Below are 72,089 nucleotides of genomic sequence, written 5' to 3'. Positions count from 1 at the left end.
GTGGCTTTGCAATTCCATGTATGTGTATAACTCTGTTTCTAAGATGTAATTCAAGTGATCAAACAAATTATGCACAAATAACATCTCATACACAAAATAATTACTTAATATCAAGTGTATCTTCTCACATAAAAATCAGAGTTTGCAGGTTTAATTATTTAAGCTCAGTATTAACTCAATAAAACAAATTCTCAATACATGTAATATATAATCAAAGAATTAAAGTGCTGAAAATTAAAGAGTTAAGGGAAGAAAAGAATCAAACACAATGTTTATAGTGGTTCAACTCTCTTAGCCTACATCCACTCTTTCTAAAGTCCCACTTTGAGAATCACTCCACTATTTGATCTTTTCAACAAGAAAAATTCAAAGCTTTTACAATCTCAGCAAGCTTCCCAGGTGCTTGAGAACCTTTACAATATCTTTGCTTCCCATAAAAGACCACAAGCTTCACAAGGTGCTTGAAAACCTTTCACAAGATTCACAAGGTGCTTGAAAACCTTCCACAAGTGTGTCCTCACACTTACACAACCTTAAATAGGTTTTGGAGTAGATGAAATCACTCTCAATAAATCTCAGATACAGAATTTAATGCTAAAAGATTGAGAGAGAATATTTGCCACTCAAGCTCAAGAGTATTTGAATGAAAGCTTTAAAAATAACACAATAAATTCTCAATGAATAGGAATACTTTAATTAGGTAAAATTGTAGTAAATGATGCCTTTTATAGGTGCTTTTCATTGCTAAAACGTATGCAGGAGAGTGTATCTAACAACTCTTTAATTTTCAAAAAACTAGCTATTACTTCTTTGAAAGTCATGCAACAGAGTTGTGTCAGGTCAGAGTATGAAAATAGTTAACTAAAATTTTTACTTGTTAACTAGTTTCGTAAGGCACAAAATTTTAGACAATAAAACTAGTTAACTAATTTTCGCAATGGGTTAACTAATTTCTCTACTGTCTGACTTAAATTTTGAAATTTTGAGTTTTTGAAGGAAGGTTGCAAAAATTATTTTGACCATTCAAAAACCTTAGAAATTATGTAAAAACACTTTCTAAACTCTTAGATCTAAAAACAAAATTGATTTTAGGTCTTAAATGGCATAATCTCTCCAATCTTGTGTAATAGACATAAAACTTAATTTCTATCCTAATTTTTCATGGACTTTGATTCGTCTTGTGTTATATAAGATAGTAATCTCCTTTTGTCTTAGCCATGTTAATAGAGTAGACCTTCCATCAATGTCTTTGCATATCATGACCTATAAAATCACTTCAAATACTTACGCACAAAGGGTTAATGTATATTTTATTAAGTTTTGTTATCATCAAAACCAAGCTCATTATAGCTTATGAGGCTTACAATCTCCCCCTTTTTGATGATGTCGAAACATAATGAATATATGAGGATCATAAAAATTCAACTGTATAACTATATACATATGTCATGTATGCAAGAATTTGCTTTGAGACAAGCTCCCCCTATATGTATGCATATGATCATTCAAAATGCAATAAAGTTGAGAAGCTACAAAATAGTTCCCCCTAAATATGATATTCAAAGCATTTTGAAGATAATAGTATAAGTAACATGTTAAACAATTTCCAATATCAATTCATCCAAGATCAATTCAATCATCATATATAGGATATATCAACCATAAGTCAATCATAAAAGATTATCATCATATCTTTAATAACTTTCCAAAATAAGTCCAAAATATCTATATCAAAATATGAACCATATAATCACTGAACAAAATTAGTTAACTAAAAATGTACCTAGTTAACTAAAAGCATTCTGTCAGTTAAAATATTTTCTTATCTTCTCCTAATTTCTCCCCCTTTTTGACATCAACAAAAAGATAGACTTTCTCCTATTTTCTCCTATTTTAGACTTTCTCCTATTTTCTCCCCTTTTTGAAAGAAAAACAAAAAGACACAACTTTGGAAGTCATAAAGCATATTTCAAAAATCTCAAGGTTTATCTTTGTTGCCAAGGATCCTGCCACTTCTCCTAAGGTGAGTAGGATCAACAGTTTTGGCTTATTTCTTCTTCTTTGGGGGTTCTTTTTCAGGTATGGTTACTTGGATTTTTGGAGGAATTGGTAGAACTAATTTTCTGGCTTGTGTTTTGGTTCTTCTAGGGCCATATTGCATGGGTAAGGAGATGGATGAATCAAGTACTAGTGGAGAGGTAGTAGTAGCAGGGTTTGGTTTATCAGAGGATGGGTCTTGTGACTGCTCTTCTTCCTTATTGCCAGCATCTTCCTTCTCCTCTTCTTGTCATGAACCATTTCTGCTTCCACTTATCCCGTTCTCACTGCTACTTACTTTCTTATTTTTGCGTTTCAGCAGTTTCCACATGCTCCTCTTCTTCTTCTTCTTCTTCCACTTCATAAATTTTTACTCCACTTGGTCCAGTAGCCTTTGCATTGCTAGGACTAGCAGTACCCTGTGGGCAGCTTCCAAAATCTCCAAGCTTCCCAAAAGATTCACCAAATAGCATTTGAGCCATCTTCTTCATGAACTATTCTTGTTTATCCAATCTATTAATCAACATATCCATCTTTGCATTTTGCTCAACCATAATTTCCTTCTGCAATTCATGAGATTTTTCTAAAATATTCAAGCTTAGTCCACTCATTTCTTTGATTTCCTTTATCATTTCCAGATTTGTTTTACTTATTTTCACAAAATCTGACATTTTCAGCTTCATTTTCTCTTTCTTCTTAGAGCTTTCCCCTTCATCTATCTTAAAACTTCTCTTTTTCAACTTACTTATTGGGAAGTCTGATTCTGTTTCAGAATTTGATTCTGATTTTGATTCAGATTCAATCTCAATCTCAGTCTCTTCTTCTTGCTTTTTCTCTTCTTTTTGTACTCCTTTTCCTGCCATCATCAGCCTTGAATATCTCCTGAATGGGGATAGGATTGCTAAACTTCTTTTCTTTGGTCAGTTCAACTCCCATAGCTTGAAATACAAGAGTAAAAGGCATAGCATATGACAATCTTCTTTGCTTACTAGACTTAGCAATCACTTTGAAAATAAAAAATGGCAAATTGAATCTGATTTTATTAACCAAGTGCCACATAATGCATAAATCAAGGCTATTTGCATAATAATGATTACCACTTCTAGGATTAAGCAAGTGTCGAATGAAGGATTGTAGAATCCCAAAATTTTGAGGCACTAAACTGATATTGGTCATTTCATTTTCAGGTGGACAATTGAAATGCCTTCTCATCATATCCTTCAAGTTTCCTAGTATCTTTGAAGGTTTCAATCCTATTTCCATCATTCGATAGGGTTAAAATAGAGGCTAAGAAATCAACATTAACAATCTGACTTTTCTTCTTAACTTTCACACTAAAACTTTCTCCTTTAATAACTTCTTTCATACTTCCACAAAATTCTTGAATTAAATAAGGATAATAATATTTATTCAACTCAGAAAATTCCATCCAGCTTTGAAAAGTAAATAAATCTTCAAATTCATAAGGCAAATCAGAAAATGAATCCCATTTAATGTACCTTGGCTCGAAAGTATTCTGTTGCACAAAGGGTTTCGAAGCAGGGGCCTTTTCCATTTTCTTCTTTTTCTCAGAAGGGTCTGACCCAACAATACCCTTTCATTTTCTTTTTCTTGCCCATTCTACCACTGTCTCTGTTTCTTCATCACTATTCTAAACTTCATTTTCTTATTCTCTTTCCTTTTCGGATCTGCCAGCAGCTTTCATAGCACCACCCATAAATTTTCAAGGTTTGGTAGCTACTTGTTTTGCCCTTGCCATCGATTCTTGGAAAATTTCAGAGAGAGGGGTAGCGGCTTAAGGAAGAGTGAGATTTTGCCATTTAGGGATTTTAAGAAGGAGAATTGGGGGTTTTTGGTTTTGAGAGAAGTTTAGGTTTCTAAAAGAGTGGAGAATCAACTTGCAGCAGAGAAATGAGGGAGTTTTTTGAGAGATTGATTGAAATGATATGTAGCAGTTACAAAAAAAGTTTCAAATTTTGAAACTGTGTACAATTTTTCATGGAGAACCGGGAATTCTTTTTTGCCAAAACCCAATTTTACCCTTTAAAGACATAAAAAGAGTTTAACTGTGCTTAGGGGTATATTTGTCAAAATAAATTGTAAAGAGAGATTAATACCCGTTAGAAAGAAAGTAATTTTAAAACAGGAGCATTTTCTCAAATTTACACAGAAGCAGAATTAGTTAACTAATTTTGAAATTCAATTGGCTAAATATTATACAAGTATAAAACTAGACAACTGCAGCGAGAAAGTAGTTAAAAACACATATACGCAGAATATAACACTAGCAACATATTTAACCAGATTATGCACCAAATTCATATCAAATGCAACCACTATCATTCAATAGCTTTACTCATGCCAAGTTCCCTTCTAATCCTACAAAAGTATTCCTCATTTAGTGGTTTTGTAAAAATGTCTACAAGTTATTGTTCTGTAGGAACAAACTCTAACTTAATGTCATCGTTTTGAACATGATCTCTAATAAAGTGATATCTAATTTCTATGTGCTTTGATCTAGAGTGTTGGACTAGATTTTTAGTTAGGTTGATGGCACTAGTGCTATCACTCCTTATAGGAACATGATCAACCTTTATACCAAAATCCTCTAATTGTTGCTTCATCCATAGAATTTGAGTAACACAACTTCCTGTAGCAATGTATTCTGCTTCAGCAGTAGAAAGAGCTACAGAAGTTTGTTTCTTACTATGCCAAGACACTAAGGCATGACCTAGGAATTGGGAAGTACCCGAAGTACTCTTTCTATCTAATCTACTTCCAGCAAAGTCAGAATCACTATATCTAACTAGATCAAATGTGTCGCATTTAGGATACTATAAACCAATTAAGTGTGTGCCAATAAGGTATTTGAAAAATTCTTTTAACAACAATTAGACGAGATTCCTTAGGACATGATTGAAACCGAGCACACAAACACACACTAAAATGAATGTCAGGTCTAGATGCAGTTAAATATAAAAGTGAGCCAATCATGTCTCTAAATAGCTTTTGATCAACATCTTTACCTTTTTCATCCTTTTCTAACTTGATGGTGGAGCTCATAGGAGTTCCAATACTCTTCAAATCATCCATCTTGAATTTCTTTGATTTACTTGGATTGACTAATGAAGATGCCACCATTAAGTTGCTTAATTTGTAGTCCAAGGAAAAAGGTAAGTTCACCCATCATGCTCATCTCAAATTCATTTTGCATCATCTTAGAGAAGCTTTTGCATAAAGAAGCATTAGTAGCACCAAAAATAATGTCATCAACATAAATTTGAACAATAAGCATATCATGTTTGTGTGTTTCTGTGTAAAGTGTGTTATCTACTTTTCCTCTTTCAAAATTATTATCTAAAAGAAACTTATTAAGCCTCTCATACCAAGCTCTAGGGGCTTGCTTCAAACCATATAAGGCCTTTGTGAGTTTATAAACATGATTAGGAAATTCATAGTTTTCAAAACCTGGTGGTTGTTCAACATAAACTTCTTCATCAATATAACCATTCAAGAATGCACTCTTAACATCCATTTGATATAACATAAAATTTTTATAACATGCAAATGCACACAACATTATAATAGCTTCAATTCTAGCAACTGGAGCAAAAGTCTCATTAAAATCAATACCTTCTTCTTGATTATATCCTTAAGCTACTAATCTAGCCTTATTTCTAATAACATGCCCTTTATCATCCATTTTGTTCCTAAAAACCCATTTAGTACCAATGATAGAATGATTTCTAGACCTAGGAACAAGTTTCCATACTTTGTTTCTCTCAAATTGAGTGAGTTCTTCTTGCATAGCAAGAATCCAACTCTCATCACTTTGAGCTTCATCATAAGACTTTGGTTCAAGTTGAGAAACAAATGCAACATTACCAAAGTATTTTCGTAGTTGAGCTCTTGTCATCATCTTTTGTGAAGGGCTATCAATTATGTCCTCCTTTGGATGATCTTTATGATATCTCCATTCTTGAGGTAGGTCATCATGATGTGGTTCATCAATTTGGAGTTCTTCATTATTGGGCAATACTTCTTGATCACCTTCTTGATCTTTCTCATTAGCATTTTCATTGACAACATCATTCCCAATTACACTTTTGGGCTCAATAGGTTGGCTTTGTTGCTTTTGAGTCTCATCCCTTTTTCTTCCAAAAATTTTACCTAGTTAATCATCATCACAAACAATTTTTCTTTCTAAGAAGTTGTTAGTTTCATCAAATACAACATGAATGGTTTCCTCAACTGACAAAGTTCTCCTATTAAAGACTCTATAAGCTTTGTTATGCATTGAATATCCTAGAAAAATACCTTTATCTGATTTTACATCAAACTTTTTGAGGTTATCCTTCTATGTTATTCAAAATGTAACACTTACAACCAAATGCATGAAAGTAAGAAATGTTAGGCTTCCACCCTTTCCACAACTCGTAAGAGGTTTTCTTTAAGATTGGCCTAATCATTTCTCTATTCAAGATATAGCAAGTAGTATTTATGGCTCTACCTAAAAATATTTTGGAAGATTGTGTTCACTAAGCATTATTCTTGCCATTTCTTATAAAGTTCTATTTTTCCTCTCTACAACTCCATTTTGTTATGGGTTCTAGGAGCTGAAAAGTTATGAAAAATGCCATTATTTGAACAAAATTCATCAAAAGATTGGTTTTCAAACTCTCTCCCATGATCACTTCTAATGGAGGAAATGGGTAAGCCTTTTTCACTTTGTACTTTCTTACTAAAAGATGTAAATACACTAAAAGTTTCATCCTTATGTGTGAGAAAATATGTCCATCTATACCTAGTGTAATCATCTACTATGACCAAAGTATATGCTTTAACTCCAAAACTTATAGGTGTAATAGGACCAAACAAATCAAGATGTAATAACTCAAGAGGTCTAGATGTTGAAACCACATTTTTTGATTCAAAAGAAACTTTGGTTTGTTTTCCAAGAGAACAAGGCTTGAAAACATGATCTTTTTCAAAGTTAATTTTTGGCAAATCTTTAACAAGGTCATATCTTAAAAGTTTTGAAATTACATGCATACTAGCATGACCAAGTCTTCTATGCCACAACCAACTATCTTCTTCAAGAGATACAAGACATTTTTCATTTTCAAATTCAATAACATTCAAATTAAGCAAATATACATTTTCACTTCTAAGTGCAATGAATAATGTATGATCATCATGCAAACTTCTAATCTCATAATGTGTAGAATTAAAAATAACTTTGTAACCTTTATCACAGTTGACTTACACTAAGAAGATTGAATTTCAAACCTTCAACTAGTGCAACATCCTTTATGCTTGGATTCTTCCCAATAGAGCCACTTCCAATGATGTAAGCTTTGCCTTTGTCACCAAATCTCACATGTCCACCACTTTTCAAGGTAAGGTTTGAGAATTTTTCTTTGTCTCCAGTCATGTGTCTTGAGCAAGCACTATCAACATACCATTGTTCACACTCTTGCTTACTTCTAAGACATACCTGAAATTAATTAACTATTTCTTAGGTACCCAAGCAAGTTTGGGTCCTTGGGGGTTAGAGACATTAAAAATTGTTCCTTTAGGTACCCAAATCTTTTTTACCTTTAAGGAACCTTTCCTTGTAGGACAATGACTAACCATATGACCATTTTGATTACAATAGAAACAAATAACATTTGGTAATGAATAAGAGAAAGCTTTCACAAAGAAATTTTTGTATTTTCCATTGTGCATGAATCCATCATAACCAAGACTAGATTTTTTATTTGACAACCTTTGAGAACCAAGTAAAGTATCAAGAATTTGTGTACCATTGGTAAATTTAGCTAAATCATTTGTCAAAGATTCCACCTTGGTTTCTAGAATCCAATTTTTCTCAATGAGTTTTTCATAAGCAGTTTTTGAATCTTCTAACTCCTTACTCAACTCATCAAACAAGAGCATTTGATTTTTATAAACTTATTTTCTTACACAATAATACTCACAGAATCATTTTCTGATCTTAAGGAAGCAATTTCTTTGTTTAAAACAGAATATTTTTTCTTATAAACTTTGTATTCTTCATACAATTTGGCAAATGCATCTTCATAATCTTCAATACTAAGAGAGTCAGAATTATTTACCTCAGTGTTGATTTCTCTTTGTTGAGAGCTTTCTAGTTTATCCTCTTCTAGAGCCATGAGACAAATGTGTGCAACCTCCTTGTCACTAGAGTTATCACTTGAGGAATCATCACTGTCCATCCAGCCAGCAACCAAAGCTTTCTTGCTCTTGTCCTTTGAATTCTTCTTTTTCAGTTTAGGACAATTTGGCTTGATATGGCCAGGTTTGTTGCATTCAAAGCATTTAATCTCACTTTGATCCTTGCTTGTTTCACCTTTGGGAGAATACTTCTTTAGGAATTTCTTATATTTCGAACCTCCCTTTTTGAATGCTTTCTTGAATCTTCTTGTAATCATGGCAAGATCATCTTCATCACTTGAACTATTGGAACTGTCACTTGAGGCAGCCTTAAAAGCTATACTTTTCCTTAATTCATCCTCTTGGCTTAACTTCAAGGCAATTTCTCTCTTTTTCTTTTCATCATTTACATTGCTCTTGCTCTTGTTATAAAACATTTTATGAGCAATAAGAGAACCAATCAGCTCATCATAAGTGAATTTCAAGAAGTCTTTGGTGTCAAAGATCACTGTCACTTTTATTTCCCATGATTTAGGTAGTGACCTCAAGACTTTCTTGCCTAACTCTTCTTCAGTGAATTCTTTTTCAAGAGCTTTGAGAACATTCACCAGATCAGTAAATCTTGTGCTCATTTCTGAAATGGTTTCTTCAGGTTTCATCTCAAATAGTTCATATTCTCGAACAAGCCTATTGGCTTTTGATTCCTTCACTTGATTAGTCCCTTCATATGTGACTTTAAGTTTATCCCACACTTATTTTGCAGATGTACAATCGGAAATACGATTATACTCAGTTGCATCAAGTGCACAATGAAGAATGTTTAAAGCTTTAGCATTTGAAGAAACTTTCTTCCAATTAAGTTCATTATATTCATCTTCTAGTTTTTCTCTATAACCGTGAGAATGCAATTCTAATGGAATTTCAGAACCTTTAACAATTCTTTGCCAAGCTTCAATATTAATAGATTGAATAAAGTTTCTCATCCTAACTTTCCAGAAAGAATAATTAGAACCATTAAACAAAGGTGGTCTAGTGATAGAGTGTCCTTCAGCTAAAGGTGCAGGGATACCAGCTGTGTTAGATGTGCCAGCCATTGTAGGATCTCTCTAAGGTGTTTAAACCTCAAGCAAGAGAGACAAGCTCTTATACCAATTTTTTGTCCCAAAGAAAGTGACCAAGAGGGGGGTGAATTGGACACTTTAGGTAATTTTTCAGTCCTTGCTCAAGACTTAATGAAAAATTATGGCTTTGCAGTTCCATGTATGTGTATAACTCTGTTTCTAAGATGTAATTCAAGTAATCAAACAAATTATGCACAAATAGCAGCGCATACATAAAATAATTACTTAATATCAAGTGTATCTTCTCACATAAAAATCAGAGTTTGCAGGTTTAATTATTCAAGCTCAGTATTAACTCAATAAAACAAATTCTCAATACATTCAATATACAATAAGAGAATCAAAGTGCTGAAAATTAAAGAGTTAAGGGAATAAGAGAATCAAACATAATGTTTATAGTGGTTCAGCTCTCTTAGCCTACATCCACTCTTCCCAAAGTTCCACTTTGAGAGTCACTCCATTATTTGATCTTTTTAACAGGCAATATTCAAAGCCTTTACAATCTCAGCAAGCTTCCCAGGTACTTGAGAACTTTTACAATATCTTTGCTTCCCACAAAAGACCACAAGCTTTACAAGGTGCTTGAAAACCTTCCACAAGCTTCATAAGGTGCCTGAAAACCTTCCACAAGTTCTCACACTTACACAACCTTAAATAAGTTTTGGAGTAGGTGAAATCACTCTCAATAACTCTCAGGTACAGAATTTAGTGCTAAAAGATTGAGAGAGAAGATTTACTACTCAAGCTCAAGAGTATTTGAATGAAAGCTTTAAAAATAGCATAATAAAATCTCAATGAATAGGAACACTTTTATTAGGTAAAATTGTGGTAAATGATGCCTTTTATAGGTGCTTTTCATTACTAAAAATGTCTGCTGGAGAGTGTGTCTAACAGCTCTTTAATTTTCAAAAAACTAGCCATTACTTATTTGAAAGTCATGCAGCAGAGTTGTGTCAGGTCAGAGTATGAAAATAGTTAACTAAAATTTTCATTGGTTAACTAGTTTCGTAAGACAGAAAATTTTAGACAACAAAACTAGTTAACTAATTTTTGTAACGGGTTAACTAATTTCGCTACTGTCTGACTTAAATTTTGAAATTTTGAGTTTTTGAAGGAAGGTTGTAAAAATTATTTTAACCATTCAAAAACTTTAGAAATGATGTAAAAACACTTTCCAAACTCTTGGATCTAAAAACAAAATTGATTTTAGGTCTTAAATGGCATAATCTCTTCAATCTTGTACATTAGACCTAAGAACTTAATTTCTATCCTAATTCTTCAAGGATTTTGATTCATCTTGTGTTATACAAGATAGTAATCTCCTTTTATCTCAGTCATGTCAATAGAATAGACCTTCCATCAATGTCTTTGGATATCATAACCTATAAAATCACTTCAAATACTTATGCACAAAGGGTTAATGTATATTTCACTAAGCTTTGTTATCATCAAAACTAAGCTCATTATAGCTTACGAGGCCTACAGAAATGATCTCGCTGGCTCCCGTATTTGTTCTATTAAGCGAAAGTCTAACTTAAGATGTACTTGCTGGTAGAGGTTGGATTAAGAGAGCTGTATAGGGGATCAGCTCCCATATATGTACAGTTTGAATATTATATAGGTGTGTGAGTGCTCCAAATTACCTTTCTGTTGTTTATGATGTGATTTGTATGAAAACTATGCAGGTGTTGCATTCCACTCTCTAGGATGCATTAGCTTTAGATAGCTATAGAAATTGTACTTAATATCGGTATTTCTTTGAGTCGAATGCTCACTCCTGTTCACCTTATTTTTTCAAGATACAAGAGATTTCTTGTTGAGTTCTAACCTGCCTCTCTCATTCACAGGCAATCCATTAATGTCTATTATGTTTTGTATAATTTTACTAACTCCTAGAACTCCGCATATGTTAGAAGTATTTTATTTGAATTGGGTTTGTAATATAATATCGTGTTGGATCTATAAATTTATTTGATATATGTATGATTAGATTGGGTGAGGGAGCTGAGCTCCCATTTAATTTTATGACATTATGAGTATGTGGAAGGTGAGTTGATCTCCCCAAATTATTATATATTGTACTGACAGGTCGAGTGAATAAAAAACTCCTCGTTGTATGATCCATGTTATGACCGGACTCTGTCTCGTTGAATTCTTGAAATTGGGCTTAAAATGGTCTTTGGGATTAGGTTAAGGAATAGTTATGCTTACTACTGGCCTCGAGCGCTTTATGCTGCCCCAGGTCCTAATGCCAGTTTGGCCCATAGGTTAGGTCGTGACAAATATGGTATCTATCATAAACTAAGTTCAGACAAGAAAAATTCCGTAGTTGAACTAAGTTTTGAATGTTACAATACTTTATTCAATGAGATTAATTAATTAATTAATTGATTGATTGATTGAGTATTTAAAATTTTTTAAAAAATATTAAATGTCATTAAAAAATTTATAGTTTATGAATATTTGCCCCTTATATATATATATATATATATATATATATATATATATATATATATATATATATATATATATATATATATATATTTATTTATTTATTTTGCTCCTTAACAATAAAATTATAAATTTTTACTCGGTTGGGTCTTCTTTTTTTTTTACAATTCATTGATAACTTACACTGAAAAAAAAAAAGAAAAAGATAATTTGATATTATTCAATTAAATAAATGCAAATTACGTAAAAAAGAGTTTGAGAACAATTTAAAATGCTTAGTAGAGATAGATCGCATGTACAGATTTCACTTTACTATCATTGTTCGAATTAATATATAATTAAATATGACTTTTTATTTATAAGTATAAAATTTTATAATTTCTCAAAATGTGAATATTTTATTTAGATTTTATATTATGTATTTTCGTTCCATAAATTTAAGAATGTAGGTTCATTTTTCCCTCAAATTTAATTAAGATCCTAAATTTGCCAATAATAATAGTATTATTGATCTCTTGACCTTGGGTAATTGAATCACCACATCTATTATTATTTCAATGAATATAAGCATTTATCAAATTATAAAATATATATATATAAAAAAAAACAACAATCTATCAAAACTTGACCTTGGGTAATTGAATCACCACATCTGTTATTATTTCAATGAATATAAGTATTTATCAAATTATAAAATATATATAAAAGAAAAACAACAATATATCAAAACTAACCTAGTGCAGTGATGATATGAGGAAGCCTCTTGGATTGATGGTTGGCCATGACTTGTTGAAGACTGCAGCCTGTTCCATCTTTCCTGCCGTCGCCTTCAAAACCTGCTGGACAAGAGCAGTGTTAAGCACCAGGAATATTGTGGCACGTCCCATTGCAAGGTTTTAAAGTTTCACACTCGTCGATATCTGAATTATGAACCTCAACGTATATGAGATGTGCAATTGTTAGATCCCTTAGAACATAAAGATTTATGGATCATTCACACCTGGAATATAATTAAATATAATCAAGGGTTAACCGCAACTGGATAGTAGTAAGTTTGTTCCATTTTTTTTTTTACCTTGGCAACCGTTATGGATAAAAGGGTTTCCCTGAAAACCCGCTGAACAATTGCATCGATACCCAGAATCATCTTCCGAGTCAATACAGTAGCTAAATTCCTTGCATGCAAAAGTTTTAGGATCCTTCTTGGCCTGTTCGCAAGTCTGATTTCCGATCGACCAATCAGGCACCATCGGGAGGTCTGTAATATTCTGTAAATTTTTATCAAGATCTGAAGAGGAGAAATTGTAAGCCCCATCCTCCGCAACAAAAGCATAATTACAAGGGTAGAGTTTAGGAATCTTGCTGTCTTTAAACAAAGCTATGTTTATTTAATAATCACGCATTCCTCTTGGAAGGGGGGGCTGGCAACAGCCTATGTTGGAGCATTCCCCATTCTTCATGAGGTTTGTGGAATTATTGAGACACACACTGATGCATCCTGTCAGCCGATCTTTCTTTGGTAAACCTATAATCTCTGCTTCAGTGTTACAACCGACAAGGGTGAACATGTTTTTAGTATTAGATATGGGAAATTCCAACTGCCTGGGGAACTATGGAGATTCAAAAAGGGGCCTGCTCGATGGGCTATCGTTGTAGCAATTGTGGGATACTGAGTCAAGGATGCGCAAATAGCCATCGAGGGAAATGTCGAAGACTGGGATATTGCTCAAGTATAAGAATGGTTTTGGAGGGTTTGTTGCGTCGTTACAAGTGATGAGAAATTGTTCATCCATGTAACAACCCTGGGTTGTGCCGAAGGGGTATGAGATGCTAATGTTGCCGCAGTGGCTCTGGCAGCCAGGTTTGGCTTGAGCTGTTGCTAATGGTGATATAGCTGGCACTATCACCGCCGACAATGCAAGTTTCATTAGCATTGTATTGAACCCCATGGCTATTGGAGAACTTGAAGCGTAAACGTTAGTCATTTATGGAGACCTTAAAAGGGAGTTTTAATTAGTTGGTCTCCAAAACAGGGGGAGTCATTGATACTGACAAAAAAGATATTAGTTGTCTCAACCAATTTATATCTATATCTATATCGATGAAGAGTAGATGAAAAAAAAATTATGTCTATATCTATATCGACTAAGCTTTGAAATAGGTTTACAAAATGTTGCCAAGAAATAAGTTCACAAAATGTTGCCAAGTGCTAATCTTAATTTTTTTTTTCCCAAGTGACATCTAATGTGAAGAATGATAAGTTCACAAGTAAAGCTCTATTTTCCCAACTCCCTCAATGTTTTTAACACAATAAGTTCGGTTATAACAGCTTCTTCTCTTGGTCTTCCATCCCGTTTATATTCCAACTTTTCTATTTTTGGTCTTCCATCGTATTCATATTTCATCTTATGTTACAATAATAAAATTTCACTTTATTGCTGTGGAAGTATCTTTTAAAAGCCCAACACCACAGTAATTGCATCCTTCAATCACACTCCGATTGTCAAAAACTCTCTCAATTTGCATAAACCAATTAATCCGTCCGAAGCTTCTTTCTTCATTAACCCTCTCCTGTTTGTTTTCTAATTTGTTAGAGATCATGTTTTGTTGGGGCATGGCAATGATCGTCTTTGTAATGAAACCAACATTCTACCTCATCATTCCATATTAATAATAAAGAGCCTTTCTGCATGTTCTGATATGATAGTTGCTTTGTTAAAAAGTTGGATAGCTAGCTGGCGAAAAAATTAGTGTGCCATATAGAGTAGGTATTAAAGGAAAAAAAATGATTGGGGTATTTTTCTTTGATGTTAGCTTGTTGAATGCCAACTTTATGTAGCAAGGTACTCCATTTAAAGGGTTAAATAGTTGTATTGTGATCATCATTTGAAGCTGGATTTTTAAGATCATCAGTGGATTCATTGTGCATGCATATATATCAAATTGGATTTGTAGAAACAAGGAATGAAGGGAAGCATGGGAAGTAAGTCAAATATTTGCAGTGCATGTTTCCCTTGTATTAAAAAGAAAACAATTGTACCTAGAGGCATTTTCTTTATTTTTCAGTGATGTCTGGTTCTTTTCCATTATTTCACAAAAATTTCCGGTGTTTACTGTTTGATGTTTTTGTGCAATCTTAGCCTTTATTCCATTAATTAGTTGGCAATTACAGGGGAAGATTGCTGACATGTATAATTTACATTTTACTTTAGCATGCCTATGAAGCGCAGTGGGTTGTAATCGTCTTTGTTCAATTAGTCAAACTAATTGGGAAGCTCTCTATTGGCACTATTTTTGTGAAGAATGATCATGATAAGAACCCACCATTAGAATTCAAAATAGATGAAGCTATTTATATTTTGGTCATCATTTTGGATACTTCTCATTTGTGTGTCTGTATTTATTTATTTATTATGTTGGCAGATTTCTCATAAATATCTTCAAGATTTTTTCTAAAAATTTAACAAATATTTACATTTTTTTTTAAATATTTTTCAACTTTTCATATATTATATTTTGATTATATGTTTTATTAGCAATGAACACTATATAATTTAAAATATAGTTTTCATTACATTATATTTATAGATATATAGATCTATATTTATTATAAATTATAAATATAAATAAATTTTTAAATTTGAAATTGATAAATATAAATAATTAAAATTTAATTAAAATAAGTGATATTTTATAATTTTATGCAATATTAATTTAAAAATTAAAAATTCGTGCAACGTGTGGGCAAATATCTAGTAACAATAAGAGAGAAACACTTTCTGAACCAGAGAATTGTCAATGATATATAGCCTCAGAGATCAGATTCAATAAAGATCATCTTCCACCACCTAATGGAGAAATTACATGATCTCTCATGCGGCAATACCCAACACTTGCAATGCTGGTGGGACGAATCCGCAAGTATACGGGTCGTCTCAAGTAATAAAGTGATGAATCAAGTATCGTTCCCACGAGGATTTGCAGTTTGAGGACCAAACTATGAATGAAGCAATTATTTGGGCTAATGATTAATGAATAAATGGTAAATGTAAATGAGCAAGGTAAATTGATTAATCTAATTGAAATGGGTAAAGAGCAACAAATAAATTCTAAATCTAGTTTGTAATTAAACTAAATTAACAATGGGTAATTCAAATCAAAGTCTAATTATGTTAAAAGTAATTCCAGAGTTGGGGGTTTATGCATAAATTAATTGAGATTTGTCTTGAGCATTCTAATTTTTAGCGAAAAAATAGAGTTTCAAGGTGATTAATTCTAAATTCCTTTGATTTCTTTTTCAATCAAACCAAAGTGTATTCTAAAATAACCAAACCTACTTTCGTACGATATTTGATTAATTTAAAACCTATTAAGTTTTGTAACTAATCATTAATTCCTCTTAAAACCCCAGTTTATTTCTAAATATAAGTGATTTTAAGTTCCAATCCTTGATTATCTATCAATGACTTTCACCTTTCGGTCCTTCAATCAAATATTAACACAATACCCAATAGGTACCAACACTAGGCAAGTAAATCAAGCACACAAGGAAGGAATCAAAACTCATATTTATGTAAAATAAGGAAATACCCAATCCAAATCCACAAATTAATCTAAAACATATTTCCCAACTCTGAAATCTAAAGAGTTTACTCACTCATGATGGTATTTACAAGAAAGATTAATGGAAAAGTAAAGAAAAACATGATAAAAGAACTAAAATAGAAAAAACCCAAGTGGAAGAACCCAAAACTCTGGTTTCTGGAGCTCCAAAAATGGTTGCAGCAGCTCCTCCCCAAGAGAAATTGGCGTCTCCTCTCTCTCTCTATTAAATTTTCTATCCTTTTTGTTTTTTTCTTCCTTTCCTCTTGTAGCAAAAACTAGGAAATGATGAATTTATATGGTCCCAAAAAAGGTTGCCCTAAAAGTAAATAATAGCCAAGGAGTGGATAGGAAATGAGATGTAAAATTATCCAAGTCAGCAGTATTATTCACGTTAGGCGATGCGCTTAAGTGCGGCTTAACCTTAGCGACTTCTTAGCAAATTTCACAGTATGCTATGTCGCTTAAGGTTAAGTAGACCCTCAGCAAATCTCGATAGACTTAGAGTAAAATAGACTTTTCTGCTCATGCTTGACTTGTGCTGCACCTTAAGCACTGCCGCTTTACCCTAAGCAGGATCTTAAGCAAAGTGTCAAGCAAATTTCGGCTAACTTGCTCTTTCAAAGCTTGATTTCTTCAACTTTCCTCCATGCTTAAAAAATTCCAAATTTCTTCAAATGACTTCCTAATGCACTCATTGATCTTCGATTTGCCACAAAATCCTATCAAAAATAACAAAATTACAAAAATCAAATATAAAGTATCTAAAGTTAACAAATAAGCTAAAATAAAGCTAAAAACATAAAATATACTAAAATATAGGGGCAAAATGGATGCAAAACTACTCTAAAATGCCTATATGAAATGAGTGTAACAAATTCCCCCAAACTCAAATCTTTGCTTGTCCTCAAGCAAATTAAAAATAATTAATGCAATTTGGGGTACCTTACCTTAAATTTATGAAAATTACTTATCCAAACTCTCAAACTTACTTTTAGCCACCAACACACCATATACCCACTTTCAAGATGCAAAGAATTCAATCCTTATCAAAGTTATCACCGCTTAGCCTTGGGTCAATTATCCATATCATCAAGCCCAAACCAATTAATCACAAAGAGTAATCATGCCTAAATAGACTATAGGGTAATCCATAAACTAAAGTATCTCAAATAATGATGGAAGTAAATGAATGGATTAATAATATCCCAATCCCATAGGCAATTCTCCTATTCCAATCTCCACTAATGTAGCAAAACACCATCAAAGATCAAAAGGACTTTCAAGGGTTGTAATGGGGCTAAGGGGGTGATAATGTGGCTAACAAGGAAAGGATAAAGGTAACAAAATATGAGAATAATCAAATTATTAAAAGATCAAGACACAATTTTTTTTAATTTATTTATTTATTTATTTTTTAAGAATTATTTGGGAGAAGGAACTTTACAACTATTCACCAATGCTAGCATATAATTTTGAAGCTTTTAGAGGGACTACATAAATAACATTGACTTTGAATTATAATTGTCCCTTTCAATTCACCCCCAAACTCATTTCTTTGTGTACTTGGGTGGTGAATTACTTTACATACCATAATTGAATTTGCTAGCCTTTTTATTTTTTACTTTAGTCACTTCTCCCAACTAATTATTATTATTTTCATTTTTTTTATGTGTATCTATCACTCAAAGAATTATTCTCATGGAGGGTAGGTAAGTGTTTGGGTTTATGGCTAGGCATTGATGTGGGTTCCAAAGGAGTAAGAGAGATAAATGCAGGCTCAAATTGGTTCCAAAGGGAAATTTTAAAGTGAGGTTGGCTAAGGCTAAAATATGGGTTTAAAATTCAAAGAATGCCTAGATCATTTCTTTCGCAAGTGCATGCTATAATTTCGCCTTGAAAGGATTAGAAAGATTGTTCTAGGATTGGTGAGACATCAATTAGCTATTTCTCACTCTAGAGTTTTCTCTAGGCACTCAAAGTCAACGTAATTGATTGGGTGGCCCTTGGCTAAGAAGATATAAACTAAGGCAAGAATCTAATAACTTTGCACATATCCAGAACTTTCAATCCATCAAACCCTTCTAAAAGTAAGCTCAATTGCTCTTCAAAGCAATTCTCAATCCTCTAAGGACAAGGTAAAAAAAATTATTTTTATGATATGCTTGATCCTAAAATGAATGCATAAATCAAATTAAAACTAAGTGTAATCTATATGAAAACTATATGCAAATGTATGTATATGGGTATAGACATGTGCGTGGTATATGTATAAGTATATGGATTATCTATATATGAATGAATGAAATGCAATAAATGAATGAATGAAAATTTTAAAGAAAATTTTAAAAATTTTGCAAAAATTTTGCCCTCACCTCCAAACTCAAATGAAACATTGTCCTCAATGTTTAAAATGAATGCAAAGATGGGCAAAATTGTGTGAACTAATTAATTAATGAAATATATACAATTGGGGATTAAATCAATATATGCTCAAGAATTCTAAAATTAGCTCACAATAATATTAACGATGAAGCTTTAGAGAGAAAAATATGAAAAAGTATCCCAAATGTATGAATTTACACTGCTTAAGATGTTGCTTAACCTGTTGCGTAGGGTAAGCAAAAGCATAAGCATTGGCAACATACCATAAGCATAAATAGTAAAAGGGTAAGCTGTTACCTCAAAATGATGTTAAACATATGCAGCTCAAAGTAAATTGTGCAACTCATCAATATCAACAAAATTAGGACTGAATAAAAGATAAAGTACAAAAATAATGTGCAAGAAGCTGAAAAAGTGAAATGAAATAAGATCTAACAGTTAAATCAAGAATTAAACCAAAAAGCATTCATAGAATAACTATATCCATATCAGAAGATAAAATAATAAACTAAACTAAAGGAAATGGATGCAAAGATAATCATAAAAACTAATTACCAAAGTATTACAACTATTACTAAAGTTTGAAGATTAAAATAAACAAATTACAAAATAAACCTAAAACAGAAACTAAAATAAACTAGTACTAAACTACTGCTACTGTTTAAATTCTGCTGTCAAGGCTTTGTTGCTGTATCAGGGTCTGCTTCATTTTCTGCGGTAGGTTCATTGTGATCTGAAGCTTCAGAAGCAGTTTCTAAATTTTCTGTGAGGTCTTTCATTTCTTGAAGCATGTCTTGGCCCCAATGGTATAAATTGTTATAAGATTGGGCCAATTTGTTGTAGAGCTCCAACATTTGAAGTTGTTACTGCTTCTGTTTCTTTTTAAGAGATGAAAATCTCTTTTTAAGTTTCTTTTCTAGCTTCTTCTTTTGGTTGACCTGCTGCTGGCCCATGGTATCAATTTTAACTTCTAAGCTCTTCAAGGTTGCAAGGATATCTATGGTGTCAGGTGAGGGAACAGATGGTTGGACAGTGAAACTGGCTATTTTGGATTCCAAGGATCTTAAGAGGGACAAAATATCTGCTGAAAACTGTGGGGCAGTGGTTGGTTGGGGTTCTGCTGGTGCACAGGTAGTTAGGTCTGCAGTACCACTGGCTTCAGGATGCTACTGTAACAAAGCATAGGTATGTCCTACTTTCTCACAAACATCCATGTGTAGCAACATTGTGCTGTCTATATATGATTCACCAGACACTGGCAGCAGCTTGTATAGATTAGCATCAAAGCTAAATGAGTTGGCTATGGCAGTTATATATCCTCCAAAGACTATACTACCTTTGGTATGCTTTTTGACAATTTGGTGCCAATGAGTAGCTAGGAAATGGGCTTTGCTAACTTGTTTTCTCTCCTTCATGCACCACAAGAAAAATAAATCTCCAGCCCCCACAATGTTGTTACTGTGTCCCCTTCCTTAAACAGTGTAAGAGATGAATCTATGGAGGTATTTCAACACATTATCAACTATCCTAGAGGCTTTTGCAGTCCTCTGTCTGTAATAACCCCCATAAGGTGCAATGTCTTTCCAGAACTGAACAGGGTCATAGATAGTTTGTTGCCACTCAATATTTTTATAGCCCGAACCCTGAAAACCAAAAATTGCATTCATAGCATCCATGTCTAACTCCCTATCAATGCCAGCACATCGAAAATAGATCACATTCTTATGCTCAGGCACTGTTGGTTTGAAATTCAGCCTTAAGGAACTCAAAAATTCCAAGGTCAAATCGTTGTACACTGGTTCTCTAATCCTAGCAAATTTAGTCCAGTTGACAGCATCTAAATAGGCAAATACAGAGTCATAAATGCCTAACTCTTTTAATATATGCTCATCCATATATTTGTTTGCCAAAATAGGTTTAGAAGCTAAACTGTCATAAGCATTTTTCATATCCATGTCTTTAAAAGCCCAAGGTAATGGAGAAAGTACCTCCTTTATGTCATTGGCAGATGACGCAGGTGCTGCTGGAGAGTTTAAGGGTGACTGAGATACAGGGGTTTGGACCGCTGGTGGTGGAATTTGCAAGGAAGACCTAGTTCTTTTGCTGACTGGTTCAAAGGAAGGTTGAGGTGGAGAGTTTAAGTCCAAAGGAACAGAGGGCGCTCCTTTTCTTTTTCTGATAGTGGCTTTCTTGGTCTACCTGTAGCCTTTTTAGCTTTACCTTTAGATTTGGTTTGAGTTGGCGCAGGTTTAGACATTGGTTCTTGGAACTGAGCTTTGAAAATGGGTGTTTCATTTTGTGGCTCAGTTTGTGGTGAGAGGGGGGTCGGCGGAATGAGGGTTGGTGTTTGGCCTTGGGGTAGTGGTGGTGTTTGCGGTGGTGGTGATTGAGGTAGCGGCGGTGTTTGCGGTGGTGGTGATTGAGGTAGCGGCGGACTGGGACTGGGGTTAGGGTTTATGGGTAGAGAAGATGGAGTACCCATTTTTGATTTGACAGAGCGTTGAAATCTTCTGGGTTTAGGTTTTTGGGTGGGCCACATCTTGGTTCTCACCATTTAATGAAAAGAAATAAACTCTTCAGCTTCCCTAAAAATGCCGAAAAAAATAGTGTGGGAAGGGAGTCGGCGGAATGAAGCTTTGGTTTATCTGGAGTTTGGGCGAGGGCTTCATAAAAAATGGCGAAAGTTTTGGGCTTTTTAAAATGTGAGGTAGACATCTGGTAATTTGGGTTATGCTTGGGGTTAAGCATAGGGTTCAGCAGAATTTGCATAGGATACAGCTTAGTAAGCAACATCATCAGCAAGTTTCGGCAGGTTTTGGGAAAAATTGTGATTTTACTTACCAAAAACAGTCCAAATGCTATGGAATGCTATCATGACCCTCAGCAATTACCAAATACATATTAATACCATTAAATTGAAAAATTTAAGCTCATCATTTCTCATAAACTTAGCAAGCATTGTTCATGTTCATTTAACTTTTTGCAAGCATGGTTCAAATTAGGCACCAATTGTGATTACCTTTTTGCAAACTTAATGAAATGGTCTCCTTTCTAAACTTATACCAAAAGCACATTTTCAGCAGCATTTGAGACAAGTTTCAGATATTCAAAAATTTCAGAAAAGACATAGAAATTTACTTTTTAAACAGCATGAACAGTAACAAAAATCAGCAGACTACAAAAACTAGCAGCAATTCAAACAAAAACATGTAAATTTCTAACAGATTACAAAACTATATTTACACTAAAAGGTAAAACTTAACATACACTATTTTTGCACTTCAATAAAGCTCACATCAGTCCTAAATATCAAAATTGATCCTCATTTAAGTTGCATTTCACAAAATTTACACAAGACATAAAATTAAACATGTGCTATCAAGTAGATTGCAATATCAGCAATTTAGCACAAGTTTAAAGGTGTTATTCTTGTTCACGTAATCGGATAAAGTGCGAATTTTGCTTATACTTGCTCCCTTTCAATTCTTTCTTTTTGCTACATATGTTAATTTGCCCAATCTTCATGAATGACCTGCAAAAGATAAACAAATGTCACTTTTGAGTTTAATGAGGGTAAAAACTGAAAATGAAATGAAATGGAAAATTAATAAACTATAAAAGGATACGTTTGGGTTGCCTCCCAAGAAGCGCTTGTTTAAGGTCTTAAGCTTAACCTTCCACTCCAAATCACCTAAATATCCCTAATTGGAAAACCAAGCCATGAAACCTCTATAACCTTTTGTGTGGGTTCTCCAACAATATAATGCTTTAATCTCTGCCCATTAACTTTGAAAGTCCCTGAGGTTTCATTGCCTATCTCAACAGCTCCATAGGGGTATACCTTTATAACAGTGTAAGGCCCAGACCATCTTGACTTCAATTTTCCAGGAAATAACCTTAACCTAGAATTATATAAGAGAACAACATCACCTTCCTGAAATTCTTTCCTCCTAATATGCTTATCATGCCATCTCTTAGTTCTTTCCTTGTAAAGCTTGGCATTTTCATAAGCATCCAATCTAAGTTCCTCAAGTTCATTTAGTTGCAGCATTCTTTTTTCTCCTGCAGTTTTTAAGTCAAAATTCAGTGTCCTTATGGCCTAATATGCTCTATGCTCCAACTCCAAAGGTAAATGACAAGCTTTCCCATAAACCAATCTAAACGGGGTGGTGCCAATAGGAGTTTTAAAAGCTGTTCTATAGGCCCAAAGAGCATCATCTAACTTTAGTGACCAATCATTCCTTGAACTATTCACTGTTTTCTTAAGAATTCTTTTCAACTCTCTATTTGAGATCTCCACTTGACCACTAGTTTGTGGATGGCAGGGTGTTGCAACCTTATGCTTTACTCCATATTTTTGTAATAATCTTTCAAATTGATGGTTGCAAAAATGAGAATCTCCATCACTTATAATGGCACGTGGAGTCCCAAATCTTGTAAAAATGAACTTTTTAAGGAATTTAATCACAATTCTAACATCATTAGTTGGAGATGGTATAGCTTCAACCCATTTGCTCACATAATCTACTCTAACTAAAATGTATTTGTGTCCAAAGGACGATGGAAAAGGTCCCATGAAATCAATGCCCCACACATCAAATAATTCCACTTCCAGTATATTTTGGAGGGGCATTTCATCTCTCTTCGAGATATTACCCATCCTTTGACACCTATCACATGCATTTACAAACTTTCTCACATCTTTAAACATATGTGGCCAAAAGAACCCTGCTTGAAGAACTTTTTCTGCAGTCTTTGTCACACTCATATGACCCCTATAAAGTGAAGAATGGCAATCTTTAATAACATTCCCTATCTCCTCATCAGCTAAACATCTTCTAATCAACCCATCTCCACATCTCTTGAACAAAAATGGCTCTTCCCAATCATAATCCTTCACATCAAAAAGAAATTTCTTCTTTTGCTGCCATGTTAAGTCAGGTGGAAGGATTCCACACACTAGATAGTTCACAAAATCTGCATACTAAGGGAGTTTTGCATTCATGATTACTAGCAGTTGCTCATCAGGAAAGTAATCATCTATTGGGGGCTCTTTTCCCAAATTATCTCCTTGTTCTTGCATCAATCTAGACAGACGATCTGCTACCACATTTTCTACTCCTTTCTTGTCTTTAATTTCCAAGTCAAACTCTTGAAGGAGTAGCACCCACCTTATCAATCTAGGTTTAGCCTCTTTTTTCTGAATGAGATATTTGATAGCTGCATGATCTGTGTATACTATTACCTTAGACCCCACAAGATAGGACCTGAATTTATCTACTGCAAATACCACTACCAAAAATTCTTTCTCTGTAGTAGAGTAATTTATTTGAGCATCATCTAAGGTTCTATTTGCATAGTATATTGCATACACTTTCTTATCTCTCCTTTGTCCCAAAACAGCCCTAATGGCATAATCGCTAGCATCGCACATTAACTCAAAAGGTAATGACCAATCGGGAGGCTGCATAATAGGAGCAGATATCAAAGCTTCCTTTATCCTGCAAAAAGCATTCATACAATTAGTGTCAAAATGAAATTCCACATCTTTACACAATAAATTGGTAAGAGGCTTAGAAATATTAGAGAAATCCTTGATAAATCTCCCATAAAATCCAACATGCCCCAAGAAACTCCTCACTCCCTTCACGGATGTTGGGGTGGCATTTTCTCAATAATTTCTACCTTTGCTTTATCCACCTCAATACCCCTGTTTGACACAAGATGTCCCAAAATAATTCCTTCTTGTACCATAAAATGGCACTTTTCCCAATTCAAAACTAAATTGAACTCTTCACATCTCTGCAAAACCTTAGACAAGTTAGATAAGTATTCATCGAAAGATTTACCATACACAGAAAAATCATCCATGAACACTTCCATAATACCCTCAATCATGTCAGAAAATATGGACATCATACATCTTTGAAATGTAGCAGGGGCATTACATAGTCCAAATGGCATCCTTCGATATACAAAGGTACCATAAGGACATGTGAAGGTAGTTTTGTCCTAATCATCTGGGTGAATAGGGATCTGAAAGAACTCTGAATAGCCATCCAAATAGCAAAAATGAGAATGATGAGCTAGTCTCTCAAGCATTTGATCTATAAATGGTAATGGAAAATGGTCCTTTCTAGTTGCATTATTCAATTTCCTATAGTCTATACACATTCTCCATCCAGTTACAGTCCTTGTAGGTATTAGTTCATCATTTTCATTTTTCACTATTGTGATGCCCCCTTTCTTCAGTACAACATGAACTGGACTTACGCAATTACTGTCAGAACAGGGTAAATGAGGCATCAAGCAATTTCAAGATTTCCTTTTTCACAACCTCTTTCATATTTGGATTCAATCTCCTCTGTGACTCTCGAGAGGCTTTATGATTATTTTCCAACAAAATTCTATGCATGCACACAGAAGGATGTATTCCTTTAATATCATCAATGGTATAACCAATTATCCTTCTATGCTTTCTAAGAACTCTTAATAATTTTTCAAGTTCACAATCATTCAATTTAGCACTAACAATTACAGGATATGTAGAATTTTTACCTAAAAAAGCATACCTGAGATTTGTTAGAAGAGGTTTCAACTCTACCTTCGGTGCTTCACTTTTTTCAAGCTTTGATGATGAAGTTGTATCTTGCTTCAAATCCCCAATCTTTCCAATATCAGCTGTAGGCAAAGGTGGATTTCCTTCCAAGATTGTAGCATATTCTGCAGCTTCTTCAATCTCATCCCCTTTTTTGATGTTATGAACCAAACAAGCTTCTAAGGGATCTTTAGGATGTTGCTTTTTAAGCACTTCTCTGACCTCTTCATATATCACATCAATTCTCAAGCATGAATTTGAATCATCTTTCTTTTTCATTGCTTGAAACAAATTGAATTCAACTTTCTCTTCCCCAACTTCTAATGTAAGCCTCCCATTTTTTACATCAATCACAGCTCTAGCAGTAGCAAGGAAAGGTCTACCAAGAATGATAGGAATGTGTACATCCTCCTCCATCTCTAATACCACAAAATCCACTGGTATGAAAAATTTTTCAACTTTCAGAGGAACATTCTCACTTACCCCAATTGGAAATTTAATAGACCTATCTGCTAACTGTAGTGAGATGGTAGTAGGCTTCATTTCTCCAATCTTCACTTTCTCATGGATAGACAATGGCATTAGACTAACACTGGCTCCAAGATCACATAAAGCCTTATCTATACTGATATCCCCAATGTGACATGGTATGGAAAAACTTCCAGGATCTTTCAGTTTGGGTGGAAGCTTATTTTGCAAAATAGCACTGCTTTCTTCCGTGAGAGCTACGGTCTCAAATTCCTCCAATTTCTTCTTGTTAGATAAAATCTCCTTAAAAAATTTAGCATATGAAGGCATTTGCGCTAAGGCATCAGTGAAAGGAATAGTCACATGCAAAGACTTCAATACTTCCAAAAACTTTCCAAATTGTTTATCTAATTTCGCTTTTTGGAACCTTTGTGGGAATGGTAAAGGTGGCATGTAGGCTTTAGGTGCAACATATTTAGGTTCTTTCTCTTTGCTTTCCCTCTCCTTACTTCCTTTTTCTTCCACTGAATTTTCTTTCTCAGCTTCAATTCTAACTTCAGCTTCAGTTTGTTCATCTCCTTCTCTGTTTTTCTCTTCTTTAATTTTCTCTTCAATCTTTTTATCTCCATTCTCCAATATTTTTCCACTCCTCAATGTAATAGCCTTGCAATGCTCCCTTGAATTTTCTGGCTGGCTAAGGAGCTTCCCAAATGCTTTGTTATTTGAAAAGCTAGCTTTTTGAGCTATTTGATTCTCTAACATCTTGTTGTGTGTTGCCATTTGATCCACTTTATATGCTAATTGGGAAATTATTTCTTGTTGACTTTGATGGCTCGCAAGTAGAGTATCAATCATAGCTTCTAATCTAGTTGTCTTATCTGGTTGTGCTTGTTGTGGTAGAGGTGGAGCAGGTGCATTTTGAGATTTAGAAATTCCAGGAGGAGGACCTCTATTCTGCTGAAAATTCTGATGTTGTTGATACCCGGAAGGTTGCTGAAAATTCTGATGTTGTCCTTGTCTACCTCCCCAAGAGAAATTGGGGTGGTTTCTCCATGCTGGATCATAAGTTGCAGAAAATGAGTTACCACCTGGTCTTTGATTGTAGTTCCCCACATAATCCACTTGCTCACTTGAAAAATCTTGATTAAGTGCAGAAAAATCTGCTGCACAATTGACATTTGCAGCTCCAACTTCTACTGAATTACTAGAACCTCCAGCTGAAGAATCTACTTTCATGCTTAGCTTGTCCATCTTCCTTGTCAAAGCATCAAACTTAGCATTAATCATATTCATGGCATCAAGCTCAAACATACCAGCTGGTTTCTTGATCTCATTCCTCTCAAAACTCCATTGGTAGTTGTTATAAGCAATTTTATCAAGGGCAGAAAAAGCTTCATCTTCATATTTCTCCATAAGATCACCTCCAGAAGATGCATCAATTGTACTTCTAATAGCTGGTGAAACTCCATTGTAAAAGTGTTGAACAAGCATCCACTTAGGAATCCCATGATGTGGACATCTTCTTTGCAAATCCTTGTACCTCTCCCATGCTTCATACAAGCTCTCATCATCTCTAGGTTTGAAAGAAGTCAGCTCATTTCTTAGCTTAGCTGTCTTGCTTGGTGGAAAATATTGAGCTAAAAATGCTTGAGAAAGTTCATCCCATGTTGTGATAGAACCCGGTGGCAAAGAATGTAACCACTCTCTAGCTCGGTCCTTCAAAGAAAAAGGAAATAATCTGAGTCGAATTGCATCATCAGAAACTCCATTTATCTTCAACATATCACTGATCTCAAGAAAGTGTGCTAGATGCACATGTGGACTTTCACTTGGATTTCCTCCAAATTGTGATTATTGTACCATCTGACAGAGTGCAGGCTTCAGTTCAAAATTATTAGCTTCTACTCTTGGTCTTGTGATACTTGGCATGAAATCCTCAATGTTAGGATAGGCGTGATCCTTCACAAAGCTGTTGTTATTGTTGTTGGCCATTTCTTCTTGTAATTGCTCTTGCTCTTGTGCTCTTTCTTGTTGTTGTTGAGCTTTAATTTCAGCTTTTCTCCTCTTAGATTCTGCTGTTAAAGCTTTTGCTGTCTTTTCTATTTCTGGATCAAAGAATAAATTGATTTCTTCACTTTTTGTCCTTCTCATAAAATAAAGTACCTGAAAAACAAAATAAACAAATTCTCAAAGTAAAATGGTAAAAAGAAAATAAAATAAAATGCCCAAATTAACCAAACAAACAATTGTTCAATATCAAACAAAAATCAAATCCCTGACAACGACGCCAAAAACTTGGTGGGGCAAATCCGAAAGTATACGGGTCGTCTCAAGTAATAAAGTGATGAATCAAGTATCGTTCCCATGAGGATTTGCAGTTTGAGTACCAAACTATGAATGAAGCGATTATTTGGGCTAATGATTAATGAATAAATGGTAAATGTAAATGAGCAAGGTAAATTGATTAATCTAATTGAAATGGGTAAAGAGCAACAAATAAATTCTAAATCTAGTTTGCAATTAAACTAAATTAACAATGGGTAATTCAAATCAAAGTCTAATTATGTTAAAAGTGATTCCAGAGTTGGGGGTTTATGCATAAATTAATTGGGATTTGTCTTGGGCATTCTAATTTTTAGCGAAAAAATAGAGTTTCAAGGTGATTAATTCTAAATTCCTTTGATTTCTTTTTCAAGCAAATCAAAGTGTGTTCTAAAATAACCAAACCTACTTTAGTACAATATTTGATTAATTTAAAACCTATTAAGTTTTGTAACTAATCATTAATTCCTCTTAAAACCCAAGTTTATTTCTAAATCTAGGTGATTTTAAGTTCCAATCCTTGATTATCTATCAATGACTTTCACCTTTCGGTCCTTCAATCAAAGATTAACATAATACCCAATGGGTACCAACATTAGGCAAGTAAATCAAGCACACAAGGAAGGAATCAAAACTCATATTTATGTAAAATAAGGAAATACCCAATCCAAATCCACAAATTAATCTAAAACATATTTTCCAACTCTGAAATCTAAAGAGTTTACTCACTCATGATGGTATTTACAAGAAAGATTGATGGAAAAGTAAAGAAAAACATGATAAAAGAACTAAAATAGAAAAAACCCAAGTAGAAGAACCCAAAACTCTGGTTTCTGGAGCTCCAAAAATGGTTCCAGCATCTCCTTCCCAAGAGAAATTGGCGTCTCCTCTCTCTCTCTATTAAATTTTCTTTCCTTTTTGTTTTTTTCTTCCTTTCCTCTTGTGGCAAAAACTAGGAAATGATGAATTTATATGGTTCCAAAAAAGGTTGCCCTAAAAGTAAATAATAGCCAAGGAGTGGATAGGAAATAAGATGTAAAATTATCCAAGTTAGCAGCATTATTCACGTTCTGGGCAGTCTGCTTAGGGTACGGCTTAACCCTAAGCAGCTTCTTAGCAAATTTCAGCTTACGTGCATGCGCTTAAGGTTAAGCAGACCCTCAGCAAATCTCGACAGACTTAGAGTAAAATAGACTTTTCTACTCATGCTTGACTTGTGCTGCATCTTAAGCACTGCCGCTTTACCCTAAGCAGGATCTTAAGCAAAGTGTCAAGCAAATTTCGGCTAACTTACTCTTTCAAAGCTTGATTTCTTCAACTTTCCTCCATGCTTAAAGAATTCCAAATTTCTTCAAATCACTTCCTAATGCACTCATTAATCTTTGTTTTGCCACAAAATCCTATCAAAAATAACAAAATTACAAAAATCAAATATAAAGTATCTAAAGTTAACAAATAAGCTAAAATAAAGCTAAAAACATAAAATATACTAAAATATACGGCAAAATGGATGCAAAACTATTCTAAAATGCCTATATGAAATGAGTGTAACAAATGCCACCATCAACATGACCAAAACCATTATCTTGCTCGTGCAGCAACTGCTCTGTTTCCTCTGTATTAACTTCATCCCAGGGATGCATTCCCATCATTCTCGGGCCTTCTAATTCCATTGCAACTTCCTTCATAGTAGGCCTCTCCTCCCCTTTCAAACTCAAGCACCTCTTTGCTAATTTAGCCACTTCCTCCAGTTGGATTTTGTTTCCCTGATTAACAATATCTTTCTCAAGAATTTCAACCAATTGACCCCCTTTCATACAAGAAAGAAAATGCATAGCAAGACTTCTCTCGTCCTCTAGTCTGTCAAAACAGAGTGCCTTCTTACTTGTTAGTAGTTCGACAAGGACTACTCCAAAGCTGTATACATCACTTTTCTTTGTTAATTGACTTGTGTGCAAGTATTCTGGGTCCAGGTATCCCAATGTTCCTTGCACCATTGTAGACATCTGAATTTCATCTAATGGAACCAGTCTTGAAGCCCCAAAATCAGACACTTTTGCAGTGTAATTAGCATCAAAGAGTATGTTGGTAGTCTTGACATCTCTATGTATGATCGGTACAGAAGCCGCAGAGTGTAAATATGATAGTGCTCCTGCCGTTTCTGCTGCTATCTTAAGACGGATATCCCAAGGAAGTGCTGATGCATTGCTTTGATTATGTAGGTACTCGGAGAGAGTACCATTGGTAATATATTCATAAACTAATAAAGGGACTTCTATTTCTAAACAACAACCCAAGAGCTTTACTACATTCCTATGGTTGATTTGGGAGAGAACAATCACCTCATTAATGAATTGCTCAATCTGGGTTTGACCAATAAATATTGACTTCTTGATGGCAACTTCTCTGTTATTTGGTAGTGTTCCTTTATAAAATGTACCGAAGCCTCCTTTACCAATGATTGTACTCTCGTCGTAGTTGTTGGTGGCCCTCTTCAACTCTTCTGCAGTAAATAGTTTTGTTGCATTGGAGGATCCTTCTGGACTACATAGTTTCTGTTTCAACATAAATCCTCCATTTTGCGTAAAGAACTTTTCTTTAAGCTTGATGAGCTTTCTTTCCTTTAAAACCAAGTAGAGCCAGGAACTTGCAACAAGCAAGACTATAACGCCTATGCCAACACCTATACATGAACCAAATCAACGTTAGCAATTAATTGTAGAAAAATTTATTTGTGTTATGTAAGAGGATTTGAGGTTTGAACTCACTAATTTATTTATAATTTTCAGTCTATCACCTAGGCTAAAAAATCTCTTTTTAATAATATAATCAATAATAAACATGCATTTAATTTTCGACTATTCTTCTATGTTTATATAATTATAGATAAAGATGGATAGTGGGGATAATTTAATTGGTTTAGTCAATAGATAACAAGGTAGACCTAAGAATCTCTCTTTATTTAGGCAATTTGTGATTTTGTTTTCTTAATTTTAATGCATATATTTACCTCTGCTCATTAAAAACAAAAAATTATTTACCAAAAAATAAAAAAGATTTACATTTCATTTTTAATATTTTGGAAAGTTCAATGCAAATTATACTTACCAATGGCAATTCCAATGTGTGATTTTTTAATGCGAGTGCAACCAATTCCATCTTTTCTGCCATCCCCCTTGTACCCCTTGGGGCAATAACAAGTATAATTTCCAGGAGTGTTTTTACAACCATGTGTACACAGATTGAGACTTGGAATTGCACATTCATCTATATCTGATACACAATCAAAAGAAATCTCAGTCCATGGTTAAATCACTATCACCAAATAAACAACATACCTGCAATCTAATGGCATAGGTACCTTTGCAACCATTAGCAAGATATGGGTTCCCGCTGTAGCCATCGGAGCAATTGCAGCGATAACCAGGGCCATTATCAGAATCATGGCATATGCTATTGTCCTTGCAGGCGTAGGTTTCAGGTTTCTTCTGAGCATCACTGCAAGTTTCATTTCCAATAGCCCAATCAAGGACCACAGGAAACTTTGTCACGCCCCGTAAGTCGGCAAGATCTAATACTGAGAAATCATATGCTTTTTCCTCAACCACGAAGGCATAGCTGCAGGGATTGAAATTCCACACGTTTTGATGATCAGAAAAGCTACCAACACTTGCACGAAAGTTCAATACTCCTTTTGGAATAGAAGTTTGGCAGCAGCCAATGCCGGCGCATGACCCATTGATCACATCTTCATGTTTGACACAATAGGATACGCACCCAGTTGCATATGTGTGTGCTCTTTTGCCTTGAATAAGTGTGGAGGTGTCGCAACCAGTGGCAGTGAATTTGTTCTGCCTGTAGGAAAGCGGGAATTTGGGCACCGAGAGTATTGATCTTGCACGTATGGTAATATTACCAGCTTCATTGTAACAATCATATGCTGCTTCTATGGAGATTCGCAATTGGCCTTGGACTGATATGTTAAGGACTTCTATTTTTGTGATTCCTAAGAATGCTGCATTTGATGCATTGCATGTTATAAGGAAGTCTTCATTAAGGTAGCATCCCTCCTTCGCTCCAAATGGAAATGAGATACTTAAATTCCCACACTGATTTGGGCAGCCAGGAAGGGTTTGAGCTGAAGCTGGTGCAGCTACTGCTGCCACCATTGCAGCAAACAAAAATAGCAATTTTTGATACATCCTGCACAGTTGGCTCCTTTCTCTTCTGTGACCAACAGATTACCAAGAATATAAAAGGCATTGGAAAAAGGGAAGAACAGAAGCGATTAGCCCGTGTGGATACAGTAGTTGTGACAAGCATTGGCCTGGGTCAGAATATAAGTGGATTATTTTCCGATTGGCAGATGGCTTATTTTCACATAGAAGGTTGCTGGAGCCGGAAGTCAATAGCCGGCTCATTAAATTATTCTTAGCATGGTTAGGAATTGGTAATCCAATTTATTTTGCACCACATTTACTAATTCTATAAGAATTTTTTAATGTTTCAACCCGATTTCATTGCGGATTATTTTTACTTACATTGGACATATTGTTAGGTTGTTGGCTACTTAGTGTGGATTGAAAAGGACAAGGTTGTCATGGCCAATGCTTCTCGATAAGCTCGGAAACTGCACTTGACTAGTTTATATCAGGACGGCTAGACAACTTAATCTGACTCCAGAGAAGTAGCTTTTTGTTGGTCATATAGATTTCTGTTTCTTGAAACTGATTGGTCCATCAGGATGTGGGAAATGAAAACAGGATCAAGGCTACCAATTTAGGGTATTACGTCTGAAAGCGGATTATATTGATTCAAAACATTCAGCTTGGTAGATTTTGAGGTTATTGCACAAATGCAATATTGTGTCTCACATCAAATTACACATACATAAACAAAGACAAACACATAGTACTCGTAGTGGAGTTTAGACATAATCATACAACTTATATTTATGTATATTGAGGATCGTCAACGTCCACTCTCTAACTGCATGGCTGCTTGAAACTTTATGCTATCAGGCCCAAGCGATACGCTAGTGTTGCAGGACTTGGTTGGTGGACCAAGCAGGGGCTCTGTCTCTTCAATATCAGTGGCAACTTCAACATGAACGTATTTGCCCATCATTAGTTCCTCAAGCTCACTTTTTACTTCCTTCATTGTAGGCCTTTTCAGTCCCTTGATTCTTAAGCAGCGTTTTGCGAGCTCAGCAACCCCCTTAAGCTGCTCCGAGTTTCCTTCATTTCTCACTCGTTCATGGAGAATTTCAAATAGGCGGTCCTCTTTCATTGAGTCAAGGAAAAAGGCAGCCAGACTTTTGTCCTTGTCTGGCCTATCAGAAGAAAGTGCTTTCTGTCCTGTCAATAGCTCTAAAAGGACAACCCCGAAGCTATACACATCACTCTTTTCATTCAACAAGCTTGTAAGTAAGTATTCAGGATCTATGTATCCAAGTGTTCCTTGAACCAATGTAGATAGCTGAGTTTGATCCAAAGGAACCAATCTTGAAACTCCGAAATCGGATACTTTGGCTTGGAATTCATCATCAAGAAGTATGTTTTCAGATTTAACATCTCTATGAATGATATGTATAGGAGCGTCAGAGTGCATATGTGCAAGTGCATCTGCAGTTTCCACTGCAATCCTCAGACGAGTTTTCCATGGCATGGAGGACCCACCAACTTCATTGTGTATGTGGTAATGGAGGGTCTTGTTGCCAATGAACTCATATACTAATAAGGGAACCGATGTTTCCAAGCAACAACCTATGAGTTTTACCACGCTTGGATGCTTGATTTGGCAGAGAACGAACACCTCGTTAACAAATTGTTCAATCTGATCATGGTCCATAAATCTGGACTTTTTGATTGCTACTAATTTTTTATCTAAAGTTCCTTTGTAAACTATCCCAAACCCTCCTTTGCCCACAATTTGACTTGCATTAAAATTATTGGTTGCCTTTTTGAGTTCATCTTCGGTGAAAATTTTAGCTTTCTCTGCAGTTCTTTCAATCTTGGAGAGTAATTGTTTCAAAACTGGCCCACCATTGTCTCTGAAGTTTTTCTTTTTAAGCTCGTTGATTTTCCTTCTTTGAAGTCCCCATGATACAAATGCGATGATCACAAATAGAAGGGAAACGGCACTACTTGCACCTACAAATAAAATTAGTCTAACATCACTGTACAAATGAATAAGCTGTCGGTATTTCTATGTAGCATTAAAGAGGCATTTTACAAGTTTATACCAAAATCTATCTTCTTTTAAATAACTACTTGTCCTTGGGTGAGTTTGGTCAATTGAAGGAAGAACCAAACTTTTGGACCACGCAAACTTGAAATTTCAAAACGCTAAATTTGACTGAAAATTTATTAGTTAACAACATGACTTCATGTAAGATTATCTATATATAAATGGAAATATATAAGTGAATTCCACAAAATTATAATTATTAAACAGTGTTTTTTTTAAAAATCTAATTATTGAAATGTTATAGTGCATTATATATATATATATATATATATATATATATATATATATATATATATATTATTGACTTCCTATTTCTTGTTAACTGAATACGTGAAATAACGGTTGTGGACTATAATTTCTCCTCCAAATGGGAAAATTCTCCAAATGAAGATAGGGTCTTATGAGCAAACTTGCAGTTGAATATAATGGAAGAGAAAAACGTTGAACATTTGCTTTATCAATGTTAAGTTAGAAAATAAGATTTAGTCATGGACTTACCGATGATAGCTTTCGTCCACAATGATTGTTTATTTTTAGCAGTACAACCTGTTCCATCTTTTCTTCCGTCGCCATAGGAACCCTTGGGACAGAAACATGTATAGTTTCCCACTGTGTTTAGACAATTTTTGGAACTTGTGCAATTGTTGAGGCTAGAATCCCGGCACTCATCAATTTCTGAAAGGAAAAAAATATTTAAAATAAGTTAATTGGAGCTAGAATACATAGTCATTGTCAGCTCATTTAACTATAAAAACAACTATAACATTTGAGGCGGAAATGTAATCGGACAAGGAAATGACGTAAATACCTTTGCAACCATTGGAGAGGTAAGGATTCCCCTTGTAACCACTGAAGCAGTAACAGCGATACCCAGGTGGATTATCAGAGTCACGGCACACACTGTTATCCTTACATGCATAAGCTGTTTTGTTCTTTCTAGCTTCTTTACATGTCTTATTTCTGATTGACCAATCAAGTACCACAGGGAACTCCTTTTTGTTTTGTAAATTAACAAGATCTAATGAAGAAAAATTATACATACCATCTTCAACAACAAAGGCGTAGCTGCAGGGGTTGAAGTCCATTACTTGTGTGTGGTTGTCATAGCTTGTCACAGTAATATTGAAATCCCATACGCCTTTAGGTATGGAGGTTTGGCAGCAACCAATACCAGAGCAAGACCCATTAACCACTGAATCCTTTGTGTAACAGAGTGACAAACATCCAGTGGCGTAGCTATGTCCCAAGGAACCTTTAACCCATGCATAAGTGTCACAACCTACTGCCATAAACTTGTTCCGGGAAAATGAGAGGGTGAATGCGGAAAATTGGGTCGACGTTGTAAGATGGGAAACCCGGCTCCCGTTCTTGGCATAACAATCGTGGGCCGCCGGGTAGAAGATTCGAAGCTGACCATCATCAAGTGATATGTCCAGGACTGTTATGTTTCCATGTCGCAAAAATGGCGTACTATTATTGGTGGCAGTACAGTTTATGAAGAAAGTATCATCTAGGAAGCACCCTTTGCGAGTGCCAAATGGGTATGGGATGCTGAGGTTCCCGCAACTGTATGGGCAACCAGGTTTGGCAAGAGGTATTGGTGGTAATGCTGCTACTGCCGCTGCAGTTGCTAATGATAACAGTAACAGCCAGTGAATCATCAAGAGGGGCATCTCTTTACGCAATCTCGTGGTTTTCCTTCTTTTCTTTGTTTCCAGTGAAAGACTTGTATGATTAAAACTTTCTGGGGCTGCTGGTTTTATAATAATTAGAGTATCCTCGTCAACCTGCTGGTAACGCAAGTGACCCGCCTTGACTTGTGGAAGAAGACCATTATCATTGACTTGCTACGTCGTTTTCTGCCTTCCCTATCTGCATCGGGACTAGACGAGAAATTATAGCCAAATAACACATAATTCCGATAAAAAGGAAAAAAATCATCTCTACTGTTGTTCCCATATCCTTCAGAAGAAATTGGCTTTTCAAGGTTGTTGACCCCACAAGTTCAAAGGAGCATAGATTTTGATGATACCAAAACTCAACTAGAATCAAACTAACATTGTTTTTAGTTTTGTGTATCTCAAAAAAAAAAGGACACAAGGATTTTATGATGGATTCGTGCTTTTGAAGAAATGATGACAATCTAAGGATAACACAGGACGAATCAAAGGAGATAAAAGAAGAAAATGCTACCTTCTAAGGCTGCATTGAAAATCAAAATTAAAGGTACACATAATATAGAAGTTTAGTTTTATTGATAGGATTACTTGTGAAAAGAATTGAGGAGTAAAAGTCAATGATGCTTATTTTCAATTCCTCAAAAGATTTTTTTTTTAAATATCATTATTGGCCTAAAAAGTGTTTGACTATGATTTGGTGTAAAGTTTTATAGTTTTGAAAATTATGCAGAAAAGTTTTCCTGGTATGCTAACTGGTTTGCTACTTATTTTAGTATGCTAACTGGTTTGCTATTTTCTCAAGTATGCTAACTGTCTCAACTCTGCACAACATCGCAGAAAACGATAAAATAACGGCTATTTTCTTGAAATTCGTATCTGTAACGTTCAAATGAGTTCTCCAATGGTAAAAAACGTTCCAAAGCTATAAATACACCTTCCTTTGGCCATTTTGCACTGAATGAAAGTCCCTCTACTGTTCAAAATCATAAAAGCTTTCATTCAAAGTGCTCAAAGTGTTTTATTGCTCATCATTGGCTTATTTACTCAACTCTTCTTTATAGATTCTGTTGTATTGAGTGAGGGTGAGTTTTAAACACATTATTATCATTTATGAGAGGTCATTCAAGCACCTATTGAAGCTTGGTTGTGATAAAGTGTTTGGGATAACACTTGGTAGAAGTGTAAAGCTACTTGTAAAAGCTTTGGTGAGAAGATTTGTAAAGGGCTTTTGTCTCTTGCCTTTAAAAGAGAAGAATAATGAAGTGAAGACTCAAAGTGGGATCTTGAGAGAGTGGATGTAGGCTAGTTGAGCCGAACCACTATAAAAATTTCAGTGTTCATTTTCTCAACCCTTGCTCTTTACATTTATGCAATTTAACTTTATGATTGATATGCTTTTGCTGATATGAAAGTTGAGGCCATTTGCTGTTAACCTTGCTGCAAACTGAGAAAATTTGTTTACTGCTGAATTTGCTGATATCTGATATAATCTGCTTGTTAGTTGATCTGCTGTCAGTTAGTATATATGGTATACTGCTCTAGTTCTTTGTGTTAAAGCGTATCCAGTTCATCGATATCTCTGTGAATCTTTGATATAATTTGGTAGATCAGTATACTGATTGCATATAGCCTAACTTTGAATCAACTTGTCAATAGAGTTATATTGTTCATATTTCACATTAGTAAATTGAGTTGAACCTAGCTGCAATTTTCAAAGGTTTTGAGCAAGAACCGAAAATTGTTTTTAAAGTCCAATTCACCCCCCTCTTGGACATATTTTGGGACATCAATTTGGTATCAGAGCTTGTCTCTCTTGCTTGAGGATTAAACCCCTTAGAGTGATCCATACACATGGCTAGTTCATCTAGAAATTACTGGTATACACCCCTTAGTGAAGGTTATTCCATCACTAGACCACCACTTTTAATGGCACAAATTATTCTTTTGGAAAACTAAAATGAGAAACTTTATACAATCTGTTGACATTGATGCTTGGAGAATAATTAAAGATGGTCCTTATATTCCTTATAAAACGATGAAGGAACTGTACAAATTCCTAAAGTGAAGTTGAATTTGATGATAATGATTGGAAGAAAATTTCTACAAATGCCAAGGCTATTAACATTCTTCATTGTGCTCTTGATATTAATGAGTATAATCGTATTTCGGGATGTCAAACTGCAAAGAGATATGGGACAAACTAGAAGTCACATATGAAGGAACGATGTGGTGAAAGAGTCAAAGGCAAACCTCCTCATCCGTGATTATGAATTATTTGAGATGAAACACAGTGAAACTATTCTTTGAGATGAGTGCAGTTCTACAGACCTTGTAAATCTACTTAAAGCTCTTGGAAAGAGATTTGAAGAACAAGAACTTGTAAAGAAAATTTTGAGGTCTCTTCCAAAGGCGTGGGAAGCAAAGACTCATTGTTATTCAAGACACCAAGGATTTGGAAAATACACCTATGATGAGCTAATTGGTTCTCTCATTGCACATGAGATGATTTATAAGAAAGATGAGAATGAAGGTGATCAAAAGAAAAAGAAAGGCATAGCTTTCATATCCGAAAAAGTAGATGAGAAAAAGAAAAATGTTGCTCTTAAAGCTAGTTCAAGTGATGATTCAAGTGCTTCAAGTGATGATGATGAAGATATGGCTATGATAGTTAAAAGATTCAAAAGAGCATTTAGAAAAGGTGAAAGCAAATACAAGAAGTTCACAAAGAAATATGCTCCAAAGACTCCAAATCATTCAAGTGAAATAGTTTGTTATGAGTGTAACAAACCAGGCCACATTAAGCCAAAATGTCCTACATTGAAGAAGAAAAACAAGTTTAGAAAGGATAAAAGCAAAAAGGCAATGGCAGCAACTTGGAGTGACAGTGACTCTTCATCAAATGATGAAACAAGTGACAAAGAAGCTGCAAACACTTGTATGATGGCAATTGAAGAAAAAGGTGAATGCTCACACATCGAAGATAGTGAAAATGAGGTAAATCTTGAACTTTCTAATGTTGATGAATTAGAACTTGCATTTGTGAAGACATATGATAAATATAGAACTTTTAAAAAGAAATGCAAAATTTTAGTTCATGAAAATTGTGCTTTAAGATCAGAAAATATTTCCTTGAGTATGGCTTCAAAAGAGAATGAATTTTACAAATCTCAAATGAAATTATTTAAGGAAGTTAATGATGAGCTTCAAAGATCAAAAGAAGTGTGTGAACAACTTCTTGAGAAAAACAGAATTCTTGAAGCAAAAGTTGAATCTTTGATAAGAGATTTATCTAAATTTACAAAAGGAAAAGAAACACTTGATATACTTCTTGGGAATCAAAGATCCACAAATGAAAAATCTGGAATTGGTTATGATGGATTTATGAAGTATGGAAAATACAAACAATTTTTTGTTAAAGCTACATCATTTTCTCAACTGAGTATTACATGCTTTTATTGCAATCACAATGGTCATATGATTAATGCTTGTCCTATTAGGAAAGGAACCTTTAAGGCAAAGAAAGTATGGGTGCCTAAAGGAACCCTACCTAATGTTACTAACACACAAGGACCCAAAGTTGATTGGGTACCTAAGAAACGATTAAGCGATTTCAGTGCGCTAAGGAGTATCTTTGGAAACAGAACATTGGTACATTGATAGTGGTTGCTCTAGGCACATGACAAGAAATAAAGACAAGTTTTCCTCTCTTACCTTGAAAGAAGAAGGATATGTCAAATTTGGTGATAAAAGTAAAGCTAAAATTATTGGATGTGGAACTATTGGTAAAAATCCTTGCATTGAGAATGTTGCATTAGTACAAGGATTAAAGTATAATCTTTTAAGTGTTAGTCAACTATGTGATAATGGTTTTAAAGTCATTTTTACTTCTACACATTGTGAGATTCATGGAAATAATGTCATGTTTGCTGGTGCTAGAATATATAATATTTACCTACTTGATTTAACAAGTCTTGAAGAAAATTGTGAAACATGCTTTATGACTTCAGATGATAGTGCATGGTTATGGCATAGAAAATTAGGACATGCTAGCATGAGTACACTTGCTAAACTCTCTAGAAAGAACCTTGTTAGAGGACTTCCAAAGTTAAGATTTGAAAAAGAATTTCAATGCAAAGCTTGTGCACTTGGTAAGCATACAAAATAATCTTTTAAATCAAAAAATGTTGTAACTACGTCTAGACCATTGGAACTATTACATCTTGATCTTTTTGGTCCAATCACACCTAGAAGTCTAGGAGGCAAGGCATATACATTTGTAATTGTTGATGATTTTTCAAGATTCACATGGACTTTCTTTCTTGCTCATAAAGATGAAACCTTTGATATATTTGAAGCATTTTGCAAAAGAACTCAAAATGAAAAAGGATATTGCATTACATCTTTGAGGAGTGATCATGGAAAAGAATTTGAAAATAGTTTGTTTGAAAATTTCTGCTCTCAAAATGGTATTTATCATACATTTTCAGCTCCTAGAACTCCACAACAAAATGGAGTTATTGAAAGGAAAAATAGATCTTTGCAAGAAATGACAAGAACAATCTTTGAATGAAAGCAGTTTACCAAAATATTTACTGAAGAGTGTAAATCTGACATGCTACATTTTGAACAGAGTTTCCATTAGAGCTATTTTAAAGAAAACTCCTTATGAACTATGGAAATGAAGAAAACCCAATATTGCATATTTTCATATCTTTGGTTGCAAATGTTACATTTTGAATAACAAAGACAGCAATCTCAAGAAATTTGATGCTAAATCCTGTGAAGGAATATTTCTAGGCTATTCAACAAATAGCAAAGCATATAGGATTTTCAATAGAAAAACATTGACCATGGAAGAATTAATGCATATACTTTTTGATGATGCTAACACTTCCTTGCAAAGAAAAGATTCTTGTGATGATGAAATTGAGCAGATTCTAAACTCAAAGAGTTTGAATAATGATGAGCTTGAATCAAAAGAACCAGTGGAGGATAATCAAAATGACAAAGAAGAAGAACTACCTTGCTCCACAAATGTTGAAATTCAAGAAGACTCCCAACCAAATGTGGAAGAACTACAAATTGAGGAACCTCAACATCAAGATATTCCACAATAATGGAGGTACCATAGAAATCATTCCAAAGATGACATTCTTGATAGTCCATCACAAAGAATGATGACAAGAGCTCAACTTAGAAGATATTTTGGTAATGTTGCTTTTGTTTCTCAATTTGAACCCAAAACATATGATGATGCTCAAAACGATGAAAATTGGCTTTTTGCTATGCAAAAGGAATTAAATCAATTTGAAAGAAACAAAGTGTGGACACTTGTTCCTAAACCTAAAAAGCACTCTGTTATTGGAACTAAATGGGTATTTAGGAATAAGATGGATGAAAAAGGACATGTAGTTAGAAATAAAGCTAGACTAGTAGCTCAAGGATACAACCAAGAGGAAGGTATTGATTTTAATGAAACCTTTGCTCCGGTTGCTAGAATTGAAGCAATTAGAATGTTGTGTGCATTTGCATGTTTTAAGAATTTCATGCTTTATCAAATGGATGTTAAAAGTGCATTTTTAAATGGACATATTGATGAAGAAGTTTATGTAGCTCAACCTACTGGTTTTGAAGACCCCCATTTTCCAAATCATGTTTACAAGCTTACTAAAGCTCTCTATGGTTTAAAGCAAGCTCCTATAGCATGGTATGAGAGACTTAGTAAATTTTTGCTTCAAAATGATTTTAAAAGAGGAAAAGTGGATACTACTCTTTTCATTAAGAAACTAGGAAAAGACATGCTTATTGTGCAAATCTATGTAGATGATATTATTTTTGGTGCTACTAACCATTCTCTTTGTAAGAAATTTTCCAACATGATGAAAAGTGAATTTGAAATGAGTATGATGGGTGAACTTACTTTCTTCCTTGGATTGCAAATTAAATAAATGAAAGATGGAATTTTTATAAATCAGTCCAAGTACATAAAGGATATGCTAAAGAAGTTCAAAATGGAGGATATGAAGAGTATTGGAACTCCCATGAGCTCAACAATTAAATTGGAGAAAGATGAAAAAGGTAAAGAGGTAGAAAATAAACTTTATAGAGATATGATTGGTTCTTTACTCTACTTGACAGCATCTAGACCAGATATTCATTTCAATGTATGTTTATGTGCAAGATTTCAATCATGTCTAAAAGAATCTCATCTTATAGCTATTAAAAGAATTTTTAAGTACCTCATTGGCACTCACAACATTGGCTTATGGTATCCAAAATGTGAATCATTTGATCTTATTGGTTATAGTGATTCAGATTTTGCTAGTAGTAGACTGGACAGAAAAAGCACTTCTGGAACTTGTCAATTTCTTGGTCATGCTTTAGTCTCATGGCACGATAAAAGCAAACTCATTGCACTTTCTCTGAAGCTGAATATATTGCAAGCTGGAAGTTGTGTTGCCTGATTTTGTGGATGAAACAACAGCTTGAAGACTTTGAAATTAAATTTGATCACATTCCCATAAGATGTGACAATACTAGTGCTATAAACCTATCAAAAAATCCTGTTCAACACTCTAGAAGCAAGCATATTGAAATTAGACATCATTTTATTAGGGATCATATTCAAAATGGTGATATTCAAATTGAATTTGTCCCTTACGAAAAACGACTGGCGACATTTTTACAAAGCCACTTAATGAGGAAATTTTCTGCAAAATAAGAAGAGAACTTGGTATGATTGATGCTCTTGATTAAGTTTTGATGCATTCTCATGTTTCTATATGAAAATGAAGTGATATATGTTGGTTTGTAGTGTTAAAAATGCATTCTGATATTTCTGGTGCAATTTGAAAAATTCTGGGTCTTATCAGATATGAACAGTATTCTGCAGAATTTGATCACAGTGGCATACTAATCTGTTTGCTAATTTTCTTGTTTGCTAAATGCTTTACCACTGCTCCTAACTTTTCGTTGGCAAACTGGAAGTCAGGTCTGATTGCGCTAAAACTCTAAAATTATTTTTTTTTGAGCGCCTATTCTGCATGTTTAAAGCCCATATTACTTAAATACCCCTCTATTTAGAGCATTGCATCTTTATGTGATTTAAGGGCAAAATGGACTTTTAACACATTAATTAGCGCGGGACTCAAATTTTTTTCTAAACCATCAATCTTCTCACTGCTTCTCCTCTGCTACACGCTACCCATTCTCTGCAAATGTCTACAGTTGTGTCTTTTCAGTTTTAAAATTCAAAACTCCTTCTCTTTTCGTCTCTTCGTCTCCCAAAACCCGAACGAACGCTTCTTCGCTCCATCTGCAAACCCATTCCACTCGCAACCTTCCAAGCCATCGTCTCCCTTCATCGTTCTTAAATATTTCCGAAACCCATTGGCTGTGAATCGATGAAATCGATTGTTTCAAGTTAGAAAATCCCCAAATTCTTCATTCCTGTTGTTTTTCTAAATCTGTCGAAAGAAATTATTTCCTGTTGGATATTTTTTTTGCGCTTGATATCGATTCGCACTCTTTGTCTCTGCAAATCTCAGGTACAAAATCTAAAACTTTAATGGAATCTTGTTTTACATTTTGTTTGAGCTTGTTTCGTTTGTTTTGATTTCACAATGTGCTGTTGGATTTTTTTTGGGACTGTTATGTTTGTTCTGCTTTCGTTTGTTTGTTCTGTTTATTTTTTTAACATTAACATTTCGCAAAAATGTGGTATATAATCATAAATCGATTGCCATGGATTCTCAAAAACCCAATATCTCTTGCTGACTGTTCTATTTTCGGCATAAGTTGTGCTAGAAATATATTGATGTGCTTCGAATAGTTATATATTGGCTGCTCACATTATTAAGTTTGTGAACCCAGTTTTCACTGTCATTTCGGCCTAACTTGCTTCTGAGGTTGGTTATGGCGCGGGAAAAAGGAAAAGGCAAGGCAAAAATCCCCACATATTCATCATCGGACTCCACTGACGCAAGTGTTCCTGCGTCTCCTCCTCCACAAAAAGATGCTCCTCTGGTAATTAGCAAATCAAAAGAAACACCCAAGAAAAGAACCAGTGAGCCAGTCCAAGAAAAAGGAACCAAAAAGAAAAAGACTTCAAAACCAGTTATACATATGGAGAGGGCCATTCATGAGCCAAGGTATATCCACTGGCCTGCTTTTATTGAAGTTTCTGTTCCTTTACAATTCTTATTTGAATATCAAAAATGGGACAAATTGTGCTCTGACACTGAAGGAGTGTATGTGGATTTAGTTCAAGAATTCTATAAGAATTTAAGGGTTGATGATTCTGACAAAGATGAGTCTTTTAAGGTGAAAATGAAAGGGAAAGTCTATGAGGTAATGGTTGCTAGATTAGCCAAAGCCCTAGGAATCCCAAACAGTGGGAATAAAATTTGTTCTCACAAAGATGTTTTTGCTGTTGGTGGATTTAACAAAAGAGATTTTGAGGCTGAAGTGTTTAAAGGGGAAGTAAAGGATAAGACTAGCATTACCCATGCTCATCAACACATCAAAATTCTTCATAGTTTTATCATCTATGTGTTGAATCCTAGAACTGGCAGTCCAAACTATTTGAGTACCCTTGATCTCTGCATAATTTGGCATATTGTGAACTAAATTGAATTTAATCTTGCCTATTTTATGCTGAAGCAAATCATGAAATGGAAGCCACCTTACAAGCTACCTTATGCCCATCTTCTTAATGGTCTGTTTAGAGACTTTGGGATACCTTTGGAAACCGAGAAACTTAGGACAAATATGATCCCAATTACAAGTTTGCAAAAAGATGATGATGGCAGAAAACTTAGATTTGAACAAGGTGCTAGTTCCAAAGATAGTGCAAGTGGTACTTTCAATGTTGAGGGAATTCTGGAGGAAGTGAACAACTTGAGGGAATTTGTTGAAATTGAACTTGGAGAGCTATAGAAATTTAGAGGTTTTCAAACTGTTCTTATGAATGCTCTTGATTCTAAAGTTGATGGCACTTTGATGTTGATGTACAAAATTGTGGAAGAATTGTTTAAAATTAAAGTTCATCTAGGTATTTCAACCACTGAGGCTGGAGAAACCAGTAAGGCTGCTACTGGTTCTGTTCCTCAAACAGAGAAAGAAAAAGAAAAAGAGGAAGAGAAAGAAGAAGAGGAAGAACAGGAAACAGAAGAGGAAGAAGAAGAAGAAACAGAAGAAGAGGAAGAGAAAGAAACAGAAGAAGAAGAAGAGAAAGAGGAAGAAAAGGAAGAAGAGGAAGAAGATGAAGCTGAAAAAGATGAAGATGATTCTGATGATGGGAATGGTAATGGAGGCAGCAAAGAAGGTAGTGGGAAGGATATGAGTGACTCAGAATCTGAGGCAGAACCACAGACCCCTGCTCCTGCTGCTCCTGCAAAAGGAAAGGGAAAAACAGCTCAAAAGGAACAAAGAAGCAAGCAGAAAGAGGAAACTGGTAAACCATCTGGCAAAAAGGCTAAAACTGGCAAAAAGTCTACAGCAGAATCTGGTACTACTGCTGCAACTGAGTTAGCAGCTGGGCCTATTATTCCCTTGACACCAGGAACTGAAATGGCTGCTGAAATTCTTCAAACCTTGAGTGATAAACCTGTCAAGCCCAAAAAGCTGAAAATGGCTGCTCCAAAACCAATCAGAAGAAGCACTAGGCTGAAAGGATAAACTGAATTTTGATTGAATTTTGTCTAACAGTCTGTCTCTCAATTTGCTACTTAGTTTGCTGCTTTTAGTTTTTCTGAACTTTAATTAGTTTGCTATATCGATTCTTGTTTGATTGTTATTTATCGCACTTAAACTGAATTTTGATTTATACACATGTGCATGATTTCTCCCATATTCTTTTGATGCTGACAAAAAGGGGGAGAAAGGTAATGAATGGTAATCTTGATACTTGTGGTTGATATAGTTTGTGATTAGTTGTGGTTGATATAGTTTGTGATTAGCATATTGTTGATATAACTTTATAGTGTGTATATTGTTGATATAGCTTTATAGTGTGCATATTGTTGATATAACTTGTGAATGATATACAGTTTGTGATTAGTGTGCATATTGTGCATATTTAGTTAGTATCTTTAGTCACACTTGACTCCTTAAGAAAATGCTTATGAATATTTCATTGAAATTATTAAGGGGGAGTTATTTGTGATTAATTGTTGATATAAGCACATACATAGGGGGAGTTATTGTCACATAAACATTCATATATATACTCACACTTATTAACACTTACATGGTGATTCAATTGAGTTTTGTCATCATTAAAAAGGGGGAGATTGTTGACCCCACAAGCTCAAAGGAGCATAGATTTTGATGATACCAAAACTCAACTAGAATCAAACTAACATTGTTTTAAGTGTTGTGTATCTCAAAGAAAAAGGACACAAGGATTTTATGATGGATTCGTGCTTTTGAAGAAAGGATGACAATCTAAGGATAACACAGGACGAATCAAAGGAGATAAAAGAAGAAAATGCTACCTTCTAAGGCTGCATTGAAAATCAAAATTGAAGGTACACATAGTATAGAAGTTAAGTTTTATTGATAGGATTACTTGTGAAAAGAATTGAGGAGTAAAAGTCAATGATGCTTATTTTCAATCCCTCAAAAGATTTTCTTTTTAAATATCATTATTGGCCTAAAAGTATTTGACTATGATTTGGTGTAAAGTTTTATAGTTTTGAAAGTTATGCAGAAAAGTTTTCCTGGTATGCTAACTGGTTTGCTACTTATTTTAGTATGCTAACTGGTTTGCTATTTTCTCAAGTATGCTAACTGTCTCAACTCTGCACAACATCGCAGAAAACGACAAAATAACGGCTATTTTCTTGAAATTCGTATCTGTAACGTTCAAATGAGTTCTCCAACGGTAAAAAACATTCCAAAGCTATAAATACACCTTCCTTTGGCCATTTTGCACTTAATGAAAGTCCCTCTACTGTTCAAAATCATAAAAGCTTTCATTCAAAGTGCTCAAAGTGTTTTATTGCTCATCATTGGCTTATTTACTCAACTCTTCTTTATAGATTCTGTTGTATTGAGTGAGAGTGAGTTTTAAACACATTATTATCATTTATGAGAGGTCATTCAAGCACCTATTGAAGCTTGGTTGTGATAAAGTGTTTGGGATAACACTTGGTAGAAGTGTAAAGCTACTTGTAAAAGCTTTGGTGAGAAGATTTGTAAAGGGCTTTTGTCTCTTGCCATTAAAAGAGAAGAATAGTGAAGTGAAGACTCAAAGTGGGATCTTTGAGAGAGTGGATGTAGGCTAGTTGAGCCGAACCACTATAAAAATTTCAGTGTTCATTTTCTCAACCCTTGCTCTTTACATTTATGCAATTTAACTTTATGATTGATATGCTTTTGCTGATATGAAAGTTGATTCCATTTGCTGTTAACCTTGTTGCAAACTGAGAAAATTTGTTTACTGCTGAATTTGCTGATATCTGATATAATCTGCTTGTTAGTTGATCTGCTGTCAGTTAGTATATATAGTATACTGCTCTAGTTGCTGTGTTAAAAACGTATCCAGACATCGATATCTCTCTTTGAATCGATATAATTTGTTAGATCAGTATACTGATTGCATATAGGCTAACTTTGAATCAACTTGTCAATAGAGTTGTATTGTTCATATTTCACATTAGTAAATTGAGTTGAACTTAGTTGCAATTTTCAAAGGTTTTGAGCAAGAACCGAAAATTGTTTTTAAAGTCCAATTCACCCCCCTCTTGGACATATTTTGGGACATCAAAGGTCTCTCTCTCTCTCTCTCTCTCTCTCTCTCTCTCTCTCTCTCTCAACAAAGATTAAAGAACTATATTTCATAATTGAGATAAAAATCAACTGTTAAGAATTAAAATAAAAAATAAATTTCAATAATTTAATGAAAAGTACTAATTCAATAATATAATTTATTTAAATTTTATATCAAATGCAGAAATTTTTTATAATTTTTATGCTTTCTAACTTTAATGTATGATTAAAATGAATTTTTTTTAGAAAGGAAACTTTTTCTTGCAGGGCAATGATGAAATTTCACTATTAAAACAATTTAGAGAATAATTCTACTATAATTTTTAACAATAAAATACTTATGATGAGCCTTTTAATTTTATTATAATAAGTGAAAAGATGAAAAAACAAAGGTTAGTAGTAGAAATTATGGTCAAATAAATCAATAGTGTCCTGAATTTAAAAAGTTGTGTCCACGATTATCTATTTAACCGCCTCAAACAAGAAGACGTTATCAACATATTATTATTTATTAAATTAGCAATTTAAAATCTTACATCAAAATGCATATATATATATATATATATATATATATATATATGCATTTTGATGTAAGATTTTAAATTGCTAATTTAAAAAATAATAGGCTATTCAATATACATATAGTATAGTTGATATAATTAGATCAATTATTTTTATATTAATTATAGTCGATAAGAAAACATATAAAGAATAGTAAGATAATAATTTATTGTGCTAATGATTAGTCATACTTGTCACTTAACAATAGTCAATTAGTTACCTCATAAAAAGCATTAGAAATACAATAAAGTGTGACACAGAGAGACATGGCTACACTTAAATTATTAAATCTTAAAATTATATAAATATAAAATAAATGACTATTATCTTCTTTATTTCCTAAAAATTATATTTTAGTATTCAAAATTTCTATCCTGTTAATCATCAATTATCATTTAATTTATCATTATCGTTAGTCAAATAAATAAAAACTCATAATTAAAACACAAAAAGTATGGTATCCGTATTATTACCTAATTAATTAAGATTAGATTCTCACAAGGCAAATATTCCTCTCGTTATGCCTCACAATACTGTTTTTTTCATCCACAGCATAAAGTGCATAAATTAAAAAAAAATCAAATAATGATTAATAATAATTAATTTATTCAAATTAAAAAAATCATACCTTTAGAATAAATTATTAAATATTTTCAATACACATACATTTTCATATACAAAATAGTATGCTTTATACTCCTAAATTTAATAAACAATTATTTTTATGTGAAATAATTTTATGATATTATCGTGACTCTATATAAACATATCAATATAAAATAATAAATTAATGAATAATTTACATATAAATAAAAATAATTATTTTTATTCATCTTTATCTCTTTATATATATATATATATATATATATTGTTAAATTTAATAACGAGTTCTGTTTATTTGTAAACTATTCATTGATTTTTTAATTACAAGAGATAGTAGTCTCCATCAATTGGAAAAAATTACAGAGACGTAACGCGTATTAAATTCTTTTTTTTTTTTGTCCTTAAAAGTCTTTTCAATCTCGGATTTGAAAATTAAAGAAGATTTAATCAGTCCAAGCAAAATTTGTACCGACGTTGTGAATGATTCATGAATTGAAATTGCCTTGAGCGAGACCTATCTTGATTCTTCTCTCTCCCCTTTAGAATTGAAGTCTTTTTTTTTAAATAAAAATTAAAATCAAACTATAACCATAAAATTAAAATTATTGAGAAATTCACACTTATTTCAATCACCAGTCATGTGGCTAAGTCTACTCCCAGAAAAATTATATTATAAAATTGTTATTTTACGTAAGATTACTATATATATAGATAAAATGTAAGCCAATCATATAATGGCAAATAAGTAAAAGAATACAATTTGTTGCAGTTTGTCCATTGGTGCCTCTCTTCTGTGTGGAGCTACAACTCATTTATCTTGCTGATAATTTTCGAGTTAAATGGATATTTCTTTTAAGTGGATATTTTCTAGATATTTTTTTAATTAATCACTTATTTTATTTAAAAATAAATAAAAACATAGTCATATTAAAAAATTAATTTTAAAATATAAATAAAATTAAATTTTATGAAATTAATTAATATTTATTTATATTTTTTAATTAATTTATTATTTTATACATGAAATAGCAATGTTACGATATAATGTCCCCAATATTTACGTCAATGATTACCGTTTACCATCATTGTCCTTTGTTTCTTCCTCCTCTTTGCCTTATCAATTCCTAATTCCTTCATCCATCAATGACGTTGATGGTGACTTATCCGCAAGTATACGGGTCGTCTCAAGTAATAAAGTGATGAATCAAGTATCGTTCCCACGAGGATTTGCTGTTTGATTACTAAACTATGAATGAAGCGATTATTTGGGCTAATGATTTATGAATAAAAGGTAAATGTAAATGAGCAAGGTAAATTGATTAATCTAATTGAAATGGGTAAAGAGCAAACAAATAAATTCTAAATCTAGTTCGCAATTAAACTGAAATTGACAATGGGTAATTTAAACGAAAGTCTAATTATAGTAAAAGTGATCCCAGAGTTGGGGGTTTATGCATAAATTAATTGGGATTTGTCTTGGGCATTCCAATTTTTAGGGAAAAATAGAGTTTGAAGGAAATTGATTCTAAATTCCTTTGATATCTTTTTCAAGCAAATCAAAGTGTATTCTAAAATAATCAAACCTACTTTCGTATGTATTTGATTACTTTAAAACCCATTAAGTTTTGTAACCAATAATTAATTCCTCTTAAAGTCCTAGTTTATTTCTAAATCTAGGTGATTTTAAGTTCCAATCCTTGATTAACTATCAATGACCTTCACCTTTCGGTCCTTCAATCAAAGATTAACACAATACCCAATGGGTACCAACATTAGGCAAGTAAATCAAGCGCACAAGGAAGGAATCAAAACCCATATTCATATAAAATAAGGAAATACCCAATCCAAATCCACAAATTAATCTAAAACATATTTCCCAACTCTGAAATCTAAAGGAATTACTCACTCATAATGGTATTTACAAGAAATATAGATGGAAGAATAAAGAAAAACATGATAAAAGGACTGAAATGGGAAAACCCAGGTGGAAGAACCAAGATCTCTGGTTTCTGGAGCTCCAATTGCGTGCAGCTCTTCTTCCTCCAGAGGATGGCGTCTTCTCTCCCTCTTTCTATATAATTTTCTTTCCTTTTTTTGTTTCTCCTCTCTTCCTCTTGTGGCAAAAATAAGGAAATGATGAATTTATATGGTCCCAAAAAGCTGCCCTAAAAGTAAATAACAGCTAAGGAGTGGATAGGAAATGAGGTGTAAAATTATCCAAGTCAGCAGCACTATTCACGTTCTGGGCATTCTGCTTAGGGTTCGGCTTAACCCTAAGCAGCTTCTTAGCAAATTTAGCCTCTGGTCGCACTGTCTGCTTAAGGTTAAGCAGACCTTCAGCAAATCTCGGCAGACTTATAGTAAAATGGACTTTTCTGCTCATGCTTGACTTGTGTTGCACCTTAAGCATTGCCGCTTTACCCTGAGCATGACCTTAAGCAAGGTCTCAAGCAAATTTCGGCTGGTTTGCTCTTTCAAGGCTTGATTTCTTCAACTTTCCTCTGTGCTTAAAGAACTCCAAATTTCTTCAAATCACTTCCTAATGCACTCATTGGTCTTCGATTTGCCACAAAATCCTATCAAAAATAACAAAATTACAAAAATCAAATATAAAGTATCTAAAGTTAACAAATAAGCTAAAATAAAGCTAAAAACATAAAATATACTAAAATATAAGGACAAAATGGATGCAAAACTACCCTAAAATGCCTATATGAAATGAGTGTAACAAATTCCCCCAAACTCAAACCTTTGCTTGTCCTCAAGCAAATTAAAAACAATTAATGCAATTTGGGGTACCTTACCTTAAATTTATGAAAATTACTTATCCGAACTCTCAAGCTTACCTTTAGCCACCAACACACCATATACCCACTTTCAAGGTGCCAAGAATTTAATCCTTACCAAAGTTATCACCGCTTAGCCTTGGGTCAATTATCCATATTATCAAGCCCAAACCAATCAATCACAAAGAATAATTATGCCTAAATAGACTATAGGGTAATCCATAAGTTAAAGTGTCTCAAAAACTTGATGGAAGTAAATGAATGGATTAGATATCACAATCCCATAGGCAATTTTCCTATTCCAATCTCCACTAATGTAACGAAACACCATTAAAAGATCAAAAGGACTTTCAAGGGTTGTAATGGGGCCAAGGGGGTGATAATGTGGCTAACAAGGAAAGGATAAAGATAACAAAATATAAGAATAATCAAATTATTAAAAGATCAAGACACACAAAATATTTTTTTTTTTTTTTTGAAGCAAATGGGGGAAGGAACTTTACAACTATTCACCAATGCTAGCATATAATTTTGAAGCTTTTAGAGGGACTACATAAAAACATTGACTTTGAATTATAATTGTCCCTTTCAATTCACCCCCAAACTCATTTCTTTGTGTATTTGAGTGGTGAATTACTTTACATACCATAATTGAATTTGCTAGCTTTTTTACTTTAGCCACTTCTCCCAACTAATTGTTATTATTATTATTATTTATTTATTTTTTTATATTTTTTTTTATATGTATCTATCACTCAAAGAATTATTCTCATGGAGGGTAGGTAAGTGTTTGAGTTTATGGCTAGGTAGTAATGTGGGTTCCAAAGGAATAAGAGGGATAAATGTAGGCTCAAATTGGTTCCAAAGGGAAATTTTTAAGTGAGGCTGGCTAAGGCTAAAATATGGGTTTAAAATTCAAAGAATGCCTAGATCATTTCTTTTTCAAGTGTATGCTATGATTTCGCCTTGAAAGGTTTAGGAAGAGGAAGATTGTTCTAGGATTGGTGAGACATCAATTAGCTACTTCTCACCCTAGAGTTTTCTCTAAGCACTCAAAGTCAATGCAATTGATTGGGTGGCCCTTGGCTAAGAAGATATAAACTCAAGCAAGAATTTAATAACTTTGCACCTATCCAGGACTTTCAATCCATCAAACCCTTCTAAAAGTAAGCTTAATTGCTCTTCAAAACAACTCTCAATCCTCTAAGGACAAGGTAAAAATTTGTTTTTATGATATGCATGATCCTAAAATGAATGCATAAATCAAATTAAAACTAAATGTAATCTATATGAAAACTATATGCAAATGTATGTATATGGGTATAGACATGTGTGTAGTATATGTATAAGTGTATGGATTATCTATATATGAATGAATGAAATGCAATAAATGAATGAAAGAAAATTTTAAAGAAAATTTTGCAAAAATTTTGCCTTCACCCCCAAACTCAAATGAAACATTGTCCTCAATGTTTAAAATGAATGGAAAGATGGGTAAAATTATGAGAATTGCCAAATTATTGAAATTTATACAATTGGGGATTAAATCAATGTAAGCTCAATTATTCCAGAATTAGCTCAAAAGGATATTAACAATGAAGCTTTAGAGAGAAAAATGTGAAAAAGTATCCCAAATGTATGAATTTACATTGCTTAAGAAGTTGCTTAACCTGTTGCATAGGGTAAAGCGAAAGCATAAGCATTGGCAACATACCATAAGCTTAAATGGTGTAAGGGTAGTATTTACCTCCAAGCGATGTGGAGCAGTGTGGCTCAGAGAAAATTATGCAACTCGTTAATGTCAACAAAATTAGGATTGAAGAAAAGATAAAGTGCTAAAATAATGGTCAAGAAAATGAAATAGTGAAAAGAAATAAAATGTAATCACAGAGTATTTATGTCTATATCAGAAGATAAAATAAAATAAAGTAAACTAAAGGAAAGAAGTGCAGAGATAATAATAAAAACTAAGTACCAAAATATTACAACCATGACCAAAGTTTGAAAGCTAAAATAAACAGATTACAAAATAAACTAAAAACAAAAATTAAAGCTGCCTTCTTGATCAAGTTACTGTTATCAAGCCTTTGTTCTTTGCATCGAGTGCCTTGAGTTCTGCGATGAGGTTCATTGTGATCAAGCTTGAGCGGTTTCAAGTTTTCTGTTAAGTCTTTCATTTCTTGAAACATGGCTTGGCCCCAATGATATAAATTGTTGTAGGATTGGGCCAATTTGTTGTAAAGCTCCAGCATTTGAAGTTGATGTTATACATTTCTTTTTAAGATATAAAAATCTATTTTTAAGTTTCTTTTCTAGGTTCTTCTTTTGGTTTACTTGCTCTTGACCCATGGCTTCAATTTTGATTTCTAAGTTTTCAAGGAAGCAAGAATTTCTATGGTATCGGTGAGGAGCGGATGGTTGACGATGAAATTTGTTATCCCGGATTCCAAGGATTTTAAGATGGATAACATGTCTGTGAGAAGTGTGGGGTAGAGGTTGGTTGTGGTTCGTGATTTGCAAAAGTGGTGGGGTGTTGATGGTGGGTATCGAGTCTTTCTTTGTAGCAGTATATGTATGGCCTATTTTCTCACAAACATCCATATGCGGCAACATGGTCTTTGTCATGTATGATTCCCAGTAGCGACAATTTATATAGACTAGCATCAAAGCTAAATGATTTTGCTATGGCGATTATATACCCCCAAAAACAATACTACCTTTAGTATGCTTGGTGACAATTTGGTGCCAATGAGTAGCTATGAAATGGGCTGTACTTACTTGTTTTCTCTCCTTCATGCACCACAATAGAAACAAATCCCGGCACCCACAATCACATTCTGTGTCCCCTTCCTAAAGCAGTGTAAGTAATGAATCTATGGAGGTATTTCAATACATGGTCAACTATCCTAGAGGCTTTGCAGTCCTCTGTCTATAATAACCTCCAAATGGTGCAATATCTTTCGAGAATTGAGCAGGGTCATAAGCAGTTCTTTGCCACTCAATGTTTTTATACGAATCACGAAAACCAAAAATGGCATTCAAAGCACCTATATCTAACTCCTGTCAATTCCGACATCGAAAATAAATCATATCTCTATGTTAGAATTTGTTGGTTTGAAACTCAACTTTAGGGAACTCAAAAATTCGAGGTTAGATCCTTGTATCTTTGGTTCCCTAATTTTAGCAAAATCAGTCCACTAACAACATCCAAATAGGCAAAGCAATTATAAATACCTAATTCTTTCAAAATCTGCTCATGCATATACTTGTTTGCGAAATTTGTTTTAGAAAGTAATTTCTCTTAGGCCTTTTTCATATCCATCTGCTTAAATGCGCAAGGCAATGGAGAAATTACCTCGTCTATAGTATCCGCAGATGACGCAGTCTTTGGAGAATGTAAGGGAGGCTGGTTCTTGTGTTTGCACCATTGGTCTGAGGTTTCTGAAGAGGACACAGTCCTTTTGCTAAGCTGGTTCGAAGGGCGAGGTGGAGAGTTTAAGTCGAAAGGGACGGAGGGTACTCGTTTCCTTTTTTAAACGGGGTTTCTTTGAGTCTACCAGCGCCCCTATTTGTATTCCCTTTTGTTTTTGTTGGGGTAGGAACAGGGTCAGGCGTTGGTTCTGGTGAATGGGTGTATGTAATTGGTGTTTCATTTGGAGGCTCAGATTGCGGCGAGAGGGGAGTCGGCGGGATGAGAGGTGGTATTTGGCTTGTAGGCGGGCGGTGGCGAGGTGGTGGTGGCGAGGTAATGGCGGGTGGGGTGAGGTTAGGGTTTGTGGGTAATGAGGATGGAGTGCCCATTTTAGATTTGACAGAATGTCGAAGTCCTCTGAGTTTAGGTTTGTGAGAGGACCACATTTTGGTTCTTGTCATTTTAACGAAAAGGATGAAACCTTTCGGCTTCCTGTAAAAATTTTCGGAAAAAATGGCGTGAGGAAGGAAGTCGACGAGGTTTATCGGGAGTGTTAGCGAGGTTTTGGAAAATTGGCGAAATCTTTGGGCCTTTTAAAATGTGGGGTAGACATGTGGTAATTTGGGTCATGCTTAGGGTTAGGCATAAGGTTCGTGAAGTTGCTTAAGACTTTGCTTGACAAGCAATGTCATCGACAAGTTTCGGCGAGTTCTGGCAAAATTGTGGTTTTGCTTACCAAAATCGATCCAAAAGTTATGGAATGCCATTGTAACCCTTAGCGATTACCAAATACACACAAACACCATAAAATTTAGGGATTTCAGTTTATCTCTCTCATAACTTACTAAGCATAGCACATGTTCATTTAGCTTTTGCAATCATTGTCCATTTTAGGCACCAATTGTGATTATCATTTTTGCACATTTAAATGAAATGGTCTCCTTCCTAAACTTACACCAAAAGCATATTTTCAGTGACATTTGGACAAGTTCCAATCAACCAAGAATTGCAGAAAAATGTAGAAATTGACCTTTTTAGCGGCATGAGCAGTGGCATGAGCAGTAGCAAAAATCTGCAGTTGCGAAATTAGCGACAATTCCAACAAAAGCATGCAAATTCCTATCAGACTACAAAATTATATATACACTAAAAGGTGAAACTTAACAAACATTATTTTTGCACTTCAATAAAGCTCTCATCAGTCCTAAATATCAAAATTGATCCTCATTCAAGTTGCATTTCACAGAATTTACACAAAACACAAAATCAAACATATGCTATCAAGTAGACTGCAGTTTGAGCAATTTAGCACAAGTTTAAAGGTGTTACTATTCACAGTCTTGCATAAAGTGCAGAATGTTGCTTATACTTGCTTCCCTTTAATTCTTTGTTTTTGCAACAAGTGTAAACTTGCCCAATCTTCATGAATGACCTACAAAAGATAAGCAAATGTCACTTTTGAGTTTAATGAAGGTGAAAACTGAAATGAAAATGAAATGGAAAATAAAAGAAATATAAAAGGATACGATTGTGTTGCCTACCAAGAAGCGCATGTTTAAGGACTTAAACTTGAACTAACACACCAATTCTCCTAAGTATCACATTGGAGAACCAAGCCATGAAACCTCTACAAACTTTGCGTGGGTTCTCCAATAATATAATGTTTTAATCTCTGCCCATTAACTTTGAAAGTCACGAGGTCTCATTGCTTATCTCATGACTCCATAGGGGTATACTTTTATAACGTGTAGGGCCACGACCATCTTGACTTCAATTTTCTGGAAATAACCTTAACCTAGAATTGTATAGGAGAACAACATCACCTTCTTGAAATTCTTTCCTCCTAATATGCTTATCATGCCATCTCTTAGTTCTTTTCTTGTAAAGCTTGGCATTTTCATAAGCATCCAATCTAAGCTCCTCAAGTTCATTTAGTTGCAGCATTCTTTTTCTCCTGCAGTTTTAAGTCAAAGTTCGGTGTCCTTATGGCCCAATATGCTCTATGCTCCAACTCCAAAGGTAAATGACAAGCCTTCCCATAAACCAATCTAAATGGGGTAGTTAGATAGGGGTTTTAAAGGTACATTCTATAGGCCCAAAGAGCATCATCTAACTTTAGTGACCAATCTTTCCTCGAACAATTCCTTTGTTTTCTCAAGAATTCTTTTCACTCTCTATTGGAAATCTCCACTTGACCACTAGTTTGTGGATGGTAGGGTGTTGCAACCTTATGTTTCACACCATATTTTTGCAATAATCTTTCAAATTGATGGTTGCAAAAATGAGATCCTCCATCACTTATAATGGCACGTGGAGTTCCAAATCTTGTAAAATGAACTTTTTAAGGAATTTAATCACAACTCTTACAACATTAGTTGGAGAAGGTATATCTTCAACACATTTGCTCACATAATCTACTCCAACTAAAATGTATTTATGTCCCAAGGATGATGGAAAGTGTCCCATGAAATCAATGCCCCACACATCAAATAATTCCACTTCCAATATAGTTTGGAGGGCATTTCATCTCTCTTTGAGAGATTACCCATCCTTTGACACCTATCAACTGCATTTACAATCTTCCTCTCATCCTTAAACATGTGTGGCCAAAAGACCCCTGCTTGAAGATCTTTTCTGCAGTTTTTGTCTCACTCATATGACCCCCATAAAGTGAAGAATGGCAATCTTTGATAACATTCCCTATCTCCTCATCGCTAAACATCTTCTAATCAGCCCATCTCCACATTTCTTGAACAAAAATGGTTCTTCCCAATCATAATCCTTCACATCAAAAGAAATTTCTTCTTTTCTGCCATGTTAAATCGGTGGAAGGATTCCACACACTAGATAGTTCACAAAATCTGCATACCAAGGGGTTTTGCATTCATGATAGCTAACAATTGCTCATCAGGAAAATAATCATCTATTGGGGGCTCTTTTCCCAGATTGTCTCCTTGTTCTTGCCTTAATCTAGACAGATGATCCGCTACCACATTTTCTACTCCTTTCTTATCTTTAATTTCCAAGTCAAACTCTTGAAGGAGTAACACCCACCTTATCAATCTAGGTGTAGCCTCTTTTTACGAAGGAGATACTTGATAGCTGCATGATCCGTGTACACTATTACCTTAGACCCCACAAGATAGGACCTGAATTTGTCTACTGCAAATACTACTGCCAAAAACTCTTTCTCTGTAGTAGAGTAATTTATTTGAGCATCATCTAAGGTCCTACTTGCATAGTATATTGCATACACCTTCTTATCTTTCCTTTGTCCCAAAACAGCCCCAATGGCATAATCACTAGCATCGCACATTAACTCAAAGGTAATGACCAATCGTGTTTGCATAATAGGAGCAGATATCAAAGCTTTCTTTATCCTGCAAAAAGCATTCATACAATTAGTATCAAAATTAAATTCCACATCTTTACTCAATAAATTGGTAAGAGGTTTAGAAATCTTAGAAAAATCTTTGATGAATCTCCTATAAAATCCAGCATGCCCCAAGAAACTCCTCACTCCCTTCACAGATGTTGGGGGTGGCATTTTCTCAATAACTTCTACCTTTGATTTATCCACCTCAATACCCCTGTTTGACACAAGATGTCCCAAAACAATTCCTTCTTGTACCATAAAATGGCACTTTTCCCAATTCAAAACTAAATTGAACTCTTCACATCTCTGCAAAACCTTAGACAAGTTAGATAAGCATTCATCAAAAGATTTACCATACACAGAAAAATCATCCATGAACACTTCCATAATACCCTCAATCATGTCAGAAAATATGGACATCATACATCGTTGAAATGTAGCAGGGGCATTACATAGTCCAAATGGCATCCTTCGATATGCAAAGGTACCATAAGGACATGTGAAGGTACTTTTATCACGATCATGCGGGTGAATAGGGATCTGAAAGAACCACTGAATAGCCATCAAGTAGCAAAAATAAGAATGATGAGCTAGTCTCTCAAGCATTTGATCTATAAATGGTAATGGAAAATGGTCCTTTCTAGTTGCCTTATTCAATTTCCTATAATCTATACACATTCTCCATCCGATTCTGATTCTTGTAGGTATTAGTTCATCATTTTCATTTTTAACTACTGTGATGCTCCCTTTCTTAGGTACAACATGAACTGGACTTACCCAATTCTTTATCGAAGCAGGGTAAATAATACCTGCATCAAGCAATTTCAAGATCTCCTTTTTCACAACCTCTTTCATGTTCGGATTCAATCTCCTTTGTGATTCTCGAGAGGCTTTATGGTCATTTTCCAACAAAATTCTATGCATGCACACAGAAGGATGTATTCCTTTAATATCATCAATGGTATAACCAATTATTCTTCTATGCTTCCTAAGAACTCTCAATAATTTTTCAACCTCACAATCAGTCAATTTAGCACTAACAATCACAGGATATGTAGAATATTGCCCTAGAAAAGCATACCTGAGATTTGTTGGAAGAGGTTTCAACTCTACCTTAGGTGCTTCACCTTTTTCAAACTTTGATGATGAAGTCGTTTCTCGCTTCAAGTCCCCAATCTTTTCAATATCAGCCATAGGCAATGGTGGATTTCCTTCCAAAATTGTAGCATATTCTGCAGCTTCTTCAATCCCATCCTCTTTTTTGATGTTATGAACCAAACAAGCTTCTAAGGGATCTTTAGGATGTTGCTTTTTAAGCACTTCTCTAACTTCTTCATCTATCACATCAACTCTCAAGCATGAGTTTGAATCATCTTTCTTTTTCATTGCTTGAAACAAATTAAATTCAACTTTCTCTTCCCCAACTTCTAATGTAAGCCTCCCATTTTTTACATCAATCACAGCTCAGATGAGCAAGGAAAGGTCTACCAAGAATAATAGGAATGTGTACATCCTCCTCCATCTCCAATACCACAAAGTCCTTTGGTATGAAAAATTTCCCAACTTTGGAGGAACATTCTCAACTACTCCAATTGGAAATTTAATAGACCTATCTGCTAACTGTAGTGATATGGTAGTAGGTTTCATTTCTCCAATCTTCACTTTCTCATAGATAGACAATGGCATCAGACTAACACTGGCTCCAAGATCACACAAAGCCTTATCTATACTAATATCCCCAATGTGACATGGTATGGAGAAACTCCCAGGATCTTTCAGTTTGGGTGGAAGCTTATTTTGCAAAATGGCACTGCTTTCTTAGTGAGAGCTACTGATCTCAAATTCCTCCAATTTCTTCTTATTAGATAAAATCTCCTTCAAAAATTTGGCATATGAAGGCATTTGTGCTAAGGCGTCGATGAAAGGAATAGTCACATGCAAAGACTTCAATACCTCCAAAACTTCCCAAATTGTTTATCAATTTTGCTTTCTGAAACCTTTGTGGGAATGGTAAAGGTGGCATGTAGGCTTTAGGTGCAACATATTTGGGCTCCTCTTCTTTGCTCTCCCTCTCCTTACTTCCTTTTTCTTCCACTGAATTTTCTTTCTCAGCTTCAATTCTAACTTCAACTTGTTTGTTCATCTCCTTCTCTGCTTTTCTTTTCTTCAACTTTCTCTTCAATATTTTTATCCCCATTCTCCAATATTTTCCACTTCTCAATGTAATAGCCTTGCAATGCTCCTTGAATTTTACGGTTGGCTAGGAAGCTTCCCAAATGCTTTGTTACTTGAAGAGCTAGCTTGTTGAGCTATTTGATTCTCTAATATCTTGTTGTGTGTTGCCATTTGATCCACTTTAGATGCTAATTGAGAAATCATTTCTTGTTGACTTTGGTGGCTCACAAGTAGAGTTTCAATCATAGATTCCAATCTAGTTTGTCTTGTCTAGTTGTGCTTGTTGTGGTAGAGGTGGAGCGGTACATTTTGAGGTTTAGAAATTCGGAGGAGGCCCTCATTATCTTTGAAAATTCGATGTTGTTGATATCCGGAAGGTTCTTTGAAAATTCTGGTTTTGCCCTTGTCTACCTCCCAAGAGAAATTTGGGTGGTTTCTCCATCTTTGGATCATAAGTTGCGAGAAAATGGGTTACCACACGATCTTTGATTGTAGTTCCCACATAATCCACTTGCTCACTTGAAAAATCTTGATTAAGTCTGAGAAAAATCTGTGCACAATTGACATTTCTGACTCAATTTCTAGTGTATTACGGAACCTCCTTTGAAGAATCTACTTTCATACTTAACTTGTCCATCTTCTTTGTCAAAGCATCAAACTTAGCATTGATCATATTCATGGCGTCAAGCTCAAACATACCAGCTGGTTTCTTGATCTCATTCCTCTCACAACTCCATTGGTAGTTGTTATAAGCAATTTTATCAAGAGCGGAAAAAGCTTCATCTTGATTTCTCCATAAGGTCACCTCGGAAGATGCATCAATTGTACTCCTAATAGTTGGTGAAACTCCATGGTAAAGGTGTTTAACAAGCATTCACTTAGGAAACCCATGCTGTGGACATCTCCTTTGCAAATCCTTTTACCTCTCCCATGCTTCATATAAGCTCTCAGCATCTCTCGGTGTAAAAGAAGTCACTCATTTCTCGGCTTGTCTTGCTTAGTGGAAAATATTGAGCTAAAAATGCTTGAGAAAGTTCATCCCATGTAGTGATAGAACCCGGACTCAAAGAATGTAACAACTCTCTAGCTCGGTCCTTTAGAGAAAAAGGAAATAATCTGAGTCGAATTGCATCATCAGAAACTCCATTTATCTTCAACATATCACTGATCTCAAGAAAGTGTGCCAGATGCACATGTGGACTTTCACTTGGATTTCCTCCAAATTGTGCTTGTTGTACCATTTGACAAAGTGCAGGCTTCAATTCAAAATTATTAGCTTCTACCCTTGGTCTTGTGATACTTGGCATGAAATCTCCAATGTTAGGATAGGCATGATCCTTCACAGAGCGGTTGTTATTGTTGTTGTTATTGTCAGCCATTTCTTCTTGTACTTGCTCTTGCTCTTGTGCTCTTTCTTGTTGTTGTTGAGCTTTAATTTCAGCTTTTCTCCTTTTAGATTCTGCTCTTAAAGCCTTTGCTGTCTTCTCTATTTCTGGGTCAAAGAATAAATTGATTTCTTCACTTTTTGTCCTTCTCATAAAATAAAGCACCTGAAAAACAAAAATAAACAAATTCTCAAAGTAAAATGGTAAAAAGAAAATAAAATAAAATGCCCAAATTAACCAAACAAACAATCGTTTAATATCAAGCAAAAATCAAATCCCCGGCAACGGCGCCAAAAACTTGTTGGTGACTTATCCGCAAGTATACGGGTCGTCTCAAGTAATAAAGTGATGAATCAAGTATCGTTCCCACGAGGATTTGCTGTTTGATTACTAAACTATGAATGAAGCGATTATTTGGGCTAATGATTTATGAATAAAAGGTAAATGTAAATGAGCAAGGTAAATTGATTAATCTAATTGAAATGGGTAAAGAGCAAACAAATAAATTCTAAATCTAGTTCGCAATTAAACTGAAATTGACAATGGGTAATTTAAACGAAAGTCTAATTATAGTAAAAGTGATCCCAGAGTTGGGGGTTTATGCATAAATTAATTGGGATTTGCCTTGGGCATTCCAATTTTTAGGGAAAAATAGAGTTTGAAGGAAATTGATTCTAAATTCCTTTGATATCTTTTTCAAGCAAATCAAAGTGTATTCTAAAATAACCAAACCTACTTTCGTATGTATTTGATTACTTTAAAACCCATTAAGTTTTGTAACCAATAATTAATTCCTCTTAAAGTCCTAGTTTATTTCTAAATCTAGGTGATTTTAAGTTCCAATCCTTGATTAACTATCAATGACCTTCACCTTTCGGTCCTTCAATCAAAGATTAACACAATACCCAATGGGTACCAACATTAGGCAAGTAAATCAAGCGCACAAGGAAGGAATCAAAACCCATATTCATATAAAATAAGGAAATACCCAATCCAAATCCACAAATTAATCTAAAACATATTTCCCAACTCTGAAATCTAAAGGAATTACTCACTCATAATGGTATTTACAAGAAATATAGATGGAAGAATAAAGAAAAACATGATAAAAGGACTGAAATAGGAAAACCCAGGTGGAAGAACCAAGGTCTCTGGTTTCTGGAGCTCCAATTGCGTGCAGCTCTTCTTCCTCCAGAGGATGGCGTCTTCTCTTCCTCTTTCTATATAATTTTCTTTCCTTTTTTTTTCTCCTCTCTTCCTCTTGTGGCAAAAATAAGGAAATGATGAATTTATATGGTCCCAAAAGGCGCCTAAAAGTAAATAACGACTAAGGAGTGGATAGGAAATGAGGTGTAAAATTATCCAAGTCGTGACACTATTCACGTTACGGGCATTACAGCAGGGTTGGCTTAACCCTAAGCGACTTCTTAGCAAATTTAGCCTCTGGTCGCCTTTATGCGCTTAGGTTAAGCGGACCTTGATAAATCTCAGCGGACTTATACTAAAATGGACTTTTCTGCTCATGCTTGACTTGTGTTGCACCTTAAGCATTGCCGCTTTACCCTGAGCATGACCTTAAGCAAGGTCTCAAGCAAATTTCGGCTGGTTTGCTCTTTCAAGGCTTGATTTCTTCAACTTTCCTCTGTGCTTAAAGAACTCCAAATTTCTTCAAATCACTTCCTAATGCACTCATTGGTCTTCGATTTGCCACAAAATCCTATCAAAAATAACAAAATTACAAAAATCAAATATAAAGTATCTAAAGTTAACAAATAAGCTAAAATAAAGCTAAAAACATAAAATATACTAAAATATAAGGACAAAATGGATGCAAAACTACCCTAAAATGCCTATATGAAATGAGTGTAACAGACGTCTCTACCATTGTTTACCATTTTACACAGACACACACATATATACAATAGGCTAAATTTATTTATAGTTGCTATGTAGTCAATTTTTCTTTAATGCAAAAAACTTTTCGCTTTCTTATTAGTAATTATTATTATTTTTAATGTTATTATATTAATATTTTATTTTATTTTATTTTATATATTATTTTCAAAATTATTTATCTTCTTATCATCATGACATTTTTATATTTTTAATTTTTTTTATTTATTTGTTTTATGAGTAACAATATATTTTAATTATATATGTTAACTAATTAGTTTTTCCATAGAAAATGAATTGCAAAAAGTGTAAGAAATGTAATTTTATTGAAAATTTAAATAATATATATATATATATATAAATTAAAAATAAAATATTAAAATAGAATGGTATAGTTACTTGTTATAAACTTTAATAATTAAATTATATAAAAAATATTATAAATTATTTTAGTAGAAAAATAAAATATTAAAATTTAAATTAAATATATAAAAAAATTAAATTTCTATTGATTTTACGCGTAGCACAAATATGTCAACATTTATATTGTCTATTATGATTTCGTAAATAATGATTATTCAAGGAAAGTTTTTTTTTTTTTCATCATTTAGATTAGACGAGTATTTCAATATTATACAAAAATCCTGGATGTATTAAATTGCATGAAAGAATATACTCTTAAAATCATTTAAAAAAATATTTAATCTCATCAACATGAATAAGCTGAATTGAGGATACTTAAGACTATAAAATATAAATGAAATAATTCTTCATTTATATGGTTTCACAATTAATGATTGCTAAATGCAGCTCAAAATTGTGAATTTTCTCATCATTAGCCCTTTAATAATTTTGCATACAAATTAATCTCAATTTACACAAAAATTATTGAAAGTTATGTCATCTAATTATAACAAAATAATAAAATTATGACTCCCGTTCTCGTCATAGCAATCGTGGGCCAACCAGTTAGGGATTCGAAGATGACCATCAAGTGATTTGTGTAGGACTTCTATGTTTCCACGTCCTAAAAATGGCTTATTGGTGGTGGCATCGCAGGTTATCAAGAAAGTATCATCTAGGAAGCACCCTTAGAGAGTGCCAAATGGGTATGGGATATCGCTGAGGTTTCCGCAACTGTGGTTGCAACCAGGTTTGGCAAGAGATATTGGTGGTAATGCTGCTACTGCCGCTGCAGTTGCTAATGATAACAGTAGAAGCCAGTGAATCATCAAGAGGTGCATCTCTTTATGCAATCCTGTGTTTTCCTTCTTTTCTTTGTTTTCAGTGAAAGACTTGTATGGTTAAAACTTTATGGGGTTGCTGAAGTTTATGATAATAGTGTATACTCGTCAACCTTCTACTAACGCAAGTGACACGCTTTGCCTTGCGGAAGAAGACCATTATCATTAACTTGCTACGTCGTTTTCTGCCTTTTCTATGGGCAGTGGGACGAAACGAAAAATTGGAGTAGCCAAAGAAAGCTATACATAACATTAAACAATAATCATTTAACAAATCAATATACATATATACGTACTAGCTAATGGTAAACATCAAACCGATTTAGCTAAATCCTGCGAACCAAGGCAGCGTGACAATCACGTTGTACTTGTACCCATCAATTAATTTTGCACCTCACAATAGAAGATTATTACAAAGACTTAGGAGTCTCGATAAATTGGAGAAAATTACAAGAGATGTTACGCACATTAGCTTTAAAAGAGAAAAAGACTTTTCAAACGCGGATTTGAAAATTAAAAAATAAGATTTAATCAATCCAATCAAATTTTGAATCGACGTTGTGAATGATTCATGATCGATCAATTGAAATTGTCTTGAGGGAGACTTATCTTGATTCTTCTCTCTCCCTTTTAGATATATATAATGGTAAGCCAATCATATAAAGACAAATAAGTAAATATACAGTTTGTCACAATTTGTCCATTGGTGCCTTTCTTCTGTGTGGAGCTACGGCTTATTTATCTTGCTGATAATTTTCGAGTTAAATGGATATTTTTTTAATCGGATATTTTCTGGACATTTCTTTAATTAATAAATTATTTTATTTAAAAAAAATAAAAATATATTTATATTAAAAAATTATTTTGCAAATATAAATAAAATTAAATTTTATGAAGTTAATTAATATTTATTTATATTTTTTAATTGGTTTGTCATTTTATACATGAAATAGCAATGTTTCGTTATAATTTTCCCAATATTTAGGTCCATAATCCTTCTTCTTGTCAATTCCTAATTCCTTCATTCATCAATGACGTGTAAACTATTATTTATCAAAATAAATATATATTAATAGATTAAATATATAAACCTCATATATTTATATTTTAAATCTATAATAAATTAAATTTATGTAAAAATTTTCATTATACTCTCTATTCTTAATTATTCATTAATTATTTAAGGAATTTTTCTCATCAATTTGGTTAGAAGAGCATTTCAAGATTGTATAAAAATCTTGAATGTATTAAATCGTAAGAAAGAATGTACACTTAAAATCATCCAAAAAAATATTTAATTTCTTCATTAACCCTTCAATAATTTTGCATACAAATTCATCTCCATTTACACAAAAATTATTTAAAGTTATGTCATCTGATTATAACAAAATAATAAAATTATGATATTAAAAATGAAATTAGTAATAATTATTCTAAAAGGTTCGATTAGATTGCATAATTGGAATATGAAGACAAACATGAAAATGTCGCATAAAAGAATCATCTCCCACCTTCAATTTCAAAAGTAACTTGACTTTCCACGGTATTATTCACCGCCATTCCTTCATAATAGAATTTGCATAGTTTCGTGAGAATGTATTCGTCCTGATCTTCTGCAGGCGAATCACCTTCCCCACAGGGCTGCAATCTCATTGTCCTCAGTGCCTCTAATTCCTTTGCAACTTCCTTCATCGTTGGCCTTTCATCGCCCTTCACTCTCACACATCTCATCCCTAGCATGGCCACAGCCATCATTTCCTCAATATTATTTTCACTCAGTACTCGTTGATCAAAAATGGCCATCAAGCTGTTTCTGTCCACTAAAGAAACAAAATACAATGCCAAATTTCTTTCTTCTTCAGGCCTGTCAAAAGAAACTGCTTTCTTTCCTGTCAGCAGCTCTATAAGAACAACCCCAAAACTATAAACATCGCTCTTTACAGTCAACTGGTGTGTATGCAGGTATTCAGGATCCAAGTACCCCAGAGTTCCTTGCAATAGCGTGGTAAATTGAGTCTGGTCCGAAGGGATCAACCTTGAAGCTCCAAAATCAGATACTTTAGCTGTGTAATTATCATCTAAGAGTATGTTGGCTAGCTTGATGTCTCTATGAATGATTGGAGTAGAAGCAGCAGAGTGCAAGTATGAAAGGGCTCCAGCGGTTTCTGTGGCTATTTTCAGACGAATTTCCCATGGAATTAAGGTTGCACGGCCAGCTCTGTGCAGGTGGTCGAAAAGGGTACCGTTAGTCACAAATTCATAGACCAACAAGGGAGCTTCAGTTTCTAAACAACATCCCAAGAGTTTTACCACATTTTTATGGTTAATTTGGGAGAGTATTATCACTTCATTAATGAACTTCTCAACTTGGCTCTGATCGACTGTTTTAGCCTTCTTGATGGCAATAACTTGATTGTGAGGCAAAATACCTTTGTAAACTCTACCTTGGCCTCCTTCGCCTAGAATTCTGCTTTCATCATAATTGTTTGTTGCCTTCTTGAGGTCTTCTGCCGTGAATATTTTAGCTGTTTCAATGGACGCATTATGTTTCGAAAGCTCTCGCTCTAGCAAATTGCCCCCATTTTGTAAAAAATACTTTTCTTTGAGCTCTCTGAACTTTCTCTGCTTTCGTCCCAAATAAATCCATGAAATGCCCAGCAGTAGAACTAAAAGGCTTATGCTGATTCCTATACCACATGTCAATATACGTAGAGAGAAGTAACAACAGATTAGAAGACTAAGAACAGCAAGTTTGAAGACTTCCAAACCAGTACAAGAATAAAAACAGCAAGTTAGACTATCCACATATATCCAGGAGAATTTTTATTTCGATATGATCTACTATGCACTTCACGTAAACACGTAAATTCATGTATTTAATAAGGAATCTCACTATACATTATTTTAAATCTATGATAAATCAGGTTCAGATAAGAAAAATTTAATATACTTAACTAGTTGAACTAAGTTTTGAATGCTACAATACTTTATTCAATGGCTTGTGAGATTAATTAATTAATTGAGTATTTAAAATTTTAAAAAAAATTTAAATAAATATTATATGTCATTAAAAAATTTATAGTTTATGAATATTTGCCCCTTATATATATATATATATATATATATATATATATATATATATATATATATATATATATATATATATATATTTATTTATTTATTTATTTATTTATTTTGCTCCTTAACAATAAAAATATAAATTTTAACTCGGTTGGATTTTTTTTTTTTTTTTACAATTCATTGATAACTTACATTGAAAAAAAAAAAGAAAAAAGATAATTTGATATTATTCAATTAAATAAATTCAAATTACGTAAAAAAGAGTTTGAGAACAATTTAAAATGCTTAGTAGAGATGGATCGTATGCACATATAAATAAATATGACTTTTTATTTATAATTATAAACATTTTTCTTTAATAAATAAACATTTTATTATTTCTAAAAATGCGAATATTTTATTTAGATTTTATATTATTTATTCTCCTTCCATAAATTTAAGAGTGTAGGTTCATTTTTCCCTCAAATTTAATTAAGATCCTAAATTTTCCAATAATAATAATATTAATATTAATCTCCTGATCTTGGGTAATTGAATCACCGCATATATTATTATTTCAATGAATATAAGAATTTATCAAATAAAAAAAAGATCAAAACTAACCTAGTGCAGTGATTATATGAGGAAGCCTCTTGGATTGATGGGTGGCCATGACTTGTTGAAGAATGCAGCCTGCTCCGTCTTTCCTGCCGTCGCCTTCAAAAACTGCTGGACAAGAGCAGTTGTAACCGCCAGGAACATTGTGGCATGTCCCATTGCAAGGTTTTAAAGTTTCACACTCGTCGATATCTGAATTGTGAACCTCAACGTACATTAGATGTGCAATTGTTAGACACCTTACAATTTCGTGTATGTTTTTTTTTTTTAATTTTTTTTGTAAGACAGATAATCTTATTAAATAAAAATAATAAGAAGCCAGAAAAAAAACTTACCATGAAACGCAAACGAAGGCCTACTCAGTATAACGATGAATAACATTTGAAAGTTAATTATATAGAACATAAAGAGTTATGGATCATTCACCTGGAACATAATTAAATATCACCAAGTGAAAACAGCGAGAGGAGAGTGGTAAGTTTGTTTTTTTTTTTTACCTTGGCAACCGTTAGGGATATAAGGGTTTCCCTGAAAGCCCGCTGAACAATTGCATCGATACCCTGAACCATTTTTCGAGTCAATACAATAGCTAAACTCCTTGCATGCAAAAGTTTTAGGATCCTTCTTGGCCTGTTCGCAAGTCTGATTTCCGATCGACCAATCAAGCACCATCGGGAGGTCTGTAATATTCTGTAAATTTTTATCAAGATCTGAAGAGGAGAAATTGTAAGCCCCATCCTCCGCAATAAAAGCATAATTACAAGGGTAGAGTTTAGGAATCTTGCTGTCTTTAAACAAAGCTATGTTTATGTAATAATCACGCATTCCTCTTGGAAGGGGGCTCTGGCAACAGCCTATGTTGGAGCATTCCCCATTCTTCATGAGGTTTGTGGAATTACTGAGACACACACTGGTGCATCCTGTCAGCCGATCTTTGTTTGGTAAACCTATAATCTCTGCGTCAGTGTTACAACCGACAAGGGTGAACATGTTTTTAGTATTAGATATGGGAAATTCCAACTGCCTGGGCAAGTATAGAGATTCAAAAAGGGGTCTGCTCCATGGTCTATCGTTGTAGCAATTGTAGGATACGGAGTCAAGGATGCGCAAATAGCCATCGAGGGAAATGTCGAGGACTGGGATATTGCTCAAGTTTAAGAATGGTTTTGGAGGGTTTGTTGCGTTGTTACAAGTGATGAGAAATTGTTCATCCATGTAACAACCCTGGGTTGTGCCGAAGGGGTATGGGATGCTAATGTTGCCGCAGTGGCTCTTGCAGCCAGGTTTGGCTTGAGCTGTTGCTAATGGTGACACAGCTGCCACAATCACCACCGGCAATGCAAGTTTCATTAGCATTGTATTGAACCCCATGGCTATTGGAGAACTTGAAGTGTAAACGTTAGTCATTTATGGAGACCTTAAAAGGGAGTTTTAATTGGTTGGTCTCCAAAACAGGTGGAGTCATTGATATTGACAAAAAAGATATTAGTTGTCTCAACCAACTCCACCTCCATGCCCCGCTTGACCACGTACCCCCAGAGACGAAAATGTCACATGGGTAGTATCAGTCGAGCAAAGCTAGCTTGTAAGCTGTTGAGTTGAGGCAACTAACTGATGCCAAACGGGCAATATAATCATTCTCAAGAAATCACGGCACAACGCATGCAAAGGATTAGATTAGGATTTAAAGGTCTTCTGCTCTTCCAATATTCCACGAGATTGACTTCCACAGATTTTCATTTTATTATTATTATTTATTTAAGAGGAAATTCTTCCGTTATATCATGAATGCATTAATACACACTATGAATTGCGAGACTTATATAAAATAAATATAATCCATATAATTATTTTTTAAATCTATAGAAGTTTTTTTCAATATAAAATAAAAAAATAAAAAAAAACATAGCGTGAGATATTCATTAATGCTGAAAAAAAAAAATATGAGAGGCACAAAGGAAGAAGAACTCGGGCGTTAGAGCCAGAATAACAGAGTAAAAAAAAGAGTGCTAGTTGCAGGCTGTAGAGGATTTAGGCATTTAGCCTCTACGTAGGGGCGGATCCGGGGCGGCGAGACATTCCAGAAAAATCATTCATAATGTGTTAATTTATTTTTAGGAACAAAATAATAATATATATTTTTAACAGAAGTATTAATTAATAAATGTTTACTCTTAATTAATTACAATAAATTTTTATTCTTCCCATTCAAAGTAGAATGTATATTTTTTCGTCATAAATTAGAATTTTGATTAAGTTAATAAACAGTCTAATTAAAGTTTAGATGATATATTTTACAATAAATGCACAATTATAGAAGATAAACAAACAGTTTAAAGAAAGGATAGTAGAATTACTTGTTTTTAACGTATTTTTAGATCATATAAAAATTATAAAACATTAATTTAATATTGAAAATAATTGCATGAATTTATTTTGAAGTTTGGTTAAATAGATTATTCAAATTTGATATTGCTAAAAAAAATACTTCTAAAAAGTGTCAATAATTCAGAGTTGGGTAAAAAAAAAATTCTTTTGATGATAAATTAATATAATTATGTTAACTTTACCTTGGTCTATAATAATAAAAAATTATTTAGATAATATTGTGCAATAATATGAAGGATAATACACACACACACACACACATATATATATATATATATATATATATATATATATATATATATATATATATATATATATATATATTTTGTTGCCATATTTTTATTTTGCCATTAATATTTTAGGTGAAAACGTATATTTAATATAATCTTCTTATATCTATTAAGTTATATATTTTAATTAAAATTTATTAATTAATTTATGTAAATATATATTCGCCTCTATAAAATTAAGAGTCAATATGTTTTATACAATAGCTGTATTTTAAAATTTATCCACAATCTCAATTTGAGGAGCCACTCTGTCTCCCCACCGAAAGTAGAGAGCAAGTCCAAACTATTATGTTACTTGAGCAATACGAAGAAGAGGTCATATTTTTGTCCTGATAGAAAACCTCCAGGAGTAATTAGCTACTTATATCATTTGAAAAGTGAGAGTTTCTTGATTTCTTCTGTTTAGAAAAAGGCATACAAGGATTGTCTTAATCAAT

General features: G+C 33.9%; 4 protein-coding genes and 2 non-coding genes across 6 annotated transcripts; 2 read left to right on the top strand and 4 right to left on the bottom strand.

Annotated features, from left to right (window-relative positions):
• Positions 1 to 8,000: 8,000 nt before the first annotated feature.
• On the bottom strand, positions 8,001 to 9,308 carry LOC131177272 (uncharacterized). Its single transcript, XM_058142243.1, has 2 exons — positions 8,984 to 9,308; positions 8,001 to 8,935 (listed from the first exon to the last, which is right to left on the bottom strand). Exons 1-2 carry the CDS (start codon positions 9,306 to 9,308, stop codon positions 8,001 to 8,003), a joined length of 1,260 nt encoding a protein of 419 aa, XP_057998226.1.
• A 4,088-nt stretch (positions 9,309 to 13,396) lies between these two features.
• Positions 13,397 to 32,330, bottom strand: LOC110649982 (wall-associated receptor kinase 2-like). Its single transcript, XM_058142242.1, has 4 exons — positions 31,523 to 32,330; positions 31,270 to 31,434; positions 29,714 to 30,844; positions 13,397 to 13,665 (listed from the first exon to the last, which is right to left on the bottom strand). The coding sequence occupies exons 1-4, from the start codon at positions 32,328 to 32,330 to the stop codon at positions 13,397 to 13,399; spliced, it is 2,373 nt and encodes a 790-aa protein (XP_057998225.1).
• Positions 27,341 to 27,447, top strand: LOC131177273 (small nucleolar RNA R71). Its single transcript, XR_009146855.1, has one exon. It is a non-coding gene; the product is annotated as a small nucleolar RNA R71 (small nucleolar RNA).
• Positions 32,331 to 32,948: 618 nt separating the features above from the next.
• LOC110663288 (wall-associated receptor kinase 2) lies at positions 32,949 to 36,130 on the bottom strand. The gene is made up of 3 exons (XM_058142240.1): positions 35,219 to 36,130; positions 34,909 to 35,085; positions 32,949 to 34,313 (listed from the first exon to the last, which is right to left on the bottom strand). Exons 1-3 carry the CDS (start codon positions 36,081 to 36,083, stop codon positions 33,133 to 33,135), a joined length of 2,223 nt encoding a protein of 740 aa, XP_057998223.1. The 5' UTR covers positions 36,084 to 36,130; the 3' UTR covers positions 32,949 to 33,132.
• A 25,528-nt stretch (positions 36,131 to 61,658) lies between these two features.
• LOC131177274 (small nucleolar RNA R71) lies at positions 61,659 to 61,763 on the top strand. The gene has a single exon (XR_009146856.1). It is a non-coding gene; the product is annotated as a small nucleolar RNA R71 (small nucleolar RNA).
• Positions 61,764 to 66,702: 4,939 nt separating this feature from the next.
• On the bottom strand, positions 66,703 to 70,334 carry LOC110638811 (wall-associated receptor kinase 2). The gene is made up of 3 exons (XM_021789498.2): positions 69,472 to 70,334; positions 68,981 to 69,166; positions 66,703 to 67,983 (listed from the first exon to the last, which is right to left on the bottom strand). Exons 1-3 carry the CDS (start codon positions 70,328 to 70,330, stop codon positions 66,797 to 66,799), a joined length of 2,232 nt encoding a protein of 743 aa, XP_021645190.2. The 5' UTR covers positions 70,331 to 70,334; the 3' UTR covers positions 66,703 to 66,796.
• Between the last annotated feature and the right edge of the window lie 1,755 nt (positions 70,335 to 72,089).

Source organism: Hevea brasiliensis, unplaced genomic scaffold (genome assembly GCF_030052815.1).
Source record: "Hevea brasiliensis isolate MT/VB/25A 57/8 unplaced genomic scaffold, ASM3005281v1 Scaf389, whole genome shotgun sequence".
Lineage (NCBI taxonomy): Eukaryota > Viridiplantae > Streptophyta > Magnoliopsida > Malpighiales > Euphorbiaceae > Hevea > Hevea brasiliensis.
The sequence above is the reverse complement of the archived record's forward strand: the minus strand, read 5'-3'. Positions and strand labels throughout refer to the sequence as shown.

Bases quoted from the DNA above. Each gene is read 5' to 3' on its own strand.
- LOC110663288 (XM_058142240.1), bottom strand. From the start codon at position 36,083: ATGCCCCTCTTGATGATTCACTGGCTGTTACTGTTATCATTAGCAACT. The intron at 35,086-35,218 runs GTATTTACGTCA...TTTTCCTTTCAG, and splicing joins CCTCTCCAATGGTTGCAAAG to AAATTGATGAGTGCCGGGAT. The intron at 34,314-34,908 runs GTAAGTCCATGA...TTTTATTTGTAG, and splicing joins GTGGACGAAAGCTATCATCG to GTGCAAGTAGTGCCGTTTCC.
- LOC110649982 (XM_058142242.1), bottom strand. From the start codon at position 32,330: ATGGTGGCAGCAGTAGCTGCACCAGCTTCAGCTCAAACCCTTCCTGGC. The intron at 31,435-31,522 runs GTACCTATGCCA...ATTGTGTATCAG, and splicing joins TCTTGCTAATGGTTGCAAAG to ATATAGATGAATGTGCAATT. The intron at 13,666-29,713 runs GTTACACTCATT...TATCACCATTAG, and splicing joins TCATGTTGATGGTGGCATTT to CAACAGCTCAAGCCAAACCT.
- LOC110638811 (XM_021789498.2), bottom strand. From the start codon at position 70,330: ATGCTAATGAAACTTGCATTGCCGGTGGTGATTGTGGCAGCTGTGTCA. The intron at 69,167-69,471 runs GTAAAAAAAAAA...TTCACAATTCAG, and splicing joins TATCCCTAACGGTTGCCAAG to ATATCGACGAGTGTGAAACT. The intron at 67,984-68,980 runs GTTAGTTTTGAT...CATGTGGTATAG, and splicing joins TCATATAATCACTGCACTAG to GAATCAGCATAAGCCTTTTA.
- LOC131177272 (XM_058142243.1), bottom strand. From the start codon at position 9,308: ATGGCTGGCACATCTAACACAGCTGGTATCCCTGCACCTTTAGCTGAA. The intron at 8,936-8,983 runs GTACATCTGCAA...TCACATATGAAG, and splicing joins GTATAATCGTATTTCCGATT to GGACTAATCAAGTGAAGGAA.